This window comes from Mobula birostris, chromosome 4, assembly GCF_030028105.1.
Source record: "Mobula birostris isolate sMobBir1 chromosome 4, sMobBir1.hap1, whole genome shotgun sequence".
Lineage (NCBI taxonomy): Eukaryota > Metazoa > Chordata > Chondrichthyes > Myliobatiformes > Myliobatidae > Mobula > Mobula birostris.
Window position 1 is genome coordinate 174751488 of NC_092373.1, and position 65081 is coordinate 174816568.

Consider the following 65081-nt stretch of genomic DNA (forward strand, 5'->3'; position numbering starts at 1 on the left):
ACATTGATGAGTCTGGTCATTGGTCAGTATCCAACACATCAAGATCCAGCCTTGGACTCAGAAGGAAACAGAATTAGAAAAAAAAACATAGTTTGGTAGAAGTTGAGATATTTCGGGACGGATGTGGCAGAAACAGTGGAACTCAAAGTATACAATTGACTTAGTACTTAGTTGTTGAGTGCTGTCGAGTCATCGTCAACTCGTGGCAGCCCTTGTCCACAGGATTTTCATGGCAAGACACAGAAGTAGATTGCCAGGCCTTTCTTCTGTGCAGGTACACTTGCTGCCCAGGTTGGGACCCAGCCCGATTCGAACCCAGGACCATCCTCCTCGAAATCCATTACTGATGCCACTACACCACTGGCACTCAGCACACCCCGAAAACACTCTCCCAACTACCCCGTTACCCAAACTCTCATCACCAATTTCCATTCAGGCAAATCCCACTGTTAACAACCCAGCCGATGCTTCAATTGGGTTGAATCCCAGACGCCTCAATGGGGACGCAGTGTAACTTTGTCTCACAGCTTCCGGGTCCCAGGTTCAAACTTGACCTCTGGTGCCGTATATGTGAAGTTGCATGTTCTCCCCAGGGTCCCCAGTTTCCTCCCATCGCACAGGTTGTTTTGTTACTGTAAATAACCCCCAGAAAAAGAGGGGGATAGGAGAATCAGCGACTGTTTATGAACAAATGAGGCAGGCTAGGTTACAGGGAAATAAGTGAGCAAGCATGGACTCCCTATACCCGTGTTGTAAAGTAATGTGATCTTAATCCAAAGTCCTAGAGCAGTACGTCCCAACTGCACAATTACAAAATGTGATTTTTTTTAATATAAGAAAGCGTCATAGTCGAGTACTTCATTGATTTTTCTTCTGTCTGCAGATCGTGGGGTTCTGGAAATTAGTCTAGACTCCAGATCAGTCCTAGAATGCTGGCTCTGTCCTTTCCCCAAAAACTGAAAGTCCAAGATTCAAAATCCATCAAATGGATTACAATCTCCCAGCAGGCTAGGATCTCAAGACACTACTTACTGAATAAACATTGGGGTTGACAAGAAACAAACTCTCACAATTCTCACATCTTCCTTAGTGACGAATTGTTGAAACTTCTCCCTTTCAGTCTAACCACACGGACATCAAAAATCCATATTTATAAGGCATCTTTAATATAGCAACTCATCCAAAAGGGACTTCATAGCGGCATTTGTCAAGCAATACCCAAGATGTGGATCAAAGCTGCAGGTGTTAAGGAGCAACTAACACAGGGGAAAACACTAATGGGATAGCAGTTAAAATTTGGGCATGACAGATGCCGGAAATGGAGAAATGAGGTGTATGATAAAGCCATTAGCTGAGTTGTCTCCCTAGCAAAGCAGTCTCTGCTCATCATTCTACACTTTACAATACTCACTCTTTGTTTTTAATTCAGCTTTCTCTCAAATCTTCCCAATTACATTTTAAGAGTTGTGACACAGTGATGATGTGTTGCAGTTGAGTAGGTTTCAGTCGTATCACCATGTCACTATGCATGACAATTCCAGTCGGGCTGCAGCCTGGCAACCAAACAACGTCTTCATCCCTAGATGAGCTGTGGCGGAAGTGCTTAAAGTTGCTTTTGAGGAGGAGTAACAGCTTAGACTGTAGGTTTAATAAACTGCTAAGCATAACAAAGTTCTTTTAATTACAGAATCTAGTTCCAGTACAGCATCATTTAAGTGGTACAAGGGAGAACTCTGGAGCAGGCCATCTATCCGCGTTTCTCCCCAACCTACTATCCTTTGACCCTCCCCACCTCCTACTCTTCACTTCCTCGGCCCCAGTGTTTATCCAACTTCTCCTTAAACCCCCCCTTCGCTGTTCATCCACATTCCTTTTTCTCCATGGAAGCTATTTGTGAATTACTTGATTTTTTAAAAAATTTCCAATTTTGGTCTCCAACACAAGTTGAATCATCTAGTTTGTAACCACTGTCAAAACCACTGTAGAATCTACAAGCCCTGTGTCAGATCACTTCTGCAGATGAAATGGACCCATAGCTCCAGACAGCTTTATCCTCAGTTATGGTATCATCTTTGGAAAAACTTTTGAACCTTCTCTAGTGTTTAAAAAAACACAGACCAGAAATGTTTGCAGTCTACAGGTGATCTAACCAAGGTAATGTGTACCCTGGAGTCCATTTGCAGCAATAGAACTGATGCATTCAGTTCTTCAAGCCTACAGTATCTCTACTACAAGGAGACTGCTGCTGACTTTGAAATTCCAAATTATATGATGCTCTGAGTAGAGAAATATCAACCCCTTTACCTGAGGCAACCTTTCCTGTTGACACAGGAGCCCATTCTGCTCCTTGTATCCATGCCAGCTCCTAACAACCAATCCATCCGACCCTTTCACTCCAGACTGAGCCATTAAACTGAAAGGTTAATTCTGCTCTGATCTGCAGAGATGGCAAGAGTTGAGTATTTTCCACATTTACACTCATGATGCCCTGGGTGTTCATTGCTGGATTAACTATCAAGTCATTGTCCATCTTTCATCATTTCCACCACAAGGCCATTGAGTGCTTCCCCATTACATAAAGAAATATAATTAATGTTCAGCAAATACCCATGGAATTTTTCCTTACAATTACTTCAGGAAAGTTGCTCATTGGGAGGTCATTAACAAGAGCCCAAGAAAAGACCACCATAAATGTGGCCCTTCATTGTTTCCTGTTAAGGATTTCAGTCTCGTCGTAGTTTCATTGCCAAGTTCCAATGAGTTGTTACCAAACACCATTTCCTTGAATTCTTAGTTCCAGTTCAAAGAGTTGTCAATGCAAACTATTTTGGCAACATCGTAAACATCTTGCCTGGTATTCCCATCCACTTCAGGAATTTGCATGTAGAGGCCATTTCAAATCAGAGCAGGGTGGGAGTCAGTTCCACCTTGTTCTACAGTAAATGCATTACAGCAGCAAACTCCTCAGGTCAGAAATTAAGAAAAGAGCCAGAGTAAACATTTGGCCTCTGCCATTCACAGAGATAAGATGCCTATCACTGTCTGAAACTTGCACAAATGCTAACAGCCAAACATAATTGCTGATTTGCTTAATGAATCCATTTCCCATCAGATCACAATGGCACAATCCATAAAGAGAGAGCCATTCTCAGCATAAAATTCCCCTCAGATACAAATTGATGCTGTAGGTTTCCCCGTAAGGCAACTGGCTTAAAAACTAGAGTATAACTCCTGTTGTCACTCCTGAATGCAAGGAAGTCTTTACAGTAATGCAAAAGTTCAGTCTGCAACTTTGTGATGAATGTTGGTTCAGTAACTGCAGATCAGAAAGACAGGTAGAAATGGTGAAAGATGAACATTAAAAGGATGGTTTGGATATGGAATATAGGCAAGTGTAAATAGATGCCTCGAGGGTCTGTGTCAATGATTATTAATCTAGAAAACACTGAAACTATGCAGAAAGTAGTCTATACAATTTAAACAGGACTGAGAAAATGTGCCTAATTCTTAAACAATTACATTAATTGAAATGAATATTTTAAATGAATTTGATGTATTCAAGATCAAAAGATTGCTTTTATAGAACTGGTAATACAGAACACTACCCCAAAGATCTTCCCAAAAACACAACATGAATTATTTGGGAAACTAAGCAAGTTAATCAAAAGTTGCATCAAAAGGGAATTAAAGATGGAGAGAAAAGGGAATTAATTAAAGATGGAGAAAAAAGGGAATTAATTAAAAATGGAGAAAAATTCCAGAATTCAGGAAATAGGTGTGGGCAATCCATAAAACGCAGAATCTACAGATGTTAGGGCTATGTACTTAATATATATGGATCATCTAACAGCTTCCTCTTTGCTTCAGCAAAAGTAATTGATTTGCAAAGATTACATCAGTATACCTGTTTAATCCTTGATCTATTTTTGAATTGTTAATTCCAACTTGTATTTAGTTGATCATTGATCAGGAATAATTAGCTTTGTGGTGACACCTGACAAATCTTTCAGAATTTAGCAAAAAGGTAACTAAGGGAACAGTGAAGGTACACAGTGGATGTGTCTAGATTTTAAAGTCTTTGACAAAGTCAGCAATAGATGGCTGATCTGGAAGGTTAGGTCATATGGGATTCAAAGGGACTGATGATGTGCATTCAGAATTAGCTGAATGATAGGAAGTTGAAGGTTGATTCTCTAAGTGGAGGCCTGTGACAAGGGTGCCCAAGGGTCAGTATTGGGACCTCTACTAATTATTATATACATAAATGATTAGGATGTGAATATTTACATGGCATCACTAGCAAGATTGCAGATTAGAGTGTCTTATTGATTGTGAAACAGGCTACAATGAATTGCAAAGGGATTTTGATCGGTTAGTGGGGTGGGCTGAGGAATAGCAAATTATTTCTATTTAGTTAAGTATGAGGTGATGCATTTTGAGCGTTCAAACAGGGTGGGACTTCATACAATGAACGACAAAGCATTGAGAAGTGTTATGGAACACAGGGATCTGGATGTACAAGTTCAGTTTGCTGAAAGGGGCCGTGCAAGTAGAGAGCGTGGTGAAAAGGGCATTTAGTATGCTGGTCATCAGTCAGGACATCATGTTTTGGAGTAGAGACATTGTGTTGCAATTGTACAAGTTGTTGATGAAGATGCATTTGCAGTGTTGTGTACAGTTTTAGTTACCCTATGATAGGAAAGACATCATTGAGCTGGAGAGGGCATAAGAGACTTGAGAGGATGCTATCTGAACTAGAGGGCCTGAATTACAAGAAGAGGTTGCCCAGATTAGGTCCTTATTCCTAGGGGTGTAGGAGAATGAGATGTGATCTCATAGTTAATAAAGTCATAAGGTATGGATAAGGTGGATAGTCATAGACCTTTCTCCAGGGTTGGGGGGTCCAAAACTAAAAAGGGCAGATAAGACAAGAAACCAGAGCTAACTTCTTTACATAGAGGATAAGTGAGTACCTGAAATGAGTTGCCAAAGAAGTAGTCAAGGTGGGTACAATAGTAACATTGAGGCATTTGGGTAAGTACATGGAGGGGAGGGGTTGATAGGGGTCTGGGACTAGCAGGGAAGATGCTTAAATCAGCATAGACTAGTTGGGCCAAAAGGTCTGTTCCTATTTTGGAATGAGGAGCAACACCTCGTATCCCATCTAGATGTACCTCCAATCTGATGGCATGAACATCTATTTCTCCAACTTCCAAAATGTTCTCCTCTCCATCTCCTCTTCTTCAATTCCTCACTCTGGCCTCCTACCTCTTTGTCTTCACCTACCTACCACTTCCCTCAGTGCCCCCACTTCTCCTCCTCCTCTTTCTTCCATGGTCCACTCTCCTCTCGTACCAGATTCATTCTTCTCCAGCCCTTTACCTTTTCCACCTGTCACCTAACTTCTTATTTCATCCCTCCCCCACCCTCCCAGCTTCTCCCAACACCTTCGAGAATGTCCTCCTTCCACTCCCCCCACCTCATCTTCCCCCTTAATTTCCAGTTCTGATGAAGAGCCTCAGCCCAAAACATCAGCTGTTTATTCACTTCCATAGATGCTGCCTGACCTGCTGAGTTCCTCCAGCATTTTTTGTGTGCTGCTCTAAATTTCCAGAATCTGCAGAATCTCTCATGTTTATTGTAGAATATATGCATTAAACATTTATACTGGTAACTTCTACAAAGACTTGACTGAATGAATCTAGAATGGAATATGTAAACTTCACTTTAACATTAGTTTGGGACTTACCTCAGTAGGGATCTTGTCATTCCTTTCCTTGAAACTTGCTGTACGTTAACTTGACCCAAAAGGGGAAATACTGATTTGTTCAGAAGTCTTCACTCACACAGAGCGAGGTTTAACATACCTCTTCGCACCCCCACCCCCAAGATGGAAATGCTAAATAAATACAAATTGTTAAGCAGGACACAGGAATTATAAAACTGAAAACAAATTTAACTGCTTCAGACATCAGTAGTTTATTGTATGTTTAGTCCAACACATTCAAAAAAGAAAATCAAATATGAAGACTTGCCACCTGCAACACGTGTAACTACTGTGCTCTAACAGCATAAGATGGCCAAACACAGATCAGCTTCTGAAGATGGCAAACCATTTATTATCTACAATACCCACAAAAGCTAAGGTGGTAAAGCCCATCTTATTGGTAAAAATGGAATGATATTGCTCCAAAAATGCAACATATCATTAGCTAGTGCCACCCAATAATACACATTCGTCATGGAAAAGTCTACTAACTTCGCTTTGGGGGGTATTGAGTATTGTAGGAAGTAGGGAACCAGGACTACAGCGCACAATAAAATTCAGTGAACAGATCACCAGTGAGTAACCACATTCTGATGTTACCAGATTCAGTTTTTTAACCAATGTTTATTGACAGTGAGAAGCAAGCCAGATCAAAAATGGCTCATCTGCCTTCCTCAAGTTAAGTAAACTTGTACCCAACACTTTCTGGAAATAGTCTCCAGTCTCCAAAGTGGTGTGAAATGAAATTAAAGTTAAATGCCGGTGAGGTGAAGCAATCAGCACAGCAGAAACTTGTGGAATTCTGGTAAACTACTTGGCAATGAAATTGTGCAAATGATACTGAAACCAAGTTCTGTGTCCAGGGGAGGGCTTCAAGTAAATCTGTGGGTGGGGGAGACGTTTAACTCTTCCTTGCCCGATGGAAACTTCAAGTACAGTATTTCCAGGCCACATTAATAGATCTGATGTAGACATCAGTTGGAAAAAAAACTCTAAACAAGATTGAAAACACAAAAAACTGCTAATGTATCCCAGAATTTGAGAAATAGTGCAAGACTACCATCAAACAAGGAAGACCTCAGAAATTTTCAAACAAAGACAAAACCAACAGACACAATTATCCTTTCAATCAACATCTACAAACAAGTAAACTTCACTGTCTCTGCTGGTTTTGCTCAACAGTCAACAAGTGACAGCCTCAAGCTGTGCGTGTAAACAAATTTCTGCTTCAAAAACCACTGCGCTACCAGTAAATGTGCATTGTTGCTAGAAGCTGTGACTTAATGATATTCCCACTCGTCACCAACAGCTTCCACCCGTACCAAGCTAATGTGTGTATCATTACACTTTTGCTCCCTCTCAAAAACGGGGTCTAGGCCAAACCAACCAGTGGTACGAGGGGAACGAGAAGCTGCGGATTTTGGCTTGAAAGCTGCAGTATCCTTGATGTTGGCCAACCTGTTTTATTTCAAAAAAAAGAACCCGCAACAATTACTGTTAAGCTTTGCATAATGTAGCTTTCCCTTAAAGTTATATTTTATATGAACTGATCACAGATGACTACACACCTTTAAATAACCATTTATGCAGTAAAGTATAGCCATAACCAGGCTCTTTTGCATATCTCTCATAAAGGTAACAGTAATGGGTTTTAGTTTTTTTTAAACACCTAATTTTCCAATGTAAAACACAAAACACAAGCAAAGCAACCATGTGGTTACAGGAATGGTATAAAAACAGCTAAGAACAGGTGAACAGGAGATTGTGCAATTTTCTTTTCTATTTAATACTTCTGATTTCCCACACCCCCACACACAGAGCAAGGATGCTGCAGCTTTTTGCATCTTTGCATTTCATCAACATTCTAGTGATTCCATAAGGTATTACAGCTGTTCAGCTTTGTACTGAGTTAGTACAATCCATACAAGAGTTGCCAGCAAGTCTGGAATGACGTTATCAATAGAAGGCACCATCATGCTCTTTACACTTTGAAAGAACGAAAAACAGTAACATTTAGCTATGATTTTTCGCTGCACATTCACAACTGCACAGATCGAGGGGAAGAAAACTGGTGTCAAGCAGCGAGGCATCCCTGTATTGCAGTGGGGTAGATAGAAAAAAGAGAGTAAGCCACCAAACTCTTGCGCTCAGGGCTGTTAATCCAAGTTCACAATTGCTTTTGTATATCAATTTTTAGTTCAAGAAAAAAAAAGTCCATCTCCATCAGAAACTGTTTCAAACATTGTCCATTATGGCTAACAGATGTGGGAAAACAGCGGTCACAGCAGGTATAAGATTCAAAGCCCACATCTGGTCAGTCAGCCTTCCCTGTCGAAGCAGACAGCACTGGATTTTCACCCGTCTCCTCCTGCAGTTGCCATGGCAAATGATGTTCTAAGAGTACCTATTAGTGCATTATGACGAGTGCATGAACGCAAGTTCTTGAGCCAAGTATTTCTAAAAGGAAAAATATCAAGGCAAGCTTCTCCAATTGCACCAATTTGTTTTCCTCAACAGAACTGGGCATAAACTTGACACATTTATAAAATAAAGCAGCCAAGTTGCAAAGGCCCATGGTTGTTTCTTTTTTAAACATATAAAGGGGTGGATCTTCAGACCTTTAAAATGGGTTCCAATTAAATTGAAGCCTTTTGCTCTATTTTCCAAGTCTTTAGACAATGGTTTTTGCTTTTTTTTTTTGCTTGAATCCTGTTCCAAAAATAGGGAAAAAGATCAACTGGTAAAAAGAAGGCTGTTTTCACAAAGAAATGAGAAAAAAACAGGCCGTGTCACATTCCAAAGCCAAAATTAACAAAAATGCCAAAATAAACGAAGAGTATGGTGTCACCAGCAAGATATCAGGAACAATGAAGCCTTAGCGACGGGGTCCAGCAAAACGACCTTCACCAGACAAGCCCCCTCTGCCAGCCCCAGGGCCCGACTTCAGCGCCATACCACCTCTGGGTGGGGGACCCCGGGGATCGCGGTCTCGCATCATCCCACTGCCGATCATGCCTCGTCCAGAGCCCCTGTCGCTGCGACGGGTGTCCCTACGATCTTCACCCCGACGCTCTCCCTCACGGAAAGCTCTCGTTTTCTTCTCCTCCACATTCAGACGGACTTCACCACGGAACATGATCGGCTGCAGACAGAGATCTCAGGTTAATAGGCTCCCAGACAAAAACACTCAAGCCCCTTTCTTTAGCTTTGGACTTTTTCCAGAAAGCATTAATGCTGGCTCAGTGGATGCCCCACCAGACTCAGAGTCATGTGTTTACAACATGCTTCTTCCCACTAACAAGCCAGTTATCCAGGCTGGTATTCACTACATGGCACTGTAGTATCAGAAATGCCCTAACTATACAATCCCCTAGATATTTGAGAAAAGGAGAAAAGATTTACAAGAATGCTGCCTGAACTGGAGGGCCTGAATTATACGGAGAGGGTGGCCAGGCCGTCTTTATTCCTTGGAATGTATGAGAACGAGGGGTAACCTTATATAAATGTTTAAACTCACAAGTTGTATAGATAAGGTGAATGGTAATAGTGTTTTCTTAAAGGTAGGCGAGACTAAAACTAGTGGGCATGGATTTAGGGTGGAGGAGGGGGGAGAATATTAAAAAGACACCCAAGGGGCAACCATTTCATGCAGAGGGTGGTGAGTATATGGTACGAGCTGCCAGAGGAAGTGGTTGAGACAGGTACTACAATATCATTGAAGAAGCGCTTGAATAGGTAGGTGCGGGGGCAGGACTTGAAGGGATATTGGCACAACACAGGGACTAGCTGCATGGGCAGCATGAACCCATTGGGCTGAAGGGCCTGTATCTATGCTGCACAGTGCTACAACTCTGACAGGAATAAAAAAAACAGTAATTCCTCTCTTTCACGTGTGTTGGCGTGTGGCCAAGTGGTTAAGGCGTTGGTCTAGTGATCTGAAGGTCGCTAGTTCAAGCCTTAGCTGAGGCAGCGTGTTGTGTCCTTGAGCAAGGCACTTAACCACACATTGCTCTGCGACGACACCAGTGCCAAGCTGTATTGGCCACAATGCCCTTCCCTTGGACAACGTCAGTGGCATGGAGAGGGGAGACTTGCAGCATGGGCAACTGCATACAACTTCCATACAACCTTGCCCAGGCCTGCGCCCTGAAAACCTTCCAAGGCGCAACTCCATGGTCTCACGAGACTAACAGATGCCTATAATTCCTCTCTTTCACTAACATCACATTTTCTAATCACATTACTCCTCTTGGAAGTCTATTGTTAGCATATTGGTTTTTACAAATATTCATTCATTAGATTCAGGCCCTGCTGCCAAGGTGACAATTTGTTCGGCCTCAGTTGATGGTTAAGAACTGTTAAGGAGGCCAAAAGATCAGTAAACCAGATGGGTTTTCATGTCAATCTGTAAACTTCATGTCACCATTTCCAATATTAGATCTATTTACCGTAATTTATTTAAATTCCCCAGCATCTGTGATGGGATTGGAACTCATGGCTCAGATAAATGGGTCTCAGATAAATGGACACTTAACTTAACCACTCTACTACCTTTCCATGCTTTCACCACTACAGCAATGACTAAATTTCAAAAGCATCTTAGCACCTGCAAAGCGCATTTGTATAACACAAGCTTGAAGACTGCTAGATAGATTAGTAATTACCTTGGCACTCAAGATTCTTTGTACAGGATCTGGGTCATCAAACACCACAAACCCAAAGTTGGGCAGCTTCCCTCCACTGCTCTTTGTATTGATACGAAGCTCAACTACATTGCCAAAACCTACCAGGAAAAACAGATTTAAGACATCAAACTCTGTAACCAATCTACCTCAGAAGACTCAAGAAATAGTTCGTAATTGATAAACACTGTACAATGATTTTGATTACTATCCAAATTAGAAGGATGTTTTTAAGCTGAAATAAGTGCAGAAAAGATTCACAAAGCTGTTACCAGGACTTGAAGGAGAGACTAAATAGGCTGACTTCCCCCTCACTCCCTGGAGCGTAGGAGGCCGAGAGATGAACTTAAAGGTATACCAAGGTAAGGTGAATGGCTTAAGCCTCTCCCCCCTCCACCCCACTCCATAACTAGAGGGAATAGATTCAAAGTGAGTAGGGATACGAGGATCAACATTTCCACACAGAGGCTGGTGAGAATATGAAAAAGCTGCCTGAGTAAACAGGTATGATTATGATTTTTAAAAGACATTTACACAGGAATACTTTAGAGGAATATGGGCCAAACGCGGCCAAGTGGGATAGGCTTGGGTAATAATCTTGGTTGCAATGTTCAAGTTATACCAAAAGGCCTATTTCATTGTTGTATTATTCTATGACAAGCAACACAATCCCAGCAAGCAACAGATAAAAATCACTTTTGGCTCCCTCACACCTATGCACCAGAAGAAGTTTGCCTTATTCACACTAAACAAATGGTTATATAATTTTTGGACTGCTGTAAATGTGATACAGCCTGACCACTTTATACCCTTCAATACCAGTTACCAGTACCCTTTGCAAAATTAATACACAGATTACTGGTGGGATTGCACTGTGTTGCAGACTGATCAAGTGACCTGTGATGATTCAAACCTTGAGAGTTCTGGAACTGGAGTAAAGAAGGAAAAAAATTAATTGAACCAGATAACCAAGTGAATAAAATTAAATGTGGGCGTAACACATCAAAGATCAGCAAACTCTTATTTCCTGGCAAGGCAGGAGATTGGTGATCCTCGGCTTAATTCCCTGTCCAGTTAATACTAAAAGATATCTGGTTCACCCCCATGTTTACAGCTAATTCATGAAGTACTCACCCATGAAGAAATCTTTCAATTCATTTTCATCAATGTCATGAGGTAAGTTGCCAACAAAGAGCTGGTGACTATCTGGGTAACGGATGATTCTTCGATTCTCAACCTCATTTGTATCTAGATCTCCTCGACCTGCAACATAAAGACGGTCTCTCAGTGCAATTTTAAAACTAGTTTCATATTTTGGCATTAAAAATGTATGCCATAAATAACACACGCTCTCAACCACTAGTGTCTTCACGTTTCCATACCTTCACCATTATAACAGAGACTAGATTTTATAAGCATCTCAGCAGCTAATATCACAGACTATATAAATTAATAATTACCCTGTCAGTCAGGATTCAATGGATTATCAAATACCATAAACACAAAGTTGGGCAGCTTCCAATATGTGAGGACCAACCCTCAGATCTCTTCCATCTGCACATCGCTTGACCACAACAGCCAGAACTGAAGAAATTAGTTTCCAAAAAGGCTGATGGTACCCTGTTTCAGCACTCCAACATCCTGGCCCCTTCGCTATCTCATTACTGTCACACTGGCTACCAACCAAAATAAGCCATTGTCTTCCATCAGATAAACAGAAAATATTATCTTTACCCTTTTTCCATTGATTTCATCGGCATTCCTGGTCAATGACTCTTACACAGCTATGTCTTCATTCTGTACGATTCCCGTTTCATATTTCTTCTGTGCCAATTTGGTTATTGTTCAGACCCTCATGAACATCTTTGTCATCTACAGATTAAGTTCAGTAATACTCTGCCTTTTAACCCCACACCCAACACAATTCTTACCTTCACATCACACAAAAATTCTGCCACGCCCTATACTTGGAGTGACCAAATCATGACTTTGAGCCACAGGCTGCCATTTTATGTTAAAAACACCTCTCAAATTTCACCACTAAATACTGCTCAACAGATGAATATCAGGGATTTATGGTATCCTTCTGACTTTATTCCTGCAAGTAGCATCAGGCAACGGAATGAACACATTTGGCATATTTGCAATTTCCCTGCAGAGTATAGTGTTTGCGTACTATAATTCAAAATAAGAGTGACAGGGCTACTATTCATCTTGAATTGTACAAGATCTTAAGAGAAAATGGCAGAAAGAATCATTAGAAGTATTTCAAGTATGAAAGATCACTGGATTGAGGGCTATGGAGAAAGTTGTGCCCAGGGCAGACAGCTATAACCATATTGAAAGGTGGGGCAGGCTTGAACTGTTAAATGACTTACACCTGTGTGGATGTTAATGACATTGTGTTGGAAGAAACACAAGTATTGAGGAAAGAGCAGCTCAACCAGAATGGCAGACAATTCTACAGTCATAGTTGAAGACAGCAAACTTCAGTGCTTTCTCATTACAGTTTTAAATGCCACAAGTTTTCATCTGATCATCTTCCTGGATCAGATTGGAGGGAATACAAGGTAACCATATTAAAATGATGCCAAAGGTTGCTTTATAGGAAGCTCAGAGCTATCAAAGCTAGATTTATTTCATGGAATACTGCTTATGTCAATCACTCATATTCCAAAGGGCATTTGTTAAAAGTATTGCAAAAACTGGCTACAATTGGAGATCAAAATCAAACAAAACTTCAGCACCTTTATTTCCCAAAAGACTTATAACCAGAATTGAGAATAACTAGGCTGTCAGCTCAAGCAGCAATCACCATGATGGATAGGTGGATTTCAATATTCCATAAGACTGAGTAAGCAATAAAAACTTAAACATTCTGTATGTTGGGCTGGTTCTGATCTTTTGAACATTAGTACAAAATGGTTGTAAGGGATCACCCCTGTCTGACACAACTGATCACTTAAATGCACTCTGGGACCCAAATCCAGTTCCAATTTATGGTATTAATCTAAATTATGCTCTCTTCACATGCAGAATATCAACAGTGGAGTATATCAAAACACATTTGGCTGAGGAGGGTGGTGACTCAGACCTTGCCATGGCCTTGCAGCTTATTTGTCTGCCTGCACAGCATTTTGTAACTGTAACACTATATTCTGTAGTTATTTTCCATTTCAACTACTTTGATGTGCTCACAATGAAATGATCCATCTGAATGACATGCACTTTGAAGTTTTCATTGCATTGTGGAACGTTAGGGTGACATAACAGACCTATTAGCACGCCGCTCTCCCCATGTACCCAGGATAAAACAACTACAGGACCAGAACAGAGCTATACCCTCCCCCCACCCCCAAATCAAAACAGTCATTTTGATGTCATCATCTTTCCTGTGAGCAGAACAAGTCGCTAATGAAAATCAAAGGTATTTCTCCCTCAAACTCGGATGGCAGAGAGGAGATGATCATCATGCATGAATCTGAAATTAAACGTAAGCCAATTGACCCATGTCAGCACTAAAATGGCATTACTCTAGTTCTCCTTGTGCTTCAATTTCACCAGATCTGCCAGGTTCCAGACCAAACTTTTCAGTTCTGGTATCATCCTCCCGAGTATCTCCCCCATCCCCACCACCCTGCACCCTCTCTACTTCACCCATTTTGACTAGAAAACCACTTCAAGAATACATACTCACCTGTTCTGGGTCCACGGGGCACAAAGCCCATCCGATCTCGAGGACGCTGGTCTCTCGGCCGGGCTGGCTGAGACTGGGTCTCACTCTTTGCTTCACCTCGTGCCTGGAATGTTATTTGGGGGAAGGGGTGGTGGAAAGACAACAAGAAGAGAGTGAAGTTGCTACAATGGCTCATTGCACTAAATGTATACAACTTCAGAGTACACATCCCTTTGTATCTTAGTTCAGTGATGGAAAACATTTAACAGTTTTCACTACCTGACTAACAGAAGCCATTGCCCTGATTTTTGCTGACTGACAATATTACTTTATCAAGGGTTTGTGCTATGAGCTAACAATAACTAACACAAATATCTAAGCTTGTCATTTTCTTTTCAAATATAATTACCTAACCCAAATTGATAAACAGACAGAATTTCTAAGCTTTTCTTTTGAAGAAAAGCAATAAATATATATTAATAAGCAGGTCCATTCACAGATTACCTGTGAGGCTGGCGCTTTAACAACATGGGCAGGAATTCCAGAGGAAGCAACTGTACCACTAGGAGGCAGATTTTTACTTGTCACTGAGGCCCAGGAGAAAGCCTGCAGAGAATGCAACACATACCTATGCTACTATCAAGAAATAAAGCATTCCCTCAAATACAAAAAATCCTGAGCCTATGATTAGGGTAAGTTTTTAGTCTGGCACCATATTGGTGAAAATTATGCAGGCCAATTGCATTTAACATTTCTACTTCAAAGATGTAATGGTCAAATTCAAACTACAACTTACCAGTTTTCACTATGAGCAGCTACATTTCATTAGTAAAAGTCGACTCACCCATTCATACTGTGTATGCATTTTTTTGGAGCCCTGACTATATTTTACTACAAGTACACTTCTATTTTTAATCTGGGCAGTGATCTAAAAGATAAAGCCAGAAAGTATTGCCTGGCAATAAGAAACCTATATAGAGAAAATACTGGTATTAACCTTGGGAGGCTCTTGAGGTTGAGAAGTAGGTTCCACTGGAGTAGGTGATGGAGCCTTCTCCTCCAATTCTTCTGTAGTCTTCTCCACCAGCTCAGGTTCAGGCTTTACCTCCTCAGTTTTTGACTCGGGCTCAGGCTCAGGCTCAGCAGCTGCCTCCTCCAATGGTTCCTCCACACCATTACTTTATACACAAACAAAGGGGAAAGTTCAGGACCAGCAAGATTTTAACAAAAGCCTGTGTGCGTACGCATGCTTGCACTCAACTCAACACACAGTAGCAATTTACAGAGGACAAGTTGGAGAGGTAAATATATACAAGAGATTAGTTCATTTTGTGTGCTACTAGTATCAGATCAGTACAAACAAAAGCCAGTTGAGAACACTGCAAATAGCAGAATACATAAAACAGAAGCACAATATCACGCTGATACTTTCCCTACGGTAACTCAACTCTTGAGATCTGTTTTCTCTTGCCAAACTACTTCACAACACTGCTCTATAAACATTAGTAGAAATAACTTGAGACCCTGACAGGTGAATGGGCAGAGGAATCGATAACTTCAGTAAGAGATTCAAGATAAATGGTAAAAAAATTTAGAGGAAAACAAACTTTCACCAGACTGGTAGACGTGCAGAACCCATTTTCTTAAAGGGTGCACAGGGAGAAACACTTAACACTTTCAAGAAACTACTGAGGTGCAGTAATCTGAAGATTGAAAGCTGGAAAGTGGAATTAATAGAATTTAAGAACAATGATTTGAGGTGGGCCAGGGCATGAGTGCTAGAAGGTAAGTCAATTTACTCAAAAATACAGATTCTATTTAGAGAACCACACTTCTCCCACAAAAATAGGACAGGAGAATGCCTCCAAAAGACTAAAGTGAATGAAAGATGGCTAAATTACATGCATCAGATCAATGGGTCGCCCAAGTGTCGCCACAAAGCTCAAAGATCTTCTCTTTGTATGCAGCAGCCTTGCTATTAGGTTATTTTTGTTTTGACCAGCGTGATTACAATAGGCTGATCAACAACCCTCTGTTGTAAATTTCTTCTCATTAATAGTACTAATCTCCCATTTAAAGAATTCTTATGGAAATGGTGGTTCCAACAACTGCAACACAATGACCTACATTACAGCTGCATGTCCTTCAGCGCAAAGGCAAGTCACAACCCAGTTCCTCATGCCAGTACAGGGAATGTAGCCCAACACAGAGCAAGGACTCTTGTATATTGAATTGTCATCCAGGAATACTTACGTTAGGTTTTCATGGCTCATTGTACACTGTGCTCTGTAACAATATTGGCTCATGCTGGCCATAGTGGCATTCAAAGTAGGCAACTTCAAACATTATCCTCTCCACCAATAATCACCTCATTCTGCTCTCTGAAAACTTGAAGCCACATGGAAGTCTACAACCTGCTAACCTATCACTCCTGTTCTTTGCTCTGTTGTAAAAAGGGAATGTAGTAAACAATGGACCGTCAAGAACGAGGTTTAAAAATGACTTATTATTGCTTTGAAATATAATAATTATAAGACCATAAGATATAGGACCAGTAGTAGGCCATTCGGTCCATCGAGTCTGCTCTGCATTATATGTAATAGCTATTCATATGTTGTGACTTACAAAGCGCAAGGTATTTACCTGACAGCATGAGCCTCATAATAGGTATTGTTTGTGTTTTCTTGCACGGGCTCCGGAGAAAGTTGTGGTTCTTCCGGTTCCTCCTCAACCTCCTCCTCAGATTCTATAAAGTGCAGAGAGATTTAAAGAGACAAACTAAATTAGACATACGTCAACATTGAACATTAGACATACCTCATTACTAAGCTTTGGGAAGTCACATACAGAAGAATACATCAAAACTAAACTGCGACTAGTTTTGAAGAATTAATTTTAGTTTATAATGAAGGATTATCCAAAGATAAGAGGACAGCCAATAAAGAAATCCCTTTCTTCATTCATGAGCCATAGACCTTTGGAACACTCTATACCAAGCCGTTGTGGATACTCATCCCTATTTAAGCTGGAGATTCCTCATTGCAAAACATTGGCCATTTGACCAGCATTGAGCAGCACAGCTGTGTATCTGTTAACACTTCACCCTTGCTGAAGCTTCCATTCCCTTTGTATCAACTCCACCTTCCTCTCTCTGTAAAACTGTCCACCCACAACCCCACTGTCACTGACACATGAACTTTAAACTGCATTGCAAGCCATCACTAGTCACCCATTTCCACTTCCTTATCATCCAGCCACAGCTCATTAGTTGCTAAATCCCTCAACAGTTCCTTTATTACCTCAACATTTGATCATTCCTCAGATCCAGTCGACTTCAAATAATTTGTAAATCTAAGGTCATTAGAACTCTTTGCACTATTTATGCAGAGTTCTGTCAACCCATCAACCATAATTTGATTGACCTATTTTAGCAGCTAATTAATGTTTTGATTTTAGCATTCTCATTCTTATTTTCAAATCCATGCAAGGACATGCCTTCGCTACCTCTAACCTACTCCTTGATACTTATTTTCCAAAATTGTTAAGTTCCTACTCCTTTCCAGATCTATTGCATATCCATAACTGACAGCCAGGTCTTCAGCTGCCAAGAGTCTCAGATCTGTTATTCCCTCTGTCAAACACAGATATTTTTATGGCATTGCTTACTTGTATTCATAATCTCCATGAGGCTTGAGATCAACCCCTGTTGAATACGCTTCCATGGAGCATCATACAATGTCTTGTGATGTTAAAAGCACAATAACATGCTGAACTAACTACACCTCTGAGGAAGTGGGTCACATACCAGAAGTGGCTGGATGTCTTCTCAGAGCTGGAGGTGGGAGGAATCGGAGGGCGAGGGCACAAAGGAATGAGAGAGAAGGAGGAAGCAAAGCCAAAGATAGAAGTAGGGGAAAAGGGCCAGGTTCCAAGGAGAGAAGAAAGCACAAAGCAAAGGTTTGATAATGTATGGGAGGGTCAAGATAAAAGACAGGCCGCTAATAAAGAAAGCAGGCCTAGGACTGGAGATACGAGAGGGACCCAGCCAGCCATGGCAGTCTTCAGAAGCTGTCCTCAGGTTAAATGTTTAAGGATGAAACCTCACTGTCCTGTTCTGATTCCAGAATTGATCTGGGAAGCTTTCTATACAACAGTTAGAGGCTGTAAATACGAAGATAAGCAGAAGCAATAAGCAGACTTTCCTCAGACATTGTTTCCTTGTTAACCCAAGTACACTACTGTACACAGTGGGCAATAAATGGGCAAAGAGCGATGTGTTGAAATCACCAAGTGACTACACCTTAGATAATCAGTGGCTGTGGCTGCTGAACAGGAAATGGGGCTGCAGCTTGGAAGCAGGATAATTTCTACAATCTCAACTGGACCTTGAAAGAACTAACAAGCTTCATTAAAAGAAAGCTGCTATAAGCTGGAATCAGCAATTCCTAGAAAGGCAGCTAGGCTGGTCGATCACTACTTTATACAGATGGATAGTACTAGCCCAGGGTGCACTTAGTTTGCCTTTCAGAATTACAGCAAGTGGCACTGACTTTCATTTGTATATTGCAATGGATCTGTCCAAACATAAGACAATCCACCAAAAGATCCCACACAAGCTGTGAAACATGAACAGGACTGAAAATTGACCCAATGCCAAGTTTCAAGTAACAAACACCTTATTTGCAGTTCCTGTTAGTAGTTGATATTCCAATGTCGAAAATCGATATAATTTTTGTTAAAAATGCGAAATGAAAATATTTCAGCTTGGAGCTTAAGTCACTCCAGTAAATTTGCCAGCTGCAATGTTTAAACTTCTCACCTTCTTCCAGTTCTGCATCAGAATCAAACACTTCATCCTGGTAGCGAAATATATCATTGTGGACATAGAACTTGTTTGGAACAGAACCCTGAAATGTTTAAAAGAACAAAGGTTAGATTCCATGAACACCTTTAGTAGCATTGATGAATAACAGTAATGTTAATAAACTCCACCACATGTATACTGTACAGCCCACTTTTTATCTAGTGCTAACATAATTTTCCAGAATAAACAAATACTAATTTGCTCAAATGAACCCATCAATAATGCAAACAATATTAAAATATTAACCAAGAGATTAGATCTATTTTAGAAATATTAGAATTATATTTAAATTTAAAGTCTCTGATATATAAAGACTCTGCTAACGAGAGGTTGAATTCCATTAAGTGCTTTTTATCTGGTTGATTACAGTTACCACAACCAGGGAAGGTAGTGCGGATAAGCTCCCACTACCTATTAAATGAATCCAATGGTGTGTGTCTCAAATAGCCTCTGACAACTACAGGCCTTCATATGTGGCTTAGCTACTAAGCCCAACAGAACCATTTCTACTGACAGGAGAAGGGGCAAAGGCAGATTACTGCCGCATTAAAACCAGTCACTTCTGGCAGATGGAACTTGTCAGCCATGACTGGCAGCTCATGTAGAAGTAAAACTCTGATTTCAAACCTCTAGTGCCTTGCAGCTATACCCACTAAATGGAAAGGCTTCAGGAGAAAAATACGGAGCTGGAGTCCCTAAGGCAGTCCCTATGTTGAGTTCATCACTGACTGGCAACTTCTGCAACTCCAATGGTACCGGACTCTGCCATTCCTTTGGATTCATCAGCTGTGTAGAGAGGGCGGGCCTGCTACAAGGGCAACAGCTTGCTCTCCATATCATACTGCCTTGGCTTGCGCATCATGTAGACAGCTAGGATGCGATATCCATGGTCAACTCCAACCAACAGAGGGCCCCAATGGTTGCAACAGACTGAGGGCTACATCAACCTTGATTGCAATGCAACAAGACGATTGCCAGCGACATTTTGAAATACTGCATACCTCTGGTGCCAGGACAAATGTCTGCATGAACTTCCTCATTGGTTGACCATTGTTTGACAGCTCCCCCATCACCTGCACAACCACACCATCACCAAGGGTGGCATGTGCATCCACATGGCGAATCTTGGTATGGCAGTCACTGAACTGAAGGGACATAACCTTCTTGTGGATTTCCTGCAAGAAAGCAAGCAAGCACAGCTTATGATGAACAATGAACCTGATGTGGAAATGCAGTTGATTTGCTTAAATTCGCAAGATAAAATTTAGTAAATGAAAAGTTAATAGCAAATTCTGAAGCTTTATAGGAATGTACATGAGCATTGCAAAAAACAGAACAAATGCATTAACTGGCTTGTCTGCTGATGCAGTAAATTACTAAATTGAAAAGGATTTAGAAGATTGGGAAGTGTGCTTTGAAGCTCTGGTCACAGCTGTGAGGTGAGAGAATACAAGAGCAGGAAATGGACAAGTGCACCAAGACTGTGCGGTTTTAATACTGGATTTTAACCACATAAATGAGAGCGAGCAACTATTTCATGGAGTAGAAAGGTAGCAAAGTGTTTCGATGTTCTCAGGAATTTCTGCAAACAACATATCCTAAAACCAAACTTGCAGCTAAAGTTTGAGTGAGAATAATAAACCAGGTTTAGTTAGCTAAAAAGTACCTTAGCAATTATCCAGAAGGGATTGAAATGCAAATACTTCAAAAGGGAGAAGAACTAAGACCTTAGCTTGGGTTTGAGTTCAATAGATACTACTTAAAGTAAACCAGACAAATTTGTTTATAAGTAAAGCAAAAAAAAAAAATCACTAACAGGTGTATAAAAAAAGAGAAGCTAACTATTTATACCTTGAGGCCCTCTTCACCATTGCCATTGACTTCAACCAGGCCAACTTCAGGAATACATTACCAAAATACTACCAGCATGTCTTCTGTCTCATTATGGGCCCTAACCCTCCTGACCATTACCAAAGATGCGTACCAAGTCGCCCACCCCCGAGTCTACACTTGGCAAATCAGACCGCTACTCCTCTCTACATACAAATGGAAGAAAGCCGAAGATCCAGTACACAAAGTTGTGCTGGTCTGAGTTAATAGATAAGCTCCTATGTGACTGATTTGAGTCAGTAGACTGGCCCATGTTCAATGTTCGAAGACCCAGCTGCCAGCCTAGATAAGCATGTCACCACCGTCACAGACTTTATCAGCATGCGTGTTGAGGACAATCTGGGTGTTCCCAAACTGAAAACTATGGTTTATATGGGAGATCCACTCCCTGAAGTCCAGATCTGCAGCATTCAAATCAGGTGAACCCAACCTTTAAAAGAAATCTAGATACAATCTCTGTAAAGCTATTAGAAATGTCAAGAAACAATACCAGTCCAAACTCAAGTCCCAAACCAGCCATAGTTGTGACAGTGCTTACATGCTTAATGGGCTACAAAATGAAGTTGGGCAGCATCGCCAACAATAGCACATCCCTTCCCACTAAGCTTAACACATTCTATCATGCTTTTAACAGAAGGGGATTAGAATGTCACTATATACCCCAACAGTCTCTACTGCACCTGAACCCAGTCAACATTTTAGATGCACTACCACTTTTTGCTTACACTCTAAACCTCATACCTACACCACAGTGACTGTCCTGTGTTTCCATATGCCCTGATGCTGCTTAAGAGCTCCTCTTGCCAAGAGTCACTTTGTCACTTTATCATTTCCTGTCAGTCTCCTAATGTTCAGATACTCCTGTGCCTAGCATCACTTTATGAACATACAATCAGTCCACCTATGGCCACACTCAGTTTACTCGAGCATTGTGTCTCATTTTATACTTGTGCTTTTTATACTGCATCAGATTAGGAATAACAATCTTTTCAATCTCCTTTACACTCGTGTATTGAAGAATGACAATAAATAATCTTGATGGAAAAGTCAGTCCAAGTTTGCTTTCATAATGATGGACATCACTGCAATCAGTATAGACATAAGCAAATTTCAGAAATCTCTAATAAAAGGGGGAAACTGGGGCAAATGGACTTCCAATAGACATTGACAGACGTACACTTTGGATTTAGATATAGCAGAACCTGACATTATAGATGGTGAAAATTCAGAGACATTGGAGGTTCAGGTAAACTTGGGGTTCCACATGAATGATTAATCAAAATATTTAGTAATTCCTTTTAACATTTACAAAGGCATCTCCTGATGTGATACAAGACCAATTCACACCACAACGAAACTGAAAGAAAATGTGCTCAGTGCACGAGAGTTTTGCATCAGCACATCAACTATCACAATTATATGTTAATTTTAATAATAATACTTCCAAAAAGTACAAATACTTACAGCCTGGCCATAAACTGCTTCTGTGGGTTTTCCACTGCCATCCAAACCACCATGAACATAAGAGGAGGTCCTACCATAAAACCTGCAAGAAAAATGATTGGAAGTAAGCAAACCTTCAGGGAACAAATTTAAGATACATTTTCAAAGAAAATTATGGAACTTAATGCAAGGAACTGAAGTACAATTTGGCACAACCAGGTTTCAAGGTTTTATGCAATTAATTTCCAATCAAATAGCACTTAAATCTTCCTGTTGCTTGCTGGATTGCATCCACTCTAATATACAATTATATGGAATAAGATTATGGCTAGTCCCTCTTGCTCAATCTTCAATGATGTTACATTATATATAAAATGACTAGTTTGCATCTGACTAGTTTACATCCACTACCAGGGATTCCATCTTGGAACTCTACAGGGACCTGCTCTCCTCCTTAAAACTCACTAGTTTAATAAAACTTTCAATGTAGTGCAGATGCTGCAAGTCTGAGATAAAATAAAATGCTGAAAACCTATAACAGCATCTATGGAAACAGAAGCATGAACACTTCCAGCATTTTTTTTTCTCCACATTAACATTGATGCCAGTCACAATTGCAAATCACGGGCTCTTTGACTTCATAACCAACTGACAGCAATCAGTAAGGATAGGCAACAATCCCTCTGCCATGATTATTCTAGTGCTCCATAAGGTTGCAGCCTGCCCTACACCCTGTACACACGACTGCATAGCCAGATCCTGCTCTAACTTCATCTATAAGTTTACAGATGTTATAACCATAGTGGGCCATATCTCAAATGACAGCAAGTTGAAGTACAGGAAAGAGATAGAGAGCATCACAACAAAAATATTTCCCTCAATGTCAGCAAAACAAAAGAGCTAATTATTGACTTCAGGAAGGGGGCTGGGGGTGCATATACTCCTGTCTACATCCACAGTGTTGAAGTTGAGAGCTTCAAGTTCCAAGGAGTGAACATCAGCAATAACCTGTCTTGGTTCAATAATACTGATGTCATGACCAAAAAAGCTCACCAATACCTCTACTTCCTCAGCAGGCTAATGAAATTTGGCATGTCTCCATCGATCCTTAATTTTTAATTAATGCACCTTAGAAAACATTCTATCCAGAGGCATAATTGCTTGGTATGGCAACTGCCATGCATGTAAACACAAGGAACTGCAGAGAACTGTGCTGAGCAGTGTTTGCATCATGGAAATCAGCCACCCCTCTATGGACTCTGTCTAAACATCTCACTGTCTCAGTAAAACAGTCATCGAAATAATTGAAGATCGCACCCACACCAGATATTTTCTATTCTCCTGTTTCCCATCCAGCAGGAGATACAAAAACATGTATCACCAGGCTCAAGGACAGCTTCTATCCAAGTTTTCAAATTGTTGCCTGGATTGGGGAGCATGCCTTATGAGAATAGGTTGAATGAACTCAGCCTTTTCTCCTTGGAGCGACAGAGGATAAGAGGTGACCTGATAGAGATGTACAAGATAATGAGAGGCATTGATTGTGTGGATAGTCAGAGGCTTTTCCCCAGGGCTGAACTGGCTAGCACGAGAGGTTTTAAGGTGTTTGGAAGTAGGTACAGGGGAGATTTCAGGGGCAAGTTTTCTTACGCAGAGAGTGGTGAGTGCGTGGAATGGGCTGCCAGTGGAGGCGGAAACGATAGGGTCTTTAAAGAGACTCCTGGATGGCTACATGGAGCCTAGAAAAATAGGGGACTATGGGTAAAGCCTAGGTAGTTCTAAGGTAGGGACATGTTCGGCACAGCTTTGTGGGCCGAAAGGCCTGTATTGTGCTGCAGATTTTCTGTTTCTAAAAACAGACCTCTTGTACAATATGATGCACTCCTGACTTCACAAACCACTTTGTTATGATCATGCACTTGGTTTACCTGCACTGTACTTTCTGCATAGCTTTTACACCAATTATGCATTGTTTTACCTTCTTCTACCTCAAGGCACTGCAGAATGATTGATCAGTATGAACAGTACAAACAAGCTTTTCACTGAATCTTGGTACATGTGACTATAACAAACCAATACCATACTGGTTTTGACATATATTTTTGATATCGTTTATCTTTCTGGCACTAAATCAGATGCAACCCTTCAGCTAAACTCTGCACTGGTTGCCTTGGCCCAAATACAAGTCCAACGAAATGCTTCATTCATATCTGTATAAAATTTTTAGAGTGCTTGTTCATGGTAAGAGAAGGAAAAGGAATCATACGAGAGATTTAACACTAAAAGAAAGGGAGAGCTATTTCAGAAGTACGGAGAGGGTGAGGGGTGCTTAAACAAACATGAGAGCAAAAAGGGACAAAGCAATACCACAATTAAGAAAAACTCCATGGTACTTTATAACTGCATCAAAAGCAAAAGGGTAACCAGGAATAGAATAGAATAGAATGCACCATGGATGAGAGGAGAAATACATGCATGAAGCCAGAGGATGTGGTTAAGGTCTAAATAATTTTCAACTGCATTTAAACAGTAGTTGGAAATTTCAGTTTGGATATTGAACACATTAAGGTTTAAAGTATTAGGCATCTTAGTGGGCTCAAAGGCAGATACAGCCTGTGAAAAAGTCATTATATAAAATGTGTGTGTATATATATATATATATATATATATAAAAATTTGATCTTTTTTTGGAGAGGTAACTAAATATATTCATATGTGGTGATATGGTTTACACAGGCTTCAGCTGGGGTTTTGACAAGGTCCATGTGGATGGCTGATCTAAAAAGTTACAACTCTTGGAAGCTGAGGCAAGTTGGCAAAATGGGTCAAAAATTGGCTTGGTGACAAAGAGCATGATGATGAAGTGCTGTTTTTGTGATTGGAAGGCTTTAACCAATGTATTTCAAGGAGTCAGTGATGGAACTCCAAATTTTTATCATATACATCAACTTATATATACACTTGCAAATGACATGAAAATTGGTGGTCCTGTTGATAGTGAAGAGGGCACTCTTAGAGTGAAGTATAATACTGATCTGGTGATAAATTAGGTAGAGCAATGGTTGATGGAATTTAGTTCTGGTAAGCATAGGTGATATAAATTGTGAGGAAAGGTCTAATAAGAATGGACATTTACCAATAATAGTAGGGCCTTAGGGAATATCAAAGAACAAAGACTTGGTGGAAAAGTGCAATGATCCGTGAACATGACAGCATAGTTAAGATAGGTGTGAAGATAGTATATTTGCCCTCACTAGACAGGACTTAGAATACAAGTACAGGGAGATCATGGTACAACATTGTAATACACCGGTTAGGCCACAGCTGGAATATTATGTGCAGTTCTGGTTGCCACACCACAAGAAGGGCGTGCAGAGGAGACGTTGTCTGGGATGGAATGCTTCAGTTATAAGAGACTGGATAGATTCACTTTCTGTTCCTTGCAGCAAAGATAGGGTAGATACTAAGAAACTTTTCCTCATGACAGGACTAAATAGCTTTAGGTGAGGAATAAGATGTTTACAGGAGAATCTGAAAAAGAACATTTTCACAGAGGCTGGTTGCATTCCGGAATGCACTGCCTGCGAAGGGCAAATTTAATCATCTCAATGAACATTTAAATTGCCAAGCCACAGGAGTCTATACAACCAATGCAAATAAATGGGACTTTGTCAGCATAGATATGGTAAGCCAAAGAGCCTCGTTTTACACTGTATACTCAATGAGATATATCTATGATACAATGCTTCATTCCAACTGTTTATGTCAGTGTTGATATCGTTACTGGTGTAGAGTACCACTGATAGCAACTGGCTTAGTGCTTGAACAGATCACCTCTTCTGAACAAGCAGCAAAAAACTTCAAGCAGGAAATCCAAAACTAAAAAACACATGAAGTGTTGGAAGCATTCAATATATCAAGCAGCAATGAGAAGCAGAGTCAACATTTTAGGCTAAGGACCCTTCAACAGAAATGCAAGTGATAAAACACTTTCTCACTTCCTCATTTAATGAAAGGTGGTCAAGATGGTCCAAAATGTCGACTGTTTCTCTCCCCAATGATCCTGCTGTGTTTACACAATTTTGTTTTTATACTCTTCTGCACAACCTGGCCTCTTAACAACTCAATGCCCAAGGTGCTTCAAAGGAGTACCTCAAAACAAAATCTGACAGACACGTAGGGAGATATCAGCATCCCTCAACATCAGAAACAGAGATTCAAGAGGAAATCTTAAAGCTTGGGGGAAATCAATAAAGTGGAAGCACATCTGTAAATGGTATTCTACAAGTTGTCAGAAATGGAACAGCAATGAGTTCTTAAAGATTATAAGACTAGGATACATTGTCAGGAAAAAGAGCTTGATTTCAGAAAGATTGAAGGATACACAGGACAGGCTACTTGGCCCTTCTAATCTGCTTCAGCACTGAATGAGGTAACGCTGATCTTTTAACTGAGCACCACTTCTCTGTGCAACCTCCATATCCAAAGCCCACCTTTTCTTAGAATCCCCAACAGCATAGTTATGGCTGATCTCATGGATGGCATAAAATGGGGAAGCCAGCTAAAACTAGAATGTAGCACAATGTAATATTTCAACTGAAGAGAAACAAAGGCAGAGGAGTTAAAATGGTTTGCTCTGGAAAACTTCTGCGGATAAACACGAAGCAGGTAAGAGTGGAAAAGGACAACAGCTCATGCTATTTAATCAGGGCATGAACTTGCACAAAGAGGAACAAACAGTATTGGAAGTTAATGAAAAGGATATCACTATCAACAAATGACAAGTAGTTCATACAATGAAAAATTCAAGGATAAGCTACAATCATGTCTGATTACAGGCTTCTCGGGTAACAAATGGTTCTGTTTTTAGAAGTACCTAGAAGTTGATTTTGTCCACAAGACAGAAACTACACACAACTGACTGGGTACGGTGACCATACCCCCACAATATTGTAGTAAGTGGCATCAAAAGCATAACGACTGATAAAAGAAATTATTAAGAGTGGTGAGGAAACTAGCTCTGCCATTCATAGGAAATAAACATCTGCAAGTTGGGCATTCCCAACTCAGGGATGATCTATGTTGTAGGAGTAGTTTCTGAAGGCATTTAAAATCAATTAAAATTTGTAGCTACAAGGAGCTTCTGTTTGTATGCTGCTGAAAAGAATGTTGGATATTTATTCAAGGGATAGAAGCACTAAGTTCATTAAAGTTACATGACTCCTGCCAGAACAACGCACTTGAAAACACAAAAAAAAAATGAGGTTATAATGTGCAACTTGTCTAACATGTATTGCAATATATGCCGAATAACAAGGGCAGCACAGAATTAACCAACCAGGTACTGGAGTAGAATTAATATTGGCACAGCAGAGACAGTCTTGGCAAACATTAACTGATAATCACAAATAAAAAAAAATGAGAGTAACATTAAAGCTTTTGCTTGTGGTACAAAACAATGGTTTTCTTTGAAGGAGTACATTCCAATCTGTGTTATCTGAGCGGCATTACTGAAAATGGACAGAGTTGATGTTGCTCAGCTCAACACTGTTACAAATTACATTTTAATGCAGACATTCTAGTTTATCACTATGGAATACTCAAATGAGAGCAACTATGGAGAATGACTAGAAAATTTATGCTCAACAATACTACCGCTGAGGTCATGGAAACATTACAGGACAATAGACGTAATTTGTTGCAAAGGTATCGCAACTACAGCAGTACACTTACTCTTTTAAATACTCCATTATTGTGAAAGCAATTGCTACACAAGACTCCAAAAGTCAGTAACATTAATTGTTAGGATAGCTTCGATCAATAAATTCAGAAGGAAGATAGGATTGCAATTTTCAGAACTACTGCACTCTCTTTGGTAAGCTCGAAGTATAATCTTGTCATTATATTTTGTCCATGAAATATACACTATGAAAAGTTGGAGCTATTGAGTTAACAACCTTCCTTCCTCCCCACCCCCCAAATATCCTGGCAAAATTGCTTTTGCATCTCAATTTTGCTCAATCAGGAAAGGCCTAATTCAGTCACAATAATTTTTCCAGTTGATTTACACCAAGGAACTACACAATAATTCAACCTCAAATAAATCCTCATGGATGAAGAGAATAATAGACTCTCACAAACTATGTATCTGTGATCTCATTTACACTCAGACACATCGAGTTTCTGCACGTCAAATTTATCCACACACCAAATGTTAAGAGAGAGAGAGATTTTAAACTGGGTCAATGTCACAATATAAATGGAAAAGAAGAGAAAGCACAAAGGCTAAGTCCATTAGCAAACAGGAGCTGAACAACAAAGGAGACACAGGACGCTGCAGATGCTGGAAATGTAGACCAATGCAAAAAGCTGCTCTGATGAAGAATTTTGACCAGAAACATAAATTTTCTAAATCCCCTCCATAAATGCTGCCTAACCTGCTTAGTTTCTCCAGCTTCTTGTGTTACTGATCAACAAAGGCACCTGTTGCACTTCAGAAAGAGTCTAGCCTACATGGACATTAAATACCAAATTAATTTGGCATTCAATCAAGACTCAAAGTCCTGGAAACCTGTAGCTTCCAACCACTATTACTCAAATAAAGTGCTGTCAAATGGACAGACTGATGACAATACATCTTGCTTGACTTCACTACCTCATAAACGGAAGCATGATACATTAAGCATTCTGTATTCCGGCAAAGTTCTCAAACAATTTATAACATTCAAACACTGTCCACATACAATGCCTTTCAGAAAATATGAGTCAATGACACCTTAGCAATAGAATCACAAGGCAATTAAATAGTTGAAGAACTATTAATACACATAAAACTCATAAATGGACATTTCTTCTCTAGAAAAATATTGTGTTTTTTTTGCAGTAAACTGTTCTATATTGCCTGGAAGATGGGAACAGTCCCTAAGTGACATTCAGACGGCGAATTGGAGAAGTAAACCAAAAGATTGTAGAGAAAGAGCAATGGAATTTCTTTCAAGCATCCAGCATAGGAATGAAAGGTGAAATGGCCTCTGGTTGTGCTGTGATTCTCTATGATTCTAATAGGACCTACGTATCTGATAATTACAAACACAGTAAACTGCTGCATTACACATAAAGGTTTTTCCCTCGTAAATTCCAGAAGAACAGACTTTTACTCTGCATCTCAGACTCTTTGATAGTAATCTGTGAATTCTACAAGGGCAAATTTCCATTATCCAAAATGATGTAATGCAGGGATTGGCTGTACTCTGCACTTCAGCTATTATAGAAAAGCATTTGAACACATTTAAGCATCAGTGGGAATACATTCCAAAACTCCTTCGATCCTCTATAAATCACTCAATATTCTCCAATTTTATTCTACATTTACTTGCTATGTAATCCCAAATTCACTTGGGATTAATTTCCAAATGCCATTTCCTAATTGATTAGGCCACCTAGACATTCCTGCAGTCTAAACATTTCTTTCTCACTATCAAACAGAGTCAAATCTATTGTTATCTTCAAACTTCTTTACCATTCCCCCCCCCAAAAAAAAATCTCTCTGAATCATTCTTATAAAAAGCTAAATATTGAGCATTGAGCCTTATGGAACCCATCGGTAGTAGTTTTGCAGTGACATGTATGTTCATCAAAAGCTAGCCCTTGATTCTAGCCACTGAGGCAATTTGTGTCCAATTTCTCATTCTTGCTAGGATTTCTGTGGGACTGATCTTTTCAAGAGAAGCTTGCTATACACAGTCTTATCAACAACCGTCCTAAGTGTCCATGTAGATTACTAAAAACTGAAACCCTTCATCTATTCTAGTTACTTCCTCAACTTAGTCACACACCACCTCCTTCTAACATAATCAAAAGAAAAATGCTGGAAGACTCAGCCAATCAAAGATCTGTGGAAAGAGGAACCGGTTATTGTTTTGGGTGAGGGACATCACATCAGAACAGATCTATTTGACTGGCCGAGTTCTTCCAACAGTTCTCATTTAGTTTCCAGCCTCTGCATTTTTGCTTTCTCCTTTAACAAATCTATGCCTTTTCAAAGCAAGAGACAATGTCCCTCAGAAGTGATCCTATTAACATGTCCATTAGAGGCTCTAGATTTGATAGTCCCGTTCTGTGAAAGCACGTCAGCCCTGAACCCTTTAAATATATTCCCCATGGCTTCACGATGTACATTCAAGTTCAAGCCTGCTGTTATTAAATCAAATCTTGATAATACTAATATTAGTCTTGCCCCAATTTTAAATCCTTACCCATAATTTATCTTTGTCCCTTATCATGACTAAGTTATAAATTATTGCACCAAACCAGCTTCATTCCTAAAGCTTTCACATCCTTCCTTCAATGAGGTGACCAGAACTGCCATGTGTTGTCTAACCAGTAAGTTATAGACCTGCAACATTACCTTGTGGCTCTCGAACTCAATCCCCTGTCTAAAGGATGTCAGCATAACATGTAATTCCCTAACTACCTTCTGTGTGTCTTGCATTCTTCCACTTCCTCATCCAGGACATTTATAAAAAACACAAAGAGCAAAGGCCCCAGAACAAACCTGAATCCTTGCAGCTAGGCTTCCCTGGATCTCATGCCTCCTGACTTCTAGAATAAACCTACCATGGGGAACCTTGTCAAATGCTTAACTAAAATCCACTGCCTTACCTTCAATTTGTTTTTTCACTTCACCAAAGAATTCAATCAGGCTCATAAGCCATGGCCTGCCCTTCATAAAACCATGCTGACTATCCCATATCAGACCATCTTCCTCCAAATGCTCAAATTCTGCCTTGAAGAGTTCTCTCCAATAATTTGCCCACTACTGACATAAAACACAGCTGTCTACAAATCCCTACGTTATCCCTTTTCCCTTCCTTGCACAAAGGAGTAACACTTGTCACCAAATCTTCCGGTACCACTCCCATGGCCAAAGAGGATTCGAAGATCATCGCCAAAGGCACAGCAGTATCTTCCCTCACTGTAGTAATTTGGAGTATCCTGTCCAGCCACGGGAGATTTATCTATCTTAATGTTTTTCAATGATTCCAGCACATCATTTTTCTTAATATTGACATGTTTACACACAAAGTCTTGACTGACTTTGACAGACATCAAACATCTCAACATCAAGACTGAAGCAAAATAAGTCATTAAGGACCTCCCCAGCTCTTCTGACTCCAGGTACATGCTCATTCTATCTCTGATTGGTCCCACCCTCACTCTAGCATCCTCCTGTTTTTCATATGTGTAGAATGCCTTGGGGTTTTCATTAATCTAAATTGCCAAGGCCTTCTCATTCCCCATTCTAAAACCCCCTTCTTGGCTACCCTGTAACTAACCCTTGCTTCCTAAACCTTAAGGATGCTTCTTTCTTCTGCTTGACTAGATATCTGACATCTCGTTAACCATGGCTCCTTCACCCTATCACCTTCTCCCTGCCTCAATGGGTCAAACCTATCCAGAACCTCATGCAAGTACTCCCTAAATAACCTACACATATCCATTAGGCATTTCCCCAAGTACATCTGTTCTCAATTTAGACTCCCAAGTTCCTACCCAATATCATCATAATTAGCCCTGCCCCAATAAAATACTTCGAGAATTAGAATCAGGTTTAATATCACTGGCATACATAGTGAAATTTGTTTTGTAGTAGCAGTACAATACACAATAAAAATTATAAATCACAATAATTATATTAAAACATACACATATACTGTATGTATGTAATTAAATTAGTGCAAAAAGAGAGCAACCAAAATAGTGACAGTGTACATTGTCCATTCAGAAATCTGATGGCTGATGGGAAGAAGCTGTTCCTGGAACGAGTGTGTCTTCAGGCTCCTGTACCTTCTCCTTGATGGTAGCAATGAGAAGAGAGCATAGCTTGGGTGATAAGGTGTCCTCAATGATGGACGCTGCCTTTTTGAGGTATCGTCCTTTGAGGATGTCCTTGATACTGGAGAGTCTGGTGTCCATGATGGAGCGGGCTGAGTTTATAATTTTCTGCAGCTTTTTCCGATACTGTGCAGTAGACCTTTCATACCAGATGATGATGCAAGTAGTTAGAATATTTTCCACTGTACACCTGTAGAAATTGGCGAGCGTCTGCGGTGACATACCGATTCTTCCCAAACACCTAATGAAATATAGCTACTGTTGTGCCTTACTCATAATTACAGCAATATGTTGGATCCCAGGATAGATCCTCAGAAATGCTGAAAAACAGGTTTGAAAATGCTCACCCTTTCCACTGCTGATAGCTCAATGAGGACTGGTGTGTGTTCCTTTTACTTCCCCTTCCTGAAGTCCACAATTCATTTTCTGGACTTACTGATGTTAGGTTGTTGCTGCAGACCACTCAACCAGCTGATCGATCTCATTCTTGTGACCCTCTCTGTGACCATCTGAAATTCTGCCAACAATATAGTTGGGTCCTTGGGCAAATTTATAGATGGCATTTGAATTGCGTCTAGCCACACTATTGTGGGTGCAGAGAGAGCAGAGTAGTGGGCTAACCACGCATCCTATAGGTGCGCCAGTGTTGACTGTCGGCAAGGAGATGTTATTTCCATCCACAGACTGATCTCCTGGTTAGCAAGTCAAGGATCCAGTTGCAGATGGTGGCACAGAGGCCTAAGTTTTGGAGTTTGTTGATTAGAACTGGGGGCATGACTGCATTACATACTGAGCTGTAATCAATAAACAGCAGCCTTACTATTTTGGTGATAGGCAAATTGCAGTGGGTCCTTGCTCAGGCAGTTGATTTTAGCTATGATCAACCTTTCAAAGCACTTGATCATAGTAGATGAGAGTACGACTGGGTGATAGTTGCTCTATTTTGGCACTGGTTTGATTTTGAAACAGGTGGGAATCTCTGATAGCAATAGTGAGAGGTTGAATGTGTGTGTCCTTGAACACTCCCGCTATTTGATTGGCACAGGTTTTCAGAGCCGTACCTGGTACACCATCAGGACCTGACACTTCGCGAGGGTTCACCCTCTAGAAAGATGTTCTGAAGTCAGCCTTCAAGACAAAGGTCACAGGGTCACCAGATGCTGTACAGGTGTAGTTTTATTCCCTCTTTCAAAGTGTGCATAAAAGATGTTAAGATCAACTGGAGTGAAGTATCACAGCCATTCACGTTGTTATGTTTCGCTTTATAGGAAGTATGCAATGGCCCGCAAACTGTGCCAGAGCTGACGTGCTGATTCCGTTTCTAAGAATTGTTGTTTAATAGCCCTTGAAATAGCCTTCTGTAGGTGGTACCTGGACTTCTTATATAGCTCTGGATCACCATATATAGTCCTAGGTCTACAGATCTAGCCCTTAATAGACCATTGAACTCTGGTTCATCAATGGCTTTTGATTTGGGATGTCCAGTATGATCTCAAAGGCACACACTCATCCACACTGGTCTTGAAGAACTCAATGACAACTATGGCGTAGCTCACACCTAATTCCACTCCATCTAAAGCTTTTGCGCTGAGGTGCCAATCAATATTTGGGAAGTTGAAGTCAAAACAAAAACCGCTACTTTTGCACCTTTCCAAAACTACCTCCTCAGTGTTTCTGTTTCTATTGGGGAGGAGGTGTCTATAGAATACTCCCAATAGAGTGAATGCTCCCTTGCACCCACACTGACTCAGTAGACAATCCCTCCACAACAACTCCCCCTTCTGATTTGGAATACCACTCCTGCACCTCTAATCTCTACTTGAAACATCTAAACCTCAGAACATCAAGTAGCCATTCCTGCCCTTGTGACAGCCAAGTACCTAATGGCCACAACATCATAGTTCTTTGAAATGATCCATGCTAAGTTCATCACCTTTGCTCTTGGTACTTCTTGAACTAAAATAAACACTTCAACCTATCCCACTGACCGCAATTTTGCTCTATCCACTGCCAATCCTTCCTCTCAGTCTTTCCACATGCTGCACCCACTGTTACACAACTGGCCCATCTCCTGACCTGTCACTCTTGTTCCCATACTCCTGTCAAACCATTTCTAACCTTCCCCAACAGCTCTAGCAAACAATTACACAAAGATATTGGCCCTCCTTAAGCTCAGGTACAAACCATCCCATTTGTACAGGTAACACACATAAAAGTTGCTGGTGAACACAGCAGGCCAGGCAGCATCTCTAGGAAGAGGTACAGTCGACGTTTCCGGCTGAGACCCTTCCTCAGGACTAACTGAAAGAAGAGCTAGTAAGAAAATCTCTTACTAGCTCTTCTTTCAGTTAGTCCTGACGAAACGTTGACTGTACTTCTTCCTAGAGATGCTGCCTGACCTGCTGCGTTCACCAGCAATTTTTATGTGTGTTGCTTGAATTTCCAGCATCTGCAGAATTCCTCGTGTTTCCATTTGTACAGGTCATACCTTTCTCTGAGGAGATCCTAATGACCTAAAAATCTGAAACACTACCCACCTACACCAATTCTTCAGCCACAAGTTCATTTGCCAAATCACCCTATTCTTACTCTTACTGATGCATGGCACAAACAGCAATCCAGAAATTACTACCCTTGAGGTCCTGTTATTCAGCTCCCTGTATTTCTCTCTTCAGGACCTCATCCATTTTCCCACCAATGTCATTAGTAATACGTACCATGACTTCTGGCTGTTCACCATACCTCATAAGAATGCCGCTGATCTGATCAGAAACATCCCTGACCCTGGCACTTGGGAGGCAATATGCCATCCGAGCCTCTATCATGGCCACAATATCCCATCTGTTTCCCTGTCACCAACGCTCTCTTCTCCCTACTTCCCTTGAGCCACAGAGCCAGACGCAGTCTCTGCAGCTTTCCCCAACAGAATCAAAACCGGTATACTTGTTATTGAGAGGAATGCCACAGAGGTACTCTGCACTAACTGCCTATTCCCGTTCCTTCCCCTGACGGTCACCCAGCTACCTGCCTCCTACAACTTATAGGTGACTATCTCTCTGTAGTTCCAATCTATCACCTCCTCATCCTTCCAAATGAGTTGAAGGTCACCCAGTTCCAGCTCCCTAACATGGTCAGATATTATATGCATTGGATTCCGTGCATCCTATATGCTTTAAGATTGTACCCTATTTAGACTTCGTGTATAGAGAGCTGCCTTTCTGAATGTAAATTTCACCGGCCCCAAGGAGGCTTATTTTTCCCCCACAGAAAATCAGCCTCATTAGTGCTCCCAGTAATAGCTTCCAACACTGCACTTAACAGAATCAAGGCAGCTTAACAGCAAAACACAGATGGCTGTCACATTTACACCAGCACTGACAGAGTTACTTGATGAATTAACTTAGATTTTGGAAAAGCCACTGGTACAGTCAAAAATTATCAAGACAGAAATGACTTTCATACCAAAGGTGCCCAGGGCATGAGGTATGTGCTTATTGGAATAAGCATTCCCAGTCCACATTTGCGAAACCACCCAGGTCCAGTAAAGGTGGGCATTGAACTAGCTAAACTAGCCAAAGCAAATGGATATCTCTCAGGCTAGTATCAACTCTATTAAACACTCAGCTGAATATAAAAGTAGGTTTAACAGTGTCCAACCAGCTGATATTAAGATAATGCAACAAGCAACACATTTCTAAATCTTCAGATCTTATTCATTAACCATGCTGATAAGATAAAAGATTTAGGAGCAGACCACCTGGCCCCTCAAGCCTGCTTTGCCTTTCATCAAAAATCACAGCTCATCTTCTATTGCAGTTCCATTTTCCTACATTATCCTAACATCCATGCATTCCCTTAATATCCTAAAGTTTATTGACCTCTGTTTGGAGTTAACACATGGCTGAGTTCTACAGATTTCCAGAGTAGAGGATACCAAACTTTGAGTAAAGAAACTTCCTATCTCAACACAAATTACCCTCCCATTACCCTGGGACTATGACTTCTCAATATCTTCCTGAACCCTCCCTGCCAAGCCCTGTAAGATTTTGTTTAGAAGTTTCAAAGAGATTACTTCTCATTCTTCTAAACTCTAGAAAACTCTTTCCTCATACATCCCTTCCAAGAAGCAAGCTAGCAGACTGGTGGATCTTTTTTGCACTCTCTCTTTTGAGGCAAGGATACCAAAGTGTCCAACTTCAATTAAGTCACTTGCTGTCTGTCTGTCTCAGAACCGGCCTTTTCTGTTGCAACTCACCCATCCTCGAGTTTTCCTCTCTCCGTCAGCTCACCATGAGCTGCTGCAATATTTGCAACACATTGTCACTCAATGTCAACAAGCACAAGGAATTGATTGTGGACTTCAGAAAGGGAGGTTTGGGAGAACACACCAATCCTCATTAAGGGATCAGCAGTGGAAAGTATGATCAGCTTCAAGTTCCTGGGTGTTAACATCTTACAGGATCTGTCCTGGGCTTGACACACTGATGCCACACCAGTAGTTATACTTCACTGCGAGTTTTAGTATGTTACTAAAGATTCTTGCAAATTTCTACTGATGAACAGTGGACAGCATTTTGATTAAAGCCTCAGGCAGCAACACAACTAAGGTGTATGGTCAAAAGAGTCTGCACAGGCCTGTAGACTCAAGCTCCATCCTCCCCATAAGAACATCTTCAAAAGGTGGTGCCAAGAAGACAACATATTCTCACCATCTGGGACATGCCCTCGTAATCAGTACTATCAGGGAGGTGATACAGGAGCCTAGAGGCACACACTCAACATTTTAGGAAGAGCTTCATCTCTATACCTTCAAATTTCTAAATGGCCAATGAACACTGCTTCGCTACTCTTCTTTTGCAATTTTGCGACTTTAATTTTTATGTCTTGCTGTCTCACAATGAGAAGCATTGATCGTGTGGCTAGATAGAGGCTTTTTCCCAGGGCTGAAATGGCTAGCACGAGAGGGCATAGTTTTAAGGTGCAAATAGGTACAGAGATGTCAGGGGTAAGTTGTTTTTTTTTTAAATGCAGAGGGTGGCGAGTGTGTGGAGGCGGAAACAATAGGTTCTTTTAAGAGACTCCTGGATAGATACATGGAGCTTAGAAAAATAAAGGGCTATGGGTAAGCCTAGGTAGTTCTAAGGTAAGGACATGTTCGGCACAGCTTTGTGGGCCGAAGGGCCTGTATTGTGCTGGTAGGTTTTCTATGTTTCTATGTCCTAGGTTTCTTCAACAAATTTCACATCATATGTTGGTGACAATAAACCTGATTCTGTATAATCATCCTAACTTCCCTTTAACTCACATGAGTGGAGCTGCAACTTTTAAGATTTACAATTTATTCCCACGCCAATCATGGCCTCACAAGATTGCAAACATGCTCTCCTTTCTGCCACCTTTCCCTGCCTCTTCTCTGCAATTTAATAATACCTGTTTTCTCATTTCAAACCTGAAAACCCAACTTTGTTTCTCCCAAAAATGTTGCCTGACTGCTGAATGTTTTTAGCATTCAGTTTTTATTTCAGGCTATAAAAATGGTGAGAGTTGCTATAGAAATAGAAGATCCCCTCCCCCACAGGAGAAAATAATGGAGCTAAAACATATGTCTCGACTCTGTAGCATTCATCATTATGGCAAATATCTTTTGAAATAATTCAGATAACAAGAATAAGTTAAAAATAAATACCTGTGCAAGAAGTCTGGTGCCTTGTTCAGCAAGGTATAGTACTGCCTCACAAACTCCCGCCCGACAAGCAGGGGACTTGGCTTCTCCATCACCATTTCTTTGGTACACAATGACGCTTACTGAAGAAGAAAGGTGTTAATTGTTTACTTCCTTTTCCTGTAAATGTGCAACAAATCAGCATGGTTACCTCATTTTCCCCATTCTATGTGCCCTGAAACCCATTACAGAGACAAAGAGAGCACACCCTCACTGATGTTCCAGTCTGAAGCCATCTCTATTCTAAACAAAATTTATTAGCAATGTGAAACAAAAACTGAAGGGTGGACCCAACTGTAAGCAACCAATTGTGAAGCCAACAAATTCAATATACATTAATATGTATTTAAAGTGTAAACAGAAACTACTGCAAAAGCTCCCAACAACAATTTAGAAAAATGCTGCAACAAATGGAAAGAAAATCCATGCACAATTCTCTTTGGTGGTCCCTTGAGCTGAGAATGAAGTGCTTCCACTCCAGTTCCTTGGTCACTGAGATGAGAAAGCTCATATGATAACCACAGACACAGGTGGATGGACTGAAATTAGGAGGCGGGAAGAGGTGATAGCAGCGTGCCACTCGTGCGCAGCTCTCCGGTGAAAATGATATCGTATCCGTTAAATAGGGGCCACGGACAATTCTGATTTGATGAAGACCGACGTGAAAGCACAGAGGAACATCTGGAGAAATTTCTGAACTGCTAGTTCACTGCCATTGTTACTGCATGATCGAGAATCTTCTGGAGGGAAGGCCTCAAAATCCCCGGCTTTGCCTGCTGCTGGCGACCGAGACTGAGGTCGAATCGTTCGGATAGAGATGGTGCTTGGTACTCGGTGTCGGAGGGCTGATCGCAGGCTCGAAGTTTTCGGACGACTCAGGGTCGGACTGTGGTCAGGCATAGCAGGGAGAGTTTTCTTCCCTCTCCTGTCTATGTGAGATGAGGGACTTTCGAGAAACTTTGAACTCTCTTACTGTGCCGTGGACTGTTCTTCATCAGGTTATGGTATTGTTGCACTGTTGTAACTATATGTTATAATTATGAGGTTTTGTTAGTTTTTTTCAGTCTTGGTATGTCCTGTGTTTTGTAATATCACACCGGAGGAATATTGTGTCATTTCTTAATGCGTGCATTACTAAAGGACAATAAAAGAGGACTGTGTGTCCTCATAATCTAATCTAAAGAAAATCTAATCTGAAGTATTAGGATGACAAGGGAGCAAGAAGATGGTAGCATTTACAGTGCGCTTCTCTGCACTCCAAACAAAAGGACTCAAGGTTCAAAGTGTTATCCCAAATGCTCTTTCTCATTTGCAATACTCATGGCCAGTGACTCCCATCATTCATTGTCTTTGATATACATTGCCAAGAAAGTTTTGATCAATTTCTTCTGTCACCTAAAAAAAGTATAGATTAGGGTATGTCCAGGGTCAGGCACATGAATAACATGGTCTGTACATCTGAGCCAAATAAGTGTAATATTGTTCAGGAGAGGACACTAACTTTGTTCTATTTATCTGGCCAGTGGATTTGGAAGATTTAATAGAACCATTGTTGATGGTATTTCCTTGGCCTTTTAAGATGCCTGGTGTAGTCAGTCCACCTCTTAAAAGCATATTGGATGGCAAAAATCAATGCTGCCTGATAGATTACAAGTTTTGTACCTGACCTTGATCTACAAAGACCCCATTTCTCAGACATCCAAAGACTGTGCTGTGCCCTGGATGCAAGGGTGACTTTCATCAATGTTTGCTTTAACTTAAAGGCAGCAAACATCAATTGATCTTGATTGAGACTGGGAAAAAGTCCAATTGTACAGGATCACATCATAGATCTTTAGCGTCGAAGGGCAGTGCGGTTCAGCAAAGGGAAAATTGATACAGGATTTTGTTCTGCAAATGTTAAATGAAAGGCTCATTCTCTTAGACACTTCAATCATTGATACTGGTTTGAAGCTTGGCTTCCAAGTTTGCGCGCACACACTCAACTATAACTTGCATACAGCAGCTCAATGGGATTGGGGTAATCTTAATCCAGGAGTGGAAATGCTGTAATTTGAACAGTTTCCCATTGTTCAATGGATTACGTCCACTATTAGCAATCGTATTGGAGAGGTACAGTGTTGCAGACAGAGAAATGGTGGAAGTTTCAGTGATGGCACACCCTTGCTGAATATAATCTACGATGAGTCGGTGTCTTCTGTAAACCAAAATCCTTCAAGCAGTAACATATTGCCAATCTAGCTGATTTTGATTTTCCAATTCAAAGGTTATCTAGTTTGATACACACTACACAAGATTTAAACCATTTTAATTATACGGCCTGAAATAAAGTTTACACTGGAATTATCAGTTCACTTTTCTAGCAAACTAACTATTGATGATCTCACTCTTCAAACATAGCAACTTTGCCAGCACGGTCACAATAGGTAATTGTCCATTCAAATTCTGTGTGTTATGAGGTGATAGATAAAGCTAAAGTAGAACCTAAAGACAGTGGGACAGATGTGCAGGTACTTAGGATGGTGGGAAACATGATGGTTTGGCAAATCACACACTCCATGTCTTTTACACTAAGCTTCTGTATGCTTTTGATGCCTGGACTTGAAGTTCTTATATCCAACTCAAAGAGTCTTTCATCAATTTATGCAGTCATAGGCCAAAAGAATGGCAGTGTTGCATTTTTTCCAAAGAGGCTTCAAGTATAACCTCAAATCTTTTCCTCTGTCCATCAGGTAAACTCTTACTAAAAAAGAACTTAGAACAGAGAGTCTCTCTTTAGGAGTCTGTGGATGCTCAAGAGGCAACTGACTGTAATTAAGGTCTGTGCCGAGAACATTGGTGCTAATTTGCTTTCCTACCAGTGGATTCAGTGGGATTTGGGTAAATGAGCACTTGTTCCCTTATGAGTCTTGTCATCTGCAGTTGTCAGCCCAAGAAACATTCCTAAGAAATGCACAGCAAGTACTAAAGTCCTAACCAAGGAGAAATAAATAGGCACATGTGCCTACCTGTAGTTTACAAAACCAGGCACAGGAACAATTCCATAAAAATCTACTTATTACATTATTTTAAAAATGTAATGAATAAACTAGAATTGCTCCATATGGTTTCCCACTGTTGGGCAAGATTATGTTTTCACAAAATTATTCAGTATGTTTTCAAACATTATTGAATCTGCTTCCACTATTCTTTCAAACATCACATTCCGATCACAAATCAATGTGTTTAACCAATTTACAAGTCTTCTCTCTGTTACATATTATGAGAAACATTTCTCATAAAAAAAACAAAGCCCTACATTTGGGAAAAGATTTATTAAATCTCTCCTAAGCTTCAATGATTTAAGAATACCAAATTTTATTTCCTAACGCATTCACCTCAAGATTTTATAGATAAATGTAAGCACTGAATTCAAATAATTGTAGTACAGAAAGAGCCAACCCTGCTGCAGCCGCGTCTCCACCACCGACCCCCCATCACCCTCGTGTGTTATGCTTTATACTTCCCTGCCGTTCACCCCAATCCCCCTGACCAAGAAAGAGACCCACATTGGGAAGGGGAAGTATCTGCGGGTCTATTCTCTGCAGGACTCCACGCAAGGGAGAGGCCGCCCTAATGAGAGAGAGCCAGTGCTGAGGAGTTCCCGCCGAACCACTAGCTACTCATTCCACCGCTGGTCGGGCTACACGCAGGGGCGAGTCGGTGCGCAGGGCTAGGCCAAGCACACGGAGGGGATTAAGCTGCGTAAAGCCTTGGCCTGACCACGCTCCCGCCTCATGGCCGCCCAGCATTGTGACTGAAGACCGCCTACGATCACCGCATGTTCCCAGCACCGTCCAGACCCAGCCCGCCTCCCGTCGAGGTGGACATCGCGGCATAGTCCGACCCCGGCCCCTGACCGTCTCCCCGGCCCTCCACACCCACGCACCGCGGGGCCCGGGTCTCAGGCTGCGGCGGGCGAGGAGCGGGCCCTCCCGTTGGGTGCGGCCAAATCATTTCCGCCACCACCGGCCTCAGGTACCTGCGCTATCCGATCCGACCGACCGACTGACTGACCGAGAACCACACCGGGAGGCCGCCGTTGCCGTGTGCGTCACCAAAAGAGTCCGACTGGTGTCCTCGCAAAAACGTTCCGGGTGCGTGGAGTCCCCGTCTATCCGGTCCGGAGACCTGCTGTAAATGATCCCCGACGGACGGTATCTACGTGTAGTAGAACTTCTCGACTTACTCCTCTGATCTGTGTCATGGATGCCCAGAAGATCGCCTCTCTGACGTAGCCAATCCTGACCCCGTCAGCTGATTGACCATGAATGAACCGAATGCCCATCATCAGTGGCAGTACACACAAAATGCTGGAGAAACCCGAAACATCGCCTATTTATTCTTTCCATAGATGCTTCCTGATCTGCAGAGTACCTCCAGCATTTTGTGTGCTTTGCTCTGGATTTCCAGCATCTGCAGAATCTCTTGTGTTTGCCAGAGGCCATAGTGCCTTGGAAATGTCCCACAATGACTGAGTCTGCGAAGCAGGACTAGGCAAGGCATAGTAACACCAAAGATGCTGGAGGAATTCAACAGGAATTCAGCATCTGTGAGGAGAAAAAGTCTGTCGAAGTTCCAGGATGAAATTTTTCATCAGGACTTCCTCCAACTCCATTTCTAAGCCAAGAGACACACCCACCTGACCACATTTTCGCAGGTCTTCATGTGGTAGCAACCACTTAGTAGAACATACTTTGAATGGTAGAGCACGAGGGAATGTAATGGAAAAGAAGAATCTAGGAGTACAAGTGCAAAGATCATTGAAAGTGGCATCACAGGTAGACAGGGTGGTGAAAACATACATTTAGCATACTAGCCTTCAATCAGGGCACCAAGATAAGAAGTTGGCACATCATGTCGCACTTGTAAAAGTAATTGGTGAAGACACATTTGGAGCATTATGTACAATTTTGGGTCATGTTGTTGTAGGAAAGATGTGGTTAAACTGGTTAGAGTGCTGAGAAGATTTACAGGGATGTTAATAGAACTGGAGGGACAGGGCTACAGAGAGAGGTTGTACCCCTAGTTTTGGACCCTCCTACATTGGGGAAGAGACTGTCACCATTCACCTTAAGGATGACTGTCATAAATTAAACATTTCCATACCCCTCATTCCAAGAAATAAAAACCCAAGCCTGGCCAACTTCTCCCTGAACCCACAGTCACTGTTATAGATGTAACATCAGTCCGCAGAGATTCAACCTGCAGGAAGCATCTGTGCCTGCACAGGTCAGCTGGTAGGTGTATTTGTATCTCCCTGCCTAAATCTGTGGTTCTTACCTGCCTTAGGAAGACCACTATCATCCCCATACCAAAGAAAAACAGGAGTAACATCCCTTAACAACTACAGCCCACTGGTTCTGACATCTACCACCATGGACTGCTTCCAGAGGCTATTAAGGTACAGCCTCCCAAACAATCATGATCCATTGCAACTGCTGAAACAAATCTATGATTGCCCACATCTCCACTCATCATTGAGGCATCTGAAAATAAAGATACCTATATCCACTCTAGAAGGAAGGCAGCAGGAAGGAAATTATAGAACAGTTAGCCTGACCTCAGTGGTTGGGAAGATGTTGGAGTCAATTGTTAAGGATGAGGTTATAGAGTACTTGATGACATGGGACAAGATAGGACAAAGTCAGCATGGTTTCCTTCAGGGAAAACCTTGCCTGATGAACCTGTTGGAATTCTTTGAGGAGAGTACAAATAAGATAGATAAAGGGAATGCAGTAGATTTGGTATATTTGGACTTTCAGAAGGCTTTTGAAAAGGTGCCACACATGAGGCTGCTTACCAAATTAAGAGCCCATGGTATTACAGGAAAGTTACTAACATGGTTAGAGCATTGGCTGATTGGTAGGAGGCAGCGAGTGGGAATAAAAGGATCCTTTACTGGTTGGCTGCCAGTGACTAGTGGTGTTCCACAGGGGTCAGTGTCAGGACCGCTTCTTTTTATGCTGTATATCAATGATTTAGATGATGGAATAGGTGGCTTTGTTGCCAAGTTTGCAGATGACTAACACTATCATAGGTAAACCGTTAATAACCGTTATTATAATTATCTTTTATGTTAAACTACTAACAGAAAAAGTTGAAATAAGCAGGCCGGTAACGTAGTGAGAATAGACAATTGATGAGGTGTTTGATGAAAGGACAAGTAATTAAGAAAGTTAAGTTGTGAAGATGACATGGCGACTTCGGTGAGATATGAAAAGTTTAAGTGAGAGAGCAAAGATAAGACCATTAGATATAGGAACTGAATTAGGCCACCTGGCCCATCGAGTCTGCTCCGTCTTTTCATCAAGGTTGATTCAATTTTCCCTCTCAACCCCAATCTCCTCCCTTCTCCCTGTATCCCTTCATGCCCTGACCAATCAAGAAGCTATCAACCTTTGCCTTAAATATACATAAAAACTCCACAGCCTCCACAGCTGCCTGTGGCAAAGAATTCCACAGATCCACCGTCCTCTGGCTAAAGAAATTCCCCCACATCTCTGTTCTAAAAGAACATCCCTTTATTCTGAGGCTGTGTCCTCTGGTCTTAGACTCTCCCACCATAGGAAACATCCTCTCCACATCCACTCTATCAAAACCTTTCACCATTTGATAAGTTTAAATGAGGCCACCCCTCATTCTTCTGAATTCTAGTGAATACAAGCAAAGAGCAATCAAGAACTCTTCCTATGACAAGCCATTCAATCCTGGAATCATTTTCATGAAACTCCTTTGAATCCTCTCCAGTGTCAGCACATCCTTTCTAAGATAAGAGGACCAAAACTGCTCACAATACTCCAAGTGAGGTCTCACCAGTGCTTTATAAAGTTTCAACATTACATCCTTGCTTTTATATCCTGGCATTTTTGAAATTAATACTAACATTGCATTTGCCTTCCTCACCATAGACTTAACCTGCAAATTAACCTTTAGGGAATCCTGCACAAAGACTCCCAAGTCCCTTTGCACCTCAGAATTCCAACAGATTTTCCAAGTAGGATTTTCCCTTGAAGAAACCTGCTGACTATGGTCTACTTTATCATGTGCCTCCAAAAATCTTCCAAATGGGGTGTCAGTGGAGTGGTATTCAGGTCTCTCACATAAAGGTACCAGAGCAGCATGGCAGTTAGTGCTACACTATTACAGCTTGGGGTGTTCCAGAGTTCAGAGGTCAATTCCGGCACCGTTGTGTAAGGAATCTCAATGCACCCTTCCCTTGGAATATGTGGGTTTTCCCTGGATCCTCCAGCTTCTTCCCACAGCCCAAAGGCATACTGGGTTGGTTAATTAGTAATTGTAAATTGTCCAGTAATCAGGTTAGGGTGAATTGGGATTGGTTGGTTGCTGTGTGACATGGCTCAAAGGGCTGGAAGAGTGTACTCAGCGCTGTGTCGATAAATAAAATAAAATTAAAAAATAAGAATGGCCCATCTTCCATTCAATAGGATCATGGCCGATCTGCCCATGAACACAGTTCCACCTACCTGCCTTTTCCCCATAACCCTTAATTCCCCTGCTGTGCAAAATCTTAAACGTATCTGTCTTAAAACTCTGTCTTTTATTTGTCATATGTTTTATGTATATTTAATGACATACTTTTTTCCAACAAATACATGCAATATTTTATCACCTTTCTCAATAAATAAATGAACAAGTATAATGTTTTTGTGTTATTTATTTAATTGGGTTCTCTTTATTTAGTTTTAGGACTTCAGTGAAGATCTGATCACATTTTAGGTCATATTTATGCAGAAATAGAGACAATTCTACGGGGTTCACAAACTTTCTAGCACCACTGTAAATCTACTCCCCCGATTGCTGAGGCTATGTCCTCTAGTAGGTGAGACTAGTAGGTTCTAGTCTCACCTACTAGTGGAAGCAACTTCCCTGTCCCTATCTCATCTATCACTTTTTCTATAAGATCCCCTGTTATTCTTTTGAATTCTTGCAAGCATTGTCCCAGACAACTCTGTCTCTTAGGCATCAACTTTGTGAATCTCCTCTGTACTGCTTCCAAAGCTAGTTTGCCTCTCCTCAAGTAAAGAGACTAGAACTCCAGGTGCATCCTCACCAGTGCCACATTTGGTTGCAGTATAAGTTCCCTGCTCCTTAATTTCACAGAAAGTGGGCAGGGTCCTCAATAAATATTTCTCCCTTGTTTTTGCTGTGAACTGAATTGAATTGAATTGACTTTATTTCTTACATCTTTCACATACATGAGGAGTAAATATCGTTACGTTACTTCTCTGTCCGAATGTACAATGTGCAAATTACAGTAATTTGTAATAAATAGTGTATACTGTAAGATACACAACAGAACAGTCAATATAGCTTAGAAATACAATTGTGTCAGTGTGAATTAATCAGTCTGATGGCCTGGTGGAAGAAGCTGTCCCAGAGCCTGTTGGTCCTGGCTTTTATGCTGTGGTACTGTTTCCTGGATGGTAGCAGCTGGAACAGTTTGTGGTTGGGGTGACTCAGGTCCCCAATGACCCTTCTGGCCCTTTTTATGCACCTGTCACTGTAAATGCCCTGAATAGCGGGAAGGTCACATCCACAGATGCGCTGGGCTGTCCGCACCACTGTCTGCAGAGTCCTGCGATTGAGGGAAGTACAGTTCCCATACCAGGCAGTGATGCAGCCAGTCAGGATGCTCTCAATTGTGCCCCTGTAGAAAGTCCTTAGGATCTGGGGACTCATGTCGAACATCTTCAACTGTCTGAGGTGAAAGAGGTGCTATTGTGCTTTTATCACCACAGAGCCGGTATGTACAGATCAAGTGAGGTCCTCGGTGATGTGTATACTGAGAAATTTATAGCTGTTCACCTTCTAAACCCCAGATCCATTGATGTCAATAGGGTTGAGCTGGTCTCCGTTCCTCCTGTAGTCCACAACCAGCTCCTTTGTTTTTGTGACATTGAGGGAGAGGTTGTTTTCTTAACACCACTGTGTGATGACTTCTTCTCTGTAGGCTGCCTTGTTCTTATTTGAGATAAGGCCAATCAATGTAGTATCATCTGCAAATTTAATTAGCAGATTGGAGCTGTGGGTGGTGACACAGTCATAGGTATACAGAGAGTAAAGGAAGGGGCTTAGGACACAGCCTTGGGGGACTCCTGTGTTGGGGGTCAGAGAGGCAGAGGTGAGCGAGCCCACTCTTACCACCTGCTGGCGATCTGACAGGAAGTCCAGGATCCAGATACACAAGGCAGGGTGAAGGCTGAGGTCTCTGAGCTTCTTGTCAAGCCTGGAGGGATTTATGGTGTTGAATACTGAACTGTAGTCCAAGCACAGCATTCTCACATTCTTACATAAGATAGATATGAAATCCTGAGAACTTCAGATAGCTAATGGGATGTCCTGAGGATAGTCCACATTACAGTAGAGGAGTTTTGGGCCATCTGAAAATGTGCAATGACAGATTATATCCAGGACCTGATCAAGTTTATCCAAGAACACCATGGGAAACGAAAAAAGAAATTGAGGGAGCGCTGACTGAGATATTTACATAGTCATTAAGCATGGGTGAGGTGTCGGAAGATTGAAGGACAACTGGCAATCAGAAATCTGGCCTACCCCAATTAGTATGGATTGGCAACAACATCTCCTCCACAAACACCATTAGCAGCACAGGTGCACCACAGGACTGCATGCATAGTCCCCTGCTCTACTTAGTGTTTACCTATGATAGTGTGGCTAAGTTAATCTCCAAAGCTGTATTTGTTTGCTGACGACACCATTGTCATTAGCTGAATCAAAGATGATGACAAATCAGATTGAAAATTTGGTTGAATAGCTACTCAACAACAACTTCTTGCTCAATGTCAATAAAACCAAATAGCTAATTATTAACGACAGGAGGAAGAAGCTGGAGGTCCGTGAGCCAGTTCTCATTAGGGGAACAGAGATGGAGACAGTCAGTAGTTTTAAATTCCTTGATGTTAACATATCAGAGGATATGTCCTGGGACCAGCAGATAGGTGTAATCTCAAAGAGGGTACTACTTTCTGAAAAGTTTGCATAGATTCAGCATCAACACCTTGACAAACTTTTGTAGAGGCACAGTGTAGAGCAGGGGTCACCAACCTTTCTTGCACCGCGGACCGGTTTAATATTGACAATATTCTTACGGACTGGCCGATGGGGGTGAGGGGGAGTGTTAATCACCACCGGAATACAGGTGATAAGTCAACTATGTCACTTGTAAGTGGCTAATACACTCAATTTTGTTTCTAAAAGGGTTTATCTAACAAATTTAATATTAAACACACAGAACATATTTTTCTCGTATGAGCATATAAAATCATTGCAACACACCATTATCGCTGAATCAGTGGGAGCCCTGGGCTTGTTTCCCTGCAACAAGACGGTCCCATCGAGGGGTGATGGGAGACAGCGATACTCGAAGGGGGTTCCTTATGTCCAGTCTATTCTGCAATTTACTTCTCGTTGGCAGAAAAGTCCGCCTCGCAAAGATATGATGTTGGAAATGGAAGCAACGTTTTCAGTGCTTTTGTGGCCATCTCAGGATATTCAGCTTTGACTTTGATCCAGAATGCTGGCAGAGATGTTATGTCAAACATACTTTTCAGCCCACCATCATTTACAAGCTCGAGGAGTTGATCTTCTTCCCGCGCTGACATGGATGATTCACCGGGGACATTCACAAATGGGTCACGGACCCATTCCTTTGCACGTCTTGGGTCATTTGCGGTTGGGAAGTAACGCTTGAATTCTGTCGACTGCGAAGATAGGTGATCGCGCACCAGCTGTGAGAAGGACGGTGCAGCCTCAGTCTCTCCCAAAATCCCAGCTAATGTTGGGAACATGTCAAATATGCCCCTGTCCACTCGCCATCCCCACAGTTCCAGTTTGGCTTTGAAAGCAGCCACTTTATCTGCCAACTTGAAGACAGTTGTCATTCTCCTCTGAAGTGACAAATTGAGTTCATTGAGCAGGTTGGAGATGTCACACAGATAAGCGAGTTTTGCTCTCCACTCCGCGTCACTGAAGTGTGCTGCCAGTGGTGACTTTTTTCCTGAAAGAAATCACTGTAGCTGCTCTCTTAACTCAAAAACCCTGGCCAGGGCTCTCCCCCTTGATAGCCACCTGACTTCAGTGTGTAAGAGACGGCGTTTGTGCTCTGCATCCACTTCCTCGCAAAGCTGCTAAAGCAGATGTGAAAAGGCTTTTGCTTTGATGTGATTGATAACTTCAATGTCACTCAATACGCTGTTAAGATCAGGTGACATTTTTTGGCTAGCTAGCATTTCCCTGTGTATGACACAGTCTGTAAACTGGCATTCAGGAGCAACCTCTTTGGCTCAGGTAGTGAAACTAGACAGCCATCCAGTCATAGTTGCAGCCCCGTCTGTGCATATTCCAACACAGAATGACCAGTCCAGTTTGCCTGACAAGTAGTCATTCAAAGACTTGAATAGTTCTGCCCCAGTTGTGTTAATTGGCAGCGGCAGTGTACACAACATATCCTTGTGCACATCATCTTGAGATATATATTGCACATAAACCAGCAGTATTGCCTTGTCGACATCAGTAGACTCGTCGACCTGGATAGCATACCATGGTGACTCGTTAAGCTGTTCCAACAGCTGTGCTTTGATGTCCTCCGCTATGTCATCGATTCTCCTTGAAACTGCGGTAGCTGAAAGAGAAACCTGTGCCATATTGTTAGCTGCAGCTTCTCCCAACAGTTCACGGCACATGTCCTTGGCTGCAGGCAGAATCAATTCTTCACCAACAGTGAAAGGCTTCTTAGCCTTAGCAATACGGCTAGCCACTAAGTACGACGCTCTCAGAGCAGCAGCATTTGTGGACATGGTGGCTCTCAGCACTTGCTTCCGTCCCACTTGGTCACGTTTTTTCCGCTCAAAAAACTCAATGGGTTTGTCTTTAAGTGCAGGGTGCTTGGACTCAAGGTGCCGAAGCAGTTTTGAGGGCTTCATTGCCTCATTAAACAGCTTGTCTCCACATATCACACACAGGGAGCTTGGAGCGTGCGAGTCACCGGTCGCAATAAAGCCATATTTTATGTACGACTCGTCGTATTTTCTGTTAAAGGAAGCTTTCTTTTTTTTTGCAGTCTCAGCCTCAGCTGTCTCTGCGTTATCATCATCATTATGCCTTTTATATCCCCTACCACCTCTTTCAAAGAAACTCTCGTGATGTTTGTTTTTTACTCATCATACCGCCAAATCATATCATTTCCTTGTGGTCCGGTAGCACATGTTTTGCAGCCCGGTGGTAGGGGACCACTGGTGTAGAACATCCTGACTGGTTGCATCATAGTCTGGTTTGCAAACACCAATGCCCAATAAATGGAAAAGGCTATAGAAAGTGCAGGATGCAGCCCAGTCTATCACAGGCAAAGCTCTCCCCACCACTGGGTACATTGACATGGAACAGTGCCAACAGAAAGCAGCATCAATTCATAAAGACCACCACCATCCAGGCCATGCTCTCTTCTCACTACTACCATTGGGTAGGAGGGACAGAAACCTTAGATCCCACACCAGCAGGGTCAGGAACAGTCATTTCCCATGACCAGCAGGCTCCTGAACCAGTGTGGATAACTTCATTCACCACTACTCTAAACTGATTCTACAACCTAACAACTCACCCTGAACTGATTCCAGGACCTACAGAGACACTTTCAAGGACCCTTTGCCACTCGTGTTCTCAGTATAATTTTTATTTGCATAGTTTATCTTCTTTTGGTTGTTAGTCAATTTCTGTCCATGTATCATTTTTGCAAAATTCTATTGTATTTTTTATTTCCTGTGAATGCCCATGAGAAAATGAATCTCAAGATAGTATATAGTTACATACAGTGCCTATAAAAAGTATTCACCCCAAGGATTTTTTCCAAGTTTTATTGTTTTGCAACATTCAATGACATTAATTTGGTTTTTTTGACACTAATCAACAGAAAAATTTGTGTTGAAGTGAAACAGATCTCTACAAAGTAATCTAAATTAATTACAAGTATAAAACACGAAATAATTGATTGCATTAGTATTCACCCCCCCCCCTTAATATGACACTACAAATAATCACCGGTTCAGCCAATTGGTTTTAGAGCTCAAAAAATTAGTTAAATAGAGATCTGTTTTTGGAGACCTGTGTGCAGTTAAGGTGTTTCAACTGACTGTAGTAAAAATAAACCTGTATCTGGAAGGTTGGACTGCTGGTGAGTCAGTATCCTGGCAAAAACTACACCATGAAGACTAAAGAAAACTCCAAGCATCTCTGTGAAAAAGTTATTGAAAAGCACAAATCAGGAGATAGATATAAGAAAAATTCCAAGACACTGAATATCTCGGAGTACAGTTAAGTCAATCATCAAGAAATGGAAAGAATATGGTAGAGCTGTAAATCAGTCTACAGCAGGCCGTCCCCAAAAACTGAGTGACGGTGCACAAAGTGAGGGAGGCCACCAAGAGGCTAATGACAACTCTGGAGGAGTTACAGGCTTCAGTGGCTGAGATGGGAGAGACTGCACATAAAACAACTGATGCCCGGGTGTTTCACAAGTCACAGCTTTATGGGAGAATGGCAAAGAGAAGGTCACTGCTGAAAAGTCTCACATGAAATCTCAGTTAAAGTCTGACAGATGACATGCAGGAGACTCTGAAGTCAGCTGGAAGAAGGTTCTATGGTCTGATGAAACCAAAATTGAACTTTTTTGGCCATCAGACTAAACACTATGTTTGGCATAAGCCAAGCACCACATATAATCAAAAACACATTACTCTCACTATAAAGCATGGCGGTGGCTGCTTCATGCTGTGGGGATGCTTCACTGCAGCAGGACCTGGAATGCTTGTGAGGGTAAAGGGTAAAATGAATGCAGCAAATGCAAGGAAATCCTGATGCAGTCTGCAAGAGAACTATAACTTGGAAGATTTGTCCTCCAGCAAGAAAATTACCCTAAGCACATAAAGCCAAAGCCACACAGGAATGGCTTAAAAACAACAAAGTTAATGTCCTGGAGTGGCCGTCAGAGCCCAGAACTCAATCCAATTGAGAATTTGTGGCTGGGCTTGAAAAGGGCTGTTCACCCATGATCCTCATGCAATCTGACAAAACTTGAGCAGATTTGTAAAGAAGACTGGAGAAAAATTACAGCATCCAGATGAGCAGAGCTGATAGAGACCTATCCACACAGACTCCAGGCCGTAATTGTTGTCAAAGGTGTATCAACTAAATATTGACTTGAAGAAGGTGAATACTTATGCAATCAATCATTTTGTGTTTTATATTTTGAATTAAGTTAGATTATTTTGTGGTGATCTATTTTCACTTTGACACAAAAGAATCTTTTTCTGTTGAACAATGTCAAAAAAGCCAAATTAAATCCACTGTGATTCAATTCTGTAAAACAATAAAACATGAAAACTTCCAAGGGGATCTATGTTTTTTATAGGTTCTGTTTATGTACCTTGATAATAAATTTACTTTGAACTTTAACTGGAGGATCATGAATGTTGTGCCTTATTTAAGAAAAGCTTCAAAGAAAAAAATCTGGAAACTATAGGCCAGTAAGGCTAGCATTTGTGGTCATTAAGTTACTGGAGAGGATTCTGAAGGATAAGGTGTATGTGCACCTGGGAAAACAGGGGTTGATTAGTTCAAAGTAAATTTATTATCAACATACATATGTATCACCATATACTACCTTGAGATTTGTTTACTTAAAGGCATTTAAAGCAAAACAAAGAAATGCAATAGAATTCAAGAAAAACTATAAATAACAATAATAATAGAAATGAGAGCATTTTAACTGATTGTGTCGGTCTGGTATGGAGGGGCCACTGCACAGGGTCAAAAAAGCTGCAGAAAGTTGTAAACTCAGCTAGCTCTATCATGGACACTAGCCTCCCCAGAATTAAGGACACCTTCAAAAGGTGATACCTCAAAAAGGTGGTGTCCATCATTAAGGACCCCCATCTCCCAGGACATGCCCTCTTCTCTTTGCTACCATCAAGGAGGATGTACAAGAGCCTGAAGGCACACGTTTCATGAACAGCTTCTTCCCATTTGCCATCAGATTTCTGAATGGACAATATACACTGTCACTATTTTGTTTGCTCTCTATTTGCACTATCATTTAGAACATAGAATAGTACAGCACATTACAGGCCCTTTGGCCCACAATGTTGTGCCAACCCTCAAACCCTGCCTCCCGTATAAACCTCCCACCTTAAATTTCTCCATATATCTGTCTAGTAGTCTCTTAAACTTCACTAGTGTGTCTGCCTCCACCACTGACTCAGACAGTGCATTCCACGCACCAACCACTCTCTGAGTAAAAAAACCTTCCTCTAATATCCCCCTTGAACTTCCCACCCCTTACCTTAAAGCCATGTCCTCTTGTATTGAGCAGTGGTGTCCTGGGGAAGAGGCGCTGGCTATCCACTCTATCTATTCCTCTTATTATCTTGTACACCTCTATTATGTCTCCTCTCATCCTCCTTCTCTCCAAAGAGTAAAGCCCTAGCTCCCTTAATCTCTAATCATAATGCATACTTTCTAAACCAGGCAGCATCCTGGTAAATCTCCTCTGTACCCTTTCCAATGCTTCCACATCCTTCCTATAGTGAGGTGACCGGAACTGGACACAGTACTCCAAGTGTGGCCTAACCGGAGTATTATAGAGCTGCATCATTACATCACGACTCTTAAACTCTATCCCTCGACTTATGAAAGTTAACACCCCATAAGATTTCTTAACTACCCTATCTACCTGTGAGGCAACTTTCAGGGATCTGTGGACATGTACCCCTTGATCCTTCTGCTCCTCCACACTACCAAGTATCCTGCCATTTACTTTGTACTCTGCCTTGGAGTTTGTCCTTCCAAAGTGTACCACCTCACACTTCTCCAGGTTGAACTCCATCTGCCACTTCTCAGCCCACTTCTGCATCCTATCAATGTCTCTCTGCGATCTTCGACAATCCGCTACACTATCCACAACACCACCAACCTTTATGTCGTCTGCAAACTTGTCAACCCCCACATCCACGTCATTAATAAAAATCACGAAAAGTAGAGGTCCCAGAACAGATCCTTGTGGGACATCACTAGTCACAATCCTCCAATCTGAATGTACTCCCTCCACCATGACCCTCTGCCTTCTGCAGGCAAGCCAATTCTGAATCCACCTGACCAAACTTCCCTGGATCCCATGTCTTCTGACTTTCCGAATAAGCCTACCGTGTGGAACCTTGTCAAGTGCCTTACTAAAATCCATATAGATCACATCCATAGCACTACCCTCATCTATATGCCTGGTCACCTCCTCAAAGAATTATCAGGCTTGATAGACACGATCTGCCCACCACAAAGCTATGCTGACTGTCCCTGATCAGACCATGATTCTCTAAATGCCCATAGATCCTATCTCTAAGAATCTTTTCCAACAGCTTTCCCACCACAGACATAAGGCTCACTGGTCTATAATTACCCGGGCTATTCCCACTACCTTTTTTGAACAAGAGGACAACATTCGCCTCCCTCCAATCCTCCGGTACCATTCCCAGTACAATCCAATATAATAGTTAATGAGAGAGGTCAGAGGAGAAAATTTGGTATAATCTACATATATATTTAAAATTGTAATTTATAGTTGTTATTATGTGCTGCAAAACAATACATTTCACGATGTATGTCAGTGATGTCAAACCTGACTCTGATAACAAAGACTGGCAAACAACCAATGCATAAATTAAGCTAAATCATGCAAATCATAAAGATGTCGTCAGTGTGGCTTTGTATGTGGGAGATCAAATCTCATGAACTTGACAGTTTTTTTTGATGAAGTGACCATTAAAGTTGATGAGGGTAGAATGGTAGATGTGGTCTGTATGGCTGCAGTAAGGCTTTTCCTAAGGTTCCTCATAGCAGATTGCTCTGGAAGGTTGGAATGCATGGATTCAGGAAAGAGCTGACAAATGGATACAGCTGGCTAGATGATAGGGAGTGGAGTGTGAGGATGGAAGGATGTTTCTTGGACTTAAGGCACATGATTATGTTGTACCTCAGGGGTCAGTACTGGACCCATCGAAGTTTATCATCTATATCAATAATTTTGGAAATTTAAATCAAGGTAGGACTTTCAGTGAAGAGTAGGGCCCTGGGAAGTGTCATATGTAGTGAAACAGAAGTTCAAGTTCAGGTAGCTCGCTGCTCAAATATGGTTAAAAACTTTCCCATCAGGTCCTTTCTAAATCTTTCCCCTTACAACTTAAATCTATGTCCTTTAGTTTTAGATTCTCTCACTCTGGGAATAAGGCTATTTATTTAACTTGTGGCCCTCATGATTTTATAACCTTCTGTAATGTCACCCTTCAGCCTTTTAACGATCCAAGGAAAAAAGTCACAGTCTCTCCTTATAACATGGGGAGTTCCAATATTTTTCCTTAGATATCAACATATATACTCAGTGGCCACTTTATTAGGTACAATTGCCCACCTCCTCATTAATGCAAATATCTAATCATAAAGGTGTAGTCAATGTGGTTGTATGTGGGGCTCAATGTATAAAAGAATACAGACAAGATCAAGAGGTTCAGTTGTTGTGCAGATCAAACATCAGAAAGGGAAGAAATGGAATTGATTGTTGGTACCAGAGAAGGTTGTTTGAGTATCTCAGAAACTGCTGATCTCCTGGAATTTTTATGCATGACAGTCTCTAGAGTTTACAGGAAATGGAGAAAAAAAACCCCAAAAAACATCCAGTGAGTGGCAGTTCTGTGGGTGCAAAAGCCTTGTTAATGAGAGAGGTCAGAAGAGAAAGGCCAGACTGGTTCAGCTACAAGGAAGGCGACAGTAACTCAGATTCCAAGCGTTATAACAGAGGTGTGTCGGAGAGCATCTCAGAATGCACAACACGCAAACCTTGAAGTGGATGGGCTACAGCAACAGAAGACCACATTAGATTCCACTCCAGTACCTAATAAAGTGGCCACTGAAATGTATAAGAGAGGAAAGATTTTTACAGACAACAGTACGGCCCTGGTGAGTAATGTAAAACAGAAGACTTGAGTACAAAGTTCAAAGTAAATTTATTATCAAAGTACATATATATCATCATATTCAACCCTGAGATTAATTTTCTTGTGGGCATACTTAATAAATCCATAATGTTGTTCGTCCATCGTTGACGTTGATGAGGACCTCGACACCATAATGATGGTGTCGAGACTAGCGCATGATTTGGATTTAAGTGAGGGAGAGTTGCACAGCGTCAGCCTCACTCTCTCTTCCCAATTCCCATTTGGGTCCAGTGGCAAGACAGAGTCTAGACAGCTGGAGATGGGACTAGGCGCAGTGGATGACCAGGACGTCTTCTGTGTCTTGTCCTGCTCTACACGTTCCACGACGCTTGCAGAGACCGCCTTCTTGACCGTTAGACCTTCCATTGGTCTCGTCCGCTCAATCCGCCGGAGTCTGTCTTCACATGCTGGGATAGACAACTCCCTATCTCACTGAGGGTTTGAGACCAATCGGCTACCCATAAATCCATAATAGAATTGTAATCATAACAGAATCAATGAAAGACTGCACCAACTTGAGTGTTCAGCCACTGTGCAAAAGACAACAAACTGTGCAAATACAAAAGTTAAGAAATAATAGTAATAACTAAATAAGCAATAAATATCAAGAACATGAGATGAACAGTCCTTGACAGTGAATCCATTGGTTATGGAAATATTTCAATAATGGGGCAAGTGAAGTTGAGTGAAGTTATTCCCTTTGGTTCAAGAGCCTGATGTTTGAGAGGTAATAACTGCTCCTGAACCTGGTGGTGTGAGTCCTAAGGCTCCTGTATCCTCTTCTTGATGTCAGTAGCGAAAAAAAGCATGTCCTGGTTGGTGGTAATTCCGAATGATGGATGCTGCTTTCCTGTGACAGTGTTTCATGTAGATGTGTTCAATGGTGGAGGGGTGCTTTAATCCTGAATGACTGGGCCGCATCCACTACTTTTTGTAGGATTTTCCAATCCAGGGCATTGGTATTTCCATACCAGGTTGTGACGCAGCCAGTCGATGTTTTCGCTACTACACATCTATAGAAGTTTGTCAGAGTTTTAGATGTCGTGCCAAATCTTTGCAAACTTCTAAGGAAGTTGAGGCACTGCCATGCGTTTTTCATAATTACACTTACATGTTGGGCCCAGAAAGGGTCCTCCAAAATAAAAACACCGAGTTTAAAATTGCTGACCCTCTCCACCTCTGATCATCCAATGAGGACTGGCTGAGGTACCTCTGGTTACCCGCTCCTGAAGTCAATGATCAGCTTCTTGGTCTTGCTGACATTGAGTAAGAGGTTGTTGTATCGCACCACTCAGACAAGATTTTCAGTCTCATTCCTGTGCTGATTCATAATCACCCTGATTTGGCCTATGACAGTGGCGTCATCAGCAAACTTGAACATGGCATCGGAGCTGTGCTTAGCCACACAGTCATAGATATAAAGCGAGTAGAGCAGGGGATTAAGCACACAGCCTCGTGGTGCACCTGTGCTGATGGAGATTGTGGAGGAGATGTTGTTGCCAATCTGAACTGACTGGGGTCTGCAAGGGAGGAAATCCAGAATTTAATTGCATAAGGAGGTACTGAGGCCAAGGTCTTGAAGCATATTGATTAGATCTGAAGGGATGATGGTATTGAATGCTGAGCTGTAGTTGATAAAGAACATCCTGATGTATGCATCTTTGCTGTCCAGGTGTTCCACAGTTGAGTGAAGAGTAAGAGAATTTACTGTGGAGGGATTGGAGGTTGCTCGGGTAGACAAACTGGAGGAGATCCAAGCCATTTCTCAGGCAGGAGTTAATATGCTTCATCACCAACTCCTCAAAACACTTCATCACTGTGGATGTAAGCGCTACTGGACAATAGTCATTGAGGCAGGTTTCCAAGTTCTTCTTGGGCACCAGTATAATTGAAGCCTACTTGGACGGGTGGCTATGTCAGACAGCCAAAGGTAGAGGTTAAAGATCTCAGTGAACACTCCAGCAGTTGATCAGCACAGGTCTTTAGTGCTTGGTCAGGAACTCCATCTGGGCCAGAAGCTTTTTGTGTTTAGCCCTCCTGAGGGCTACTCACAGTTCGGTCTCAGAGGCTGAAATCAAAGGACCATCAGGAGGTGTGGAAGTTCATGGTGGTTCCTCCGTATTTTGATGGTCATAGAGGCATTGAGCTCATCTGGAAGCGAAGTTCTGTTGTCATCTACGTTGTTTAACTTTAAAAGAATTAGAATTAGATTTTTTTTATTTCTTACACCCATTTCACAACATGAGGGAGTAAAAATCTTTATGTTGCATCTCTGTCACGATGTACAAACAATAAGGAAGGGAAATGTGGGAGGATATTGCCCAAACACTAAGACTGTATACATCATTGTTTTGTGTACATGTGTACAATCAGATCAATGTGTATGATAGATTTGACATCTTGGTGAAAGAAGCTGTCACGGAGCCTATTGGTCCTGGCCTAGATGCCACGGTACCGTTTGCCAGCTGAAACAGTTTGTGGTTGGGATGACTGGAGTCCCTGATGATCCTCTGGGCCCTTTTTACTCACCTGCTGCTGTAAATGTCCTGAATAGAGGGAAGTTCACATCCACAGATGCACCGGGCTGTCCACACCACTCTCTGCAGTGCTTTGCGATAGAGGGTAGTACAGTTCCCATACCAGGCAATGACACAGCCAGTCAGGATGCTCTCAATGGCGTCCCTGTGGAAAGTCCTAAGGATCTGGGGACTCATGCCACAATTGTTGAGCATCCTTCATTGATTCAAGTTTGATCTGGAATTGCCACTTCACCAATGAGATGGCCTCCGAGAAACCATACCTGGACCTCTTGTAACTAACTGGGTTATCAGACTTAAATGCCTCTGACCTGGCCCTCAGCAGATTATGGATCTCATGGTTCATCCAGGGCTTCCAAATGGGGAAGACTCTGTCCGTGACAACCATGGTATATTCATTAATATCCACAGATGACTCCCTGAAGACGGCCCAATGCACTAACTTGAAGTTATCCTGCAGCCGTTCCTCTGTCTCCCATGACCACCTTTTTGTTGTCCTAATCCCTGGAGCTTTGCTCTTTATTTTCTGCGTTTATGCAGGTAGAAGGACAGCTAAGTGATCCGATTTACCGAAATGCGATCTAGGCAAGAAGTGGTAGGCATTCCTTATCTCAGTATAACAATGGTCTGGTGTTTTGGGACCGTTGGTGCTACAGGTCACATGCTGATGGTAACTGGGCATGACTTTCTTCAAACAAGCCTGGTGGAAGTCCCTGACTATGATTTGAATGCGTCGGGATGGACTGTTCTTGTTTGGAGACGGCATCATGCAGTATCCCAAGCACTTGATTAAAGTTAAAGATGTTAGATAGTTAAAGGTGGTTTGTAAACTGTAGTACACAGTTTGCTGAAAGTGGCATCACAGGTAGGCAGGGTGGTGAAGAAAGCTTTGGCATGCTGACCTTGTTTTGTACAACTGCAATATACCTTCCCAACTTCTTCACTTAATGAGGCTGCACTTGGAATACTTCATTCAGTTTTGGTCGCTATGCTTTGGGAAAGATAATTAAACTGGAAAAAAAGGTGCATAAAAGAATAAAAGTATGTTTCAAGGTCTCGATGGTCTGAGTTTTAGGGAGAGATTGGACTCAGGGGTGATCGTGTAGGGGTGTATAAAATCATGAGGGGCATATGACAGGTTGAATGCGTTCAGTCTTTTTTCCATGACTGGGGAATCAAGAACTAGAAGGCATGTTTACGGTGACAGAGAAAAGATTTAATAAGAACTTGAGAGACAACTTTTCTCACTTGGAGGGTGCCACATATCTGATATGAACTCCCAGAAGAAGTGGTTGAGGCAGGCATAAGGACAACCTTTAGAAGACAGTTGGATGGCTATGTAGGTTGGAAAGGATAGAAGGTTATGTGCTAAATGCAGGCAAATTGGACCAGCTGGATGTGGATCTTGATACGTATTGATGAATTGTGCTGAAGGGTCAGTTTCCGTGCCTCATACCACCACGGGCATAAAAGTTGTGATTTCATGTTGCTGCTACACTAAACGTTGGTTAGTCCTTACTCTGAGTGTAGTGTACCATTGTTGCCACTCTACAGGAAAGATGTGGGAGCAACAGAGACAGTGCAGAAGAGATTCACCAGGATGTTGCCTGGAATGGAGGTCTGTGGTTATAAAGAGAGATTGAATAAGCTCGGCTTATTCTCACTGGAATGTCAAGGCTGAGCTGTGAAATAGAGGTTTATAAAGTTTAAGGGGGTAGAGAGCGGGTAGAGGAGGGGGATTTAACTATAGAAGGTACATGTTTAGAGTGAAAGGGAAGACGTATGAAGGAGGTCTGAGAGGTAAGTTTTTCACCCAGATGCTCATTTCTTGGTGTTCACCTGGCAGAGAATCTCACCTGGTCCCTCAACACCAGCTCCATAGCAAAGAAAACCCAGCAGCGTCTCTACTTTCCGCGAAGGCTGAGAAAAGTCCATCTCTCACCCCCCCCCCCCCCCCGCCCCCCATCCTCACCACATTCTACAGTGGTTGTATTGAGAGCATCCTGAGCAGCTGCATCACTTCCTGGTTCGGAAATTGCACCATCTCGGATTGCAAGACCCCGCAGCGGATAGTGAGGTCAGCTGAGAAGATCATCGGGGTCTCTCTTCCCGCCATTACAGACATTTACATCACACGTTGCATCCGTAAATCAAACAGCATTATGAAGGACCCCACGCACCCCTCATACAAACTCTTCTCCCTCCTGCCATCTGGCAAAAGGCATCGAAGCATCCAGGCTGTCACGACCAGACTGTGTAACAGATTCTTCCCCCAAGTCATCAGACTCCTCAATACCCAGAGCCTGGACTGACACCAACCTACTGCCCTCTACTGTGCACATTGTCTTGTTTATTATTTATTGTAATGCCTGCACTGTTTTGTGCACTTTATGCAGTCCTGGGTAGGTCTGTAGTCTAGTGTAGTTTTTGTGTTGTTTTATGTAGTTCAGTGTAGTTTTTAATATTGTTTCATGTAGAACCATGGTCCTGAAAAACCTTGTCTCATTTTTACTGTGTACTGTACCAGCAGTTATGGTCGAAATGATAATAAAAAGTAAGTTGACTTGACTCGAATATCTGAAGCAAGTTGCCAGAGGAGATTGTGCAGGCAGATACAATTAACAATGTTTAAATGCGATTTGATGTGAAAGACATGGAGGGATATGGGTCTAATGCAGGCACTTGGGATTAGTTCAGGCAGACATCATACTTGTCATGGGCGGGATGGGCAAAAGGCCTCTATGTACTGATACCCAGTAAGTCAGAATGTGTCTGTGGGTATTTGATTTCCAAATACCTGGAAACTCTAATAGGGAAGTGTTGGATAGGTTAGGAATGTATCTTTTGGAATGTAGAGGTGTGGCAAAGAGCTATGAGAGCTTGAGCAAACAAGATTGTTCCCTCTGGTAGTCGAAGACTGAGGGGATACCTGATAGAAATCTATAAAATTATGACAAAGACAGAGTAGATAGAGTCTTTCTCCCAGGGAGGTAATGTTAAAAGTTAGTGGACATTGGTTTAAAATGAGAGAGGTAAAGTTTAAAAGAAATTGATGAGGCAAATTTATTTTACATAGAGAGTGGTAGATGCCCATGCAGAAGCACTGGAAGCAGATACGTTAATGTTTAAGTGGCTTTTCGACAAGCAAAGAATGGAGGAATACAGACCAAGTGCAGACATGTCTGCAGTTTATAAAAGGCGCCTGGAGGAACTCAGCAGCCCAGACAGTACTACCTGACCTGCTAGGTTTCTCCAGCAACTTGTGTTTTGCTCCAGAATCTAGCATCTGGGGTCTTTTATATCTCCAGATGTGTAGCTTAAATTGGCAACACAGTGGGCCTGTACCTGTGCCGTACTCTACTGGAACAGAAAACAGTACAGCAGATAATAGGCCCTTCAGCCCACGATGTTGTGTCAAACTAATTAAGTGAATCATACCTAATCCCTTCTGTTCTATGTCTATCATCCTGTTTAGACAGGAATGTGCATACAATCAGACCAGCGGTGATTGTATTAAATGGCACAGCATGAATACCTATGAATACAGCCAAACATGTTACCCTGGGGCCAAGGTGCAAAGCACAGTGCCAACAACCACACGCAGCACAAGGCACACCTAGCACATAAGATACGGTAAAATACAGTCATACAAAAGAATAGCCCAAGTCCCTGAATGTTGCACCAGTCCGCAATTGAACACAATACAGCTTACTTTCTGCACTGACTCCAACATGGACACTATGCCACACTGCCTCCAGGACTCTGGTGGAGCGCCCGACTCTGATGCCTCCTCCTGGGCTGCTGCAAACAGGCAACGCCGCGGCTTGAGGCCTAGTCCTCGCTACAACCAAGGCCAAACAGCTCCCTTGGTGTCTGCCCTTGCAATTCACCAATAAGCCAATTCATTGGACCTGCAGCATTCCACACCACCAGTGCCCAATAGGGTCTTGCAATGAGAGATGAGCAACTAAGACAATCAATCACAGTGAGACTGCACACATCCTTTGTGCACTGATGCCTCTCTGTTGCAAGCAGCATCATGGTCCACACCAAGTCCAAGTACTTCAGATTCTCTGCCAATGAGCAACTTGCTTGATGGGGTAGACTTACGGTGCAGGTCGACCTTCACTAACCCGACTACCTGCAATCCGGTTCCTTCGATAATCCGGCATTGATTATGCTTAATGTGATCCTTCTGTAATTCGGCATTTTTACTAATCCAGCACTCCTCAGGTCCAAATGGTGCCGGATTAGTGAAGGTCGACCTGTACTATAATTTCCTGATATCCAGCAGGGCCTTGCGATTGTAAAAAATATGTTTAAAGAAAACAATAACACTTTCGATCGATCCCATAGAGGCCGTTGCATCTGAGCACACTGCCATCTTACTGGAAGGAGAGCACGTTTCTATGGCAACTGCTCTGCTCAAGACTGCAAGAAACTGCAGAGAGTTGTCGACACAGCATAGCAAACATGAAAACTAACCTCCCTTCTGTGGATGTTGTCTACATTTCTTGCTGTCTTGGAAAAACTGTAAGACCAATAGTTATAGGAGCAGAATTAGGCCATTTGGTCTATTGCATCTGCTCTTCCATTTCATCATGGCTGATCCAATTTTCCTTTCAGCCCCAATCTCCTGCTTTCTCCCCATATCCCCTCCCAACCTACACAATTTCTTTTCTTCCCCTTCCAATTGGAGTGAAGATAGAAAAGCCACCTGGCTGAAGGACAGCTTCTATCCTACTGTTGTAAGACACTTTAATGGTGCCCTAGTTAGATAAGATGGACTCTTGACCTCACAGTCTACCTTGTCATGGTTTTGCACCTTATTTGTCTGCCTGCATTGCATTTCCTCTATAACTGTAATACTATGTTCTGCTTTCTGTTCTTGTTTTACCCTTGTACTACCTTGACATACTGATGTGCTAAAGATGCTTGCAGAATTAATTTTCCCTGTACCTTGGTACATGTGACAATAATACCATTTATGAGAGGCAATTAGACCAGCACATGGGCAGGCAGATGCAGAGCAGGTGCACACAGATGCACAGTTTAACATGATCTGCTGATGCTGCCTGGCCCACTGGGTCCCTCCAGCAGATCAGTTTTCTTAATCTGGATTTCAGCAACCGCAGTGTTTTATGCCTGCAGGTGTGCAGTGTAAATTGGGATCATTGTGGGCCTGTTCTTGTGCTGTAACTGTTTTATGTTCTATGTTCCTGGTTAGAAAGGAGTATCATGACAATCAGATCCATCGTGATCGTAGTATGAGAGACAGGGCAAGTACTCCTGCTCCTTGTTTGCGTGGTTTTGATGGTCAGCATCTGGAGCATACTCCAAGTCCGCATACCATCAGGATATGCCCTCTTCTTGCTATAGTCTTTGGGATGGAGGTGCAGGAGCCTGAAGACATACACTCAATTCAGGAACAGCTTCTCTCCTCCACCATTAGATCTATGAAAACTACATTGTTATTCCTTTTTTGCACTATTTTTGTAATTTATAATTTTATGAACATATTTGCACTGTACACTTCCCATAAAACAACAATCTTGATGACATAAAAGTCAGAGATAGTGAATCTGATTCTGATGATACTACATGCCAGTTGTCCTGCATAACCTTCAAAGACAAATGAAAGAGGCAGCATCCATCGCTAGCCAGGACATGCTCACTGATATACTCACATGCATTGAAGATGCATACATCAGGATGTTCTTCATTGACTGCAGTTGAGCAATCTCCTGCCAGAGAAGCAACTTGAATCCACTACAAATTGCCTACCAGAGCAAATACTATCTCATCCACTCAACTCTGGGACATCTAGACACAAAAAATGCTGGCATCAGGATGCTTTTTGTCAAAAGCAATTTAGCATCCCCTCAAAGTTAATCAATAAGCTTCAAGACCTTGGCCTCAATGCCTCCTTGTGCAATTGGATCCTCAATTTCCTCACTTGCAGACTCCAGTCAGTCTGGATTGGCAACAACATCTCCTCCACAATCTCCATCAGCACAGGTGCACCACAAGGCTGTATGCTTAGCCCCCTGTTCTACTCACTTAGCACGGTGTGGCTAAGCACAGCGCCAATGCCACATTCAGGTTTTCTGAAGATACCGCTGTCACAGGCTGAATCAAAGATGGTGATGAGTCAGCATACAGGAGTGAGATTGAAAATCTAGCTGAGTAGTGCCATATCAACAACTTCTTACTCAATGTCAGCAAGACAAAGGGGCTGATTATTGATTTCAGTAGGAGGAAATCAGAGGTCCATGAGGGTCAGCAACTTTAAATTCCTTAGTGTTATAATTTTGGAGGACCCGTCTTGGGCCCAGCATCTAAGTTCAATTATGAAGAAAGCATGGCTGCACCTCTATTTCCTTAGGAGTTTGCGAAAATTTGGCATAACGTCAATAACTTTGACAAACTTCGATAGATGTGTAGTAAGGAGTATATTGACTGCCTTCATCAGATCCTGGTATGGAATCAT

The 65081-nt window shown here is 41.8% G+C and overlaps 1 protein-coding gene across 2 annotated transcripts; it reads right to left on the reverse strand.

Annotated features, from left to right (window-relative positions):
• Window positions 1-5954: 5954 nt before the first annotated feature.
• Window positions 5955-42170, reverse strand: g3bp2a (G3BP stress granule assembly factor 2a). Of its 2 annotated transcripts, XM_072256530.1 has the most exons (12): window positions 41960-42170; window positions 37903-38021; window positions 22344-22425; window positions 19991-20164; window positions 18945-19032; window positions 16769-16871; window positions 15123-15303; window positions 14630-14731; window positions 14147-14249; window positions 11584-11712; window positions 10432-10550; window positions 5955-8909 (listed from the first exon to the last, which is right to left on the reverse strand). In XM_072256530.1, exons 2-12 carry the CDS (start codon window positions 37995-37997, stop codon window positions 8643-8645), a joined length of 1443 nt encoding a protein of 480 aa, XP_072112631.1. In that variant the 5' UTR covers window positions 37998-38021; window positions 41960-42170; the 3' UTR covers window positions 5955-8642. The 2 variants fall into 2 exon arrangements, with proteins under 2 accessions (XP_072112631.1, XP_072112632.1); XM_072256531.1 differs by lacking the exon at window positions 14630-14731 and having other exon boundaries at window positions 41960-42168.
• Window positions 42171-65081: the final 22911 nt, after the last annotated feature.

Coding starts and splice junctions, on each gene's coding strand:
- g3bp2a (XM_072256530.1), bottom strand. CDS start 37,997: ATGGTGATGGAGAAGCCAAGTCCCCTGCTTGTCGGGCGGGAGTTTGTG. Junction 22,426..37,902: donor GCACCAGACTTCTTGCACAG/GTATTTATTTTT, acceptor TTTTTCTTGCAG/GTTTTATGGTAGGACCTCCT. Junction 16,872..18,944: donor TGATGCAGAACTGGAAGAAG/GTGAGAAGTTTA, acceptor TGCACTTTATAG/AATCTGAGGAGGAGGTTGAG.